At 43.3% G+C, this 52127-nt stretch overlaps 2 protein-coding genes across 5 annotated transcripts; both read right to left on the bottom strand.

Annotated features, from left to right (window-relative positions):
- Positions 1-8489: 8489 nt before the first annotated feature.
- Positions 8490-29186, bottom strand: RCAN3 (RCAN family member 3). Its single transcript, XM_019547615.1, has 5 exons — positions 29071-29186; positions 21741-21982; positions 11326-11499; positions 10345-10516; positions 8490-9365 (listed from the first exon to the last, which is right to left on the bottom strand). The coding sequence occupies exons 2-5, from the start codon at positions 21933-21935 to the stop codon at positions 9157-9159; spliced, it is 750 nt and encodes a 249-aa protein (XP_019403160.1). The 5' UTR covers positions 21936-21982; positions 29071-29186; the 3' UTR covers positions 8490-9156.
- Positions 29187-32025: 2839 nt separating this feature from the next.
- On the bottom strand, positions 32026-50653 carry NIPAL3 (NIPA like domain containing 3). 4 transcript variants are annotated; one of them, XM_019547614.1, is made up of 12 exons: positions 50519-50653; positions 48731-49159; positions 46393-46461; positions 46122-46293; positions 45958-46017; positions 45146-45267; positions 44264-44360; positions 42410-42545; positions 41195-41283; positions 39977-40040; positions 38466-38560; positions 32026-36501 (listed from the first exon to the last, which is right to left on the bottom strand). In XM_019547614.1, the coding sequence occupies exons 2-12, from the start codon at positions 48827-48829 to the stop codon at positions 36302-36304; spliced, it is 1203 nt and encodes a 400-aa protein (XP_019403159.1). In that variant the 5' UTR covers positions 48830-49159; positions 50519-50653; the 3' UTR covers positions 32026-36301. The 4 variants fall into 4 exon arrangements, with proteins under 4 accessions (XP_019403159.1, XP_019403156.1, XP_019403158.1 ...); XM_019547611.1 differs by having other exon boundaries at positions 45146-45291; positions 50519-50652; XM_019547613.1 differs by lacking the exon at positions 50519-50653 and adding an exon at positions 50426-50503 and having other exon boundaries at positions 45146-45291.
- Positions 50654-52127: the final 1474 nt, after the last annotated feature.

The raw sequence follows: 52127 nt of genomic DNA, 5'->3' as shown, positions 1-52127 counted from the left end.
AGTCTGGTGCCTTGCTGCTGCCTCCCTACACTCCCAGTGAGAGACTTGTCATGCCTCTCGCTTAGGAACACTGAGGCGAAGAACTCGTTGAGTTATTTCTTACTTCAAAATAAAATGGTCATTAAAAAATATCTTAAATTTATTTAAGAAAGGATCATTAAAGCTTTTCTGAGTTTGGCTTTGGAGAGATTTTTTTAAAGACCAAAATGGCAATTTATTATCATCTGTTACTGTAGCACCTAGAAGCCAAATGATGTGGTGGCCCTCTTGTGCCAAGCACCGTGTACCGTAAGAGACACAGTTGCTTCCCAAATCGTTTGCAATCTAAATTAGACACCGCGTTCCCCCTGTAAGTCAATGGGAATGTCATCTGTGCCTCTGAAACTTTCTTCTTTATTGGTCACCTAAGATGCATTTAAAGAAATCTTGGCCTCAGCTTCCTTCCTAGGAATTCCCTGCAGGATCTCCTTCGATGTAGTTGCTAGCTCCTGCCTCACCAGAGGAACACAAGCCAGCTGGATTTAACACCACTCACCTTGCAGTATGCGATAGAGTTGCTCTGCATCCTTTATCAGGGCTCTAGCGCCTGTGCTTTCAGTAGCTCAGAGGAGCTCTGCATCCCTATACAAAGGCCTTAAAACACCCAGACAATTCGACATCATGCCCTGTGTTCTCTTGTATTGTGATTCTCTCCATCCGGGACTTTGCCCCTTCCCCTGACAGAAAAGGGAAGCTTGGTTACATGAAAGTAGTGGAAAAAAGGAGTATTAAGGAGGTAGAAGAGTTGTAACTCCCACTTACGCATGAATGCGATGGATGAAACTACTTGGCAACAGTCCGTTTTTTCCTCCCTGCTTAGATCTGTGCCGTCTCTCTCTCAGGTGTAGGATCTAACTTTATTAGGAACGAGTCTCCTGTCATCACATGCAGTCTTTACTGTTCTGATCTTTCTGGATCCCTTTGCAGTGCGGTTTCATCCTTCTATAGGAAAGCTGCCTCTGCCAGTTTTGGTGCTGTCAGAAGAGTCAGTCAGACAGAGCAAAGTCAAATACCCCAATGCAAATCCAGGGTGCAGCAAGGTGCTTGCTTGTTTCTGTTCTGGAGTTTAGTTGTTCAGAAAAAGTTCTGGAGACAAAGAACCCTGGCCTAGCAGGATAATAATTTTGATATTAGCAAGAACTTAATATCCTTAAGTGTTAAAGTGAAGCTGAACCACACAATTTTAACTGCTGTATATGTCTACATTTAATTTGGCTTTGTTTGCTGTCAACATGACACTCGTTACACTTGTCCATTTGAACCAATTTGCTTCTTTGGGACAGTATCACAGTGTGTGCATAGGGGCCATAGTACCTGAATCACTGCCTTTACCTGGTGGGCTAAACCGTTCTTCTGTTCTCATCACAAGAAAGTTTTGTGGTATTTGCTTTCCACGTTTTCTCAGGCAGTAAATGGAAGCTGCCAATGGGTGAAGGAGAGAAAGTCCAAGTTATTTTCTTTTCTAAATTTTCTGAACTAGGTATTTAACAATTAACTCGCATTCAAAGCTGGCACACCTACAAAGGAAGCTCCACACACTTTACAGAGCGTATTCAAGGGAAAGCGTTGTTCACTTTTAATGCCCATTCATATAGCGTTGATCTGTTCCTAGACCAGGGGGTCTCAACGTTTTTAGATTCATGGCAACCCTTGGAAAATGCCAGCTCTTCATTTTCACTTGGGGTTTTTTTGACTGCTCTTAGAGCAAATATTCTGTTCTGGAGGTTTTTAAGACCCAGAAAGACCGCAACTACAGATTTCTATTTGATGTCTCTGGGTTAATCTCATGGACCCTGTTTGTAAACTTAACAGTGATACCATTATGTGGCATCCCATGATATCCTGATTGAGAACCAGTGCCCTAGCAACTCAGTTAACACCGAGTCTAACAGAGAATTTTCATCTCTCGATTCCACCGTTTCTAGTTATCAAATGACTGCACTACAAAAAAAGCCAACCGCAGCACTGGACATGCAATGGAAACTATCATAATTCTGTTTGCAAACCTCCTTTTCTATTATCACAAGCAATATCTGATTGGATATTACTGTAAGAGGGATGAGGAAATACCAGTTTTGTACCCATCATAGCTCTTTGTGAATAGTATCACTGCAGTCTGCTTCTCGTTGCCTGTGTGGGTTTTTCAAACAGCAACACTGGGAAAAAAAAAAGCTAATTGTGGCTGTGAAGTCATAAAAATTGGCAGGGGAACACACACGACCTGAAATAACTTCACTCTGTTGGAGGCGAGTAGATTTCTGTCTTGTTGTTATTTATTCAGACTTAGAGACATATGTAAGGCCATCTATTGTGCTCTCAGGACCCTGGCCATCTGTTAAGCACAGGCAACAAAAATCATTAAAACCATAACAGCGGCATGTTCTCGCCCAGCCACTTCCAGCACACAGCTGCTAAAGGCTGCAAAACAGGTGAAATCAAATCAAAAGGTCAAAACTAAATTTAAATTCGAACCCTGTAGCCAGTGAGCATCCTCCAGACCCCGGGGCTCTGGCTGTGTGCGCATGGTGGGATATTCTGCTCAGGTTGCCTAGGCCTTCAGTTCTTGCCATCCAGTCCCAGCTGTTCCCCACCTGAGGTTAAAGCTTGGGGTGGTTCTCACTCAACCTCATGGACTGTTGTACTTTGAGAACACTACTTTTGATACCCTTAAAGAAAAGGGAACCTGAATCTCTACCACTCTCAGGAGCATCTAATTTGCACAAAAAGAATGATGCTACCTGACCTGTCCCAGCTCTCTGGCCACAGGGCTCAACAAAAGGCCAAGGGCCAGTGAAATGAAGCAGGAAAACCCCATTTTGGTACCTCCAGGCCCACATGAAGAAAGAACCATTGATAGATCATGGTGTGTCCTCAACAAGATGCACTGAGGCACAACCCTTCAATCCTTCAGAAGTTTATCACCTCTCTCCTCCAGCCCCCCACCTCAGTCCAGCCAGACGCAATGATTCCTCAGCCTCCCGTTCCTTTTCAATGTCACCCTGCACCTGTGCAAGTAAATGAGTCCTCAACCCACCTAGTCTGAGAGCTGCTTCTTGCTCCTTTTAATATCTACAGTTGTGCATGTTTTATTTATTTATACAAACATTAAAATAAAGGTATCCAAACCTTTATGAGCCTTTCCCATATATTAACAGTTAGACAGGTTACCCCCAGCACTCCCATATCAGAAGGCTACACTGTCAATAGCATTTATATGTCCCTTAGTACAGTAATCTGAGCCCCACCCCATCTTGAATATGTTCATGCTCTCAGAAGCCTTTTGAGGTTAAGTGCTATTTTTCCCATTTCACCAACACCATACAGAAGCTAAGTGACTTACCAAAGGTCTCTCTCAGTCTGTGATAAAGGCAACGTGAACTGAATGCCCTAATTACTGCACTCTCCTTCCTCCTTTAGCAGCTAAAAAGAGGTTATCCATTCCAGCTGCTGCACATACACAAGAGGTACACTATTGGAGCAACACAATATGGAAACAACGCTGATACTTAATTCTGGAGCTGTCTGATGCAGGGAAACCAGCAATGTCATGCACCTGTGAGTACAAATGTTGATTTTTTTTTTTAAAGAAATTAACTTTATTCATTACAATTTTGAAAAACAAAACATTTGTCAGGAATCCCAAGTTTCCAAACAACACATTCTGCTTTGCTATCTTCACAGAATATTACATGCCATGTTATCAGAGCAATGCCAAGACAGCATGGCCAGGCTGAATGGTTACTTTGAGACCAACAGAAGATGGGGAGCACGTTACTGCATTCTGCCTTACAAATACTGAGAAATACCACATAGCAGGCAGAGCAGACAAATGGTAACGTACACGACAAGACGGTACATACATAAACATCTGCATCTAGGAAAAAGGATTATATTCTCAATTAATGAAGAACATCATTGAATAAATGGTTGCACACCAACATGGAAGCAAGGGAAGGTTCAGACAAACCAAATCATGCAGAAATCAAATGCAAGAGAAACAAGAACGTCAACAGGTCGGCACGGAGAATTGACTACAATCCTTCCTGAAGCTGCGAACTTTCCCATCAAGCAGCAGGAAGCAGGAACCAATTATAACAGAGAGCAGCTCTTCAACTATCGTATTTCCCTTGATTCTCAAGTGCAGTCCTTTTTACTGCAACACTTAGGTGTCAAAATAGATCAGATTCTCTTTATAGTCAATCCAAAGTCAGCATTTAAACAGACACTTGCATTGCCTCTTACAAAACATATGTAGTCTGTTGCATTAAATGCCAAACAAAAATTAAAAGGGAGTCCCAGGTGTTGAAGAGAAGAAAAGAAGAAAGGTGAATTTATTGCATGAATTATGCAGGTTACTATTAATTAGTTACTGGCAAAGCCAGATGAGAAGTGCATTTCCCATGCTGAGACACTAAAATTCATCTCATCACCGTATCACTCAGTAAGCCTCAACAAGTGTCCATATTTTCTAGCAGTTTCTTTTGCAGGGTGAAGACAGAAACTAAAATTACTTTCAAGTGTGCTCACCCTGTAGATGGCCCAGATTCTCAGCTAACAGTATAGCTCCACTACCAGTGGAGCTGTGCTGATTTACACCAGCTAAGGATGTGACTTAATAAGTCTACTCCAACTATGTCTCATTCTCTTAGACTAACTACAGGACGGCAAGAGCTCTCTTTGAAGTTAAGTGGTCAATCTGACTGCTACCAAGAGTAGTTGATATGCTTTAAATCAAGCACTTTATCATTAGCATAATGAAGTCAGCTGCTGCCTCCGCTGTCTAGGAATATGTACCAAGAGTAACCTGAAGTGTTAAAGAGCCCCCCCATGTTCTGAAAGAAGAGGCCATTTTTCAATTAACTTGGCTCGCTCTCAATTCAGGCATCACACAAGCCACAATGAGGGATAAAATGCTTCAAAGGCTCGAGGTGCTGTAAAATGGAAAATTTGATAGGAATACGTTCCCAGGGTAAAGGTTGAAAGGAGGAAGTGTGCAAGACATTTAGGTCTGTTGGGTTTAAGTTGCTCTTTAATTCTATTTTAGTAACTGGTACTGGGGTACTCAAGAACTTTTGGACAGGAACCTATTTTTTTTTTCTATAGATACAAACCCATTTTCAAGACTCCCAATCAAACTTAATAATCCTCTTAACTGATGATCAGAACAGCATTCAAAATACACAGGGTCCAGCTAAGTCTTGGTGAAACACCACCATTGGATAATGCTGTACTGGGGAATGAATTTGTCCTAATTTACAGGGCATTTTAGGCTTCCAATGTGAATCCTTCTTAAGCTAGATATACTATACCAAATACACAGAGCATATAGCTTACTAGTAGGCCCCCAGGCCAAATGATTGACCTTTACTGGATGTATACTCATGAGCTTAACAAGATAGATTTAGTCCAAGTACGGCAATGTCAACCAATGCCAATGGAAGTATACATTACATACCCAACAGGTGTTTTAGACTCGGTGTAAAAGCATCTTGGCTTGCCTGATAAGATGCACTTTTTCATATCTTCCACCATAATCTCTTTTCTTTCTACAATTATCTTAAGAATAACTTATTTTCCACAATTGCGATGGAAGACATTGAACTTTGACAGTAGACAGAAAGTTACCTTGAATTCTGCTGCAAACAAAAAGTATCGGCCTGCCTGACCAACCCAGCTGAAGAAACAGCGTTTAATTAAAACACCACCACAACAAGGATTTCGCATGTTTTCCAAGAGCGTTCTCATCAGCTACAAGGAAATGGGATATTGGCAGAGTTTTCAGTTCTGGGGTAAAAAGATACATCCTCACAGAAAAAGATTTGCCTTATGCTTTAGATAATTTTTTCTGGGTTAAAAATGGGTAAAGGTATGCACTAACAGGTTACTAATACCCCCCTGGTAGTTTTATTAAGGAGTTCAGTGCTTAAAAGCATGACAATTTTGTATTGAATTCAAGGCAATTTTTTGAAGTCAATAAATGTTTTTTCACTCCTCATTTGCTTTCAATCCGGCTAACAGAAAAACCTATCACAACCCAAAACCCTTAAATATGCATAATTGTTAGAATACTAGCAGCTAAAAAAAGACAAAGTTACATATTCCAAGTGGGCACACATCTATTACAGTTAGTGGAAAGTATCTGAATGGCACTGCTTTATTTTTATTTTATGAGTTTTTACACAATGAATCTTTTATGTTGAAACACAAACTGTCATACATTTTATACAAGATACATTCACAACAACATGACTGAATTAGTCTGTTTTATAAAACTGCGTTTCTGAAGTTTTTCCACTTTATCCTACTTATATCAATGTTTACAATGGGGAAGAAACTGAACAATGAACAAAAATGTAACACAACAAAGTCCACAATGAATTCCTGGCATTTTAAAGTGCACAAAAATTGAACTGATGATATTGAAACTGTATGGGTGGACAGGGCACTGTGGAAAAGAAAAGTCAGACTCTGAATGGCTCATCAGCTAGTCACATAATGTATGCCTATGCAGGTAAGACACAAGAAGAAAGATTTTTTCCTTTTTTTTTTTTTAAATCTGTGATTCCTGCCTCCAGAATGAGGACCTGCCTGCAGGATCCCATTTTGCAACCTGAAGCTGATGGCAAGAAAAGATCAAAAGCTGGTACAATACCAAGCTTTTATCTACTGCGCCAACACCAATTCACCACCATTAATTTTTTTTCACTGACAATCAAGTCAAAATACTTTGCAGAGTTCAATAAGCACATTATACAGAGTTAAAAAAAGAAACATATTAAATGATCAGGAAAAGGCCAATTTCAGAGTGATTTATGTACAGAAATCAAATAGGTACCTAAGTAGCTTAGTTTGTTCACAAATAATTTAGCTTTTTTAATACAAAAAAGAAGAATCTGTGTAGACTAAAAAAAGGTTGTTTATAAAAGAGCATAAACTATAGGAGCATGTGCCACTATACTGAGGCATATTTCCTCCTAATGAAATACTTAACGCAAATTCACTAAACCACACGTGTCCATTTTAAAAGACGCATCCTATCTCCAAAGTCACAGATGTGTTATCATACATACAGGACGCCATGAAAAATACCATGGTTTTAATAAAAAACGTAAATTTGGGTTAAACGGCATAAAAACAGGGTGGGGACTGGCTAAGCCACCCTGACAACTGACTGTCTTTAAAAGAAATATATAAAGGAAGCAAGCTTTAAAACCTCAAGTAAAAACTCATCTTGGACCTCATACTCCTGAACACCATTTAACCGTACACTATATGTAAATACAGAGATCATTAGATTAGACAGTCTCCAGAACAGGGGGGAATATTATAACATTTTTAGAGAAGGCTGGAGATTTAACATTCAATACTTGAAACCATGTTTCACTCTACCTACTCCAATTTTTTTCTGTTTTAACCGTCAGTGCAAACAATCCTAATCAGTGTAACATCATACTACAGCAGCAGCAGCAGCTTTGGAGGCAGATGCTGTCAGAAGTCTACCTCCTAAGTCGTCAGTGGTTCCCATCTGCCTTTTGTTTTTCTAGGAGTAACTAGCAGAACCATAAATGCATATAAATTCTGCACAGGTATGTGCCCCTTGTGTCAAATCATACAGGTACCTTTTAAAAAAGAAATATTTGGCATTTCTGAGAAAGATAAATGGAACAGGTTCACAGATGGATCAGTCTGCTCTCATTCATCCCAAAACAGACTACTACCTGTAAAGGAATTTCAGCATACACTGTATATTACACTTACATATACTCAATATATTAGTTGAAGCTGTTGTACTAGTACAAAAGTAGAGGTGCACCAATACATTGGTCCGATATCGAATCGGCACTGATATAAAGAAAATTGAATGCATCAGAAATCAGCCTGATGTGACTGATAATTTGGCGGATAAAAGCCCGTGCATGCAGGCAGCTGCAACACAGCATGTAGGGAGCGAGGAGCACAGTCCGGCAGCTTGAAGAGCTGCATGCAGCTGGTAAGTCTGTTGTAGTGGAAGGGGAGGGGAGAGAGAAGGGCCATGGGGGGCAGATCAAGGCCCTCGCAGTGAGGGAAGAAGTGGGGCTGGGGTAGGTGCTGCACAGCCAGGGCAGGGCAGGGTACAAGACAGAGCCGCAGTTCATCCAGGGGCCATGGGGGGGGAAGCTCCTGCTGCTGTGCACACCCTGAGAGTGCACGGGGAGCACATGTGCCCCCACACCTGCGCAGGATGGGGTAGGCTGGGCTGCAACTCCAGGCTGGGGCTGGGGCTGTGCTTGGGAGGGGGGCTACAGTGAATTTTAGGGTGGCTAGAGCCCCCACCCACATAGCCCCCCTCCCAGTGCTGCTGCCACACACCCCAAGCACGGCCCCACCCAGCTCCCGCTGGGAAGAGCCTGGTGCTGGTGCTGCCCCAGTCCCAGCCTGCAGCTGCAGCCCACCCCACCCCAATTCAGGGGCACATGCCTCCTGTGCCTTCCCCCAGGGTGCGTGCAGTAGAAGGAGACACCCCTCCCCCTCGGACAAGCCGTGGCTCCATCCTGCACCCTGCCCTGGCTGGGTAGCACATACCCCAGCCTGTCCCACTCCTTCCTCACCGCAGTGTCCTTGATCTACTCCCCACCCATGCTTCTTCCATCACAGCAGACTTACCAGCCGCATGCAGCTCTTCAAGCTGCTGGGCTGCATATTGGAAACTGGATCAGTAGTGGCCGATATGCCTCCTTAAAAATCGGCTATTGTATCAGCCCCCAAAATCTCTATCAGTGCACCCCATACAAAAGATAGCCACATTTGATTACTATACAACAAACTATTTTGAAAATAATATACAGATGGTTACTTTAAGATATTGTTTTAGCATTTAGTGCACCATGCTACACAATATCAAGAAAAACCTCCTATTTTGTCACTATTCTAAATTCAGTGGATTTTGCTACATTTGGGGGAGTTAGTCCTTAAAATTAAAGTGCTGTTTGAAATATTGGCATCCAAAATCTTTAACATGAGAGAGAACTACCTACAAGTAAAATCTGCCACTGCCATATATAATGCAGCAATGCAGACATCAATACACATCTTAATTTAGCATCTCATTACAGACACTGCTTATATCACCACAAGATCTTAACGGTGCATGATACCTCCTACCTCTGGTGTACAATCAAATGTTTTAGATTCATTTAGTATTGTCTGAGGTGGTTCTGGGCGCCTTGTCTGCATGATTTTCTGTTTGGGATTTTTCATGTCATCATCTTCTTCTGTTTCACTTTCACAAACATGGACAACTACACTAGGAGTAGACTCTGTTCCTGCATGAAGTTCATATTTCTCCCCTAGAGAATATAATAAAAAAGGATAACGTTATTGCAACAACATCCCCCGGAAAAAAAAGTTCCTAAATAACTTTTACTTAAAACATTATTACTGTGACTATTAACTGAATCATACTAACAACGAGCAATTTAATTCCTTCTCATCTTCAATTTGGTCCACTTCTACAAGTCATTTAACACTTAGCATGACATGGTTTGAAACATACTTCCAGTGTATATGGTACATGGTACTCTTTGAATACTAATAGTACCTATTTACAAATTAGTTGCCATCTGCTCCTCTGAAGCACGTGCAGCATTAAAGAATGCATAGCTGACCATGTTGTATTTAAATGGTGTAAAAAAACTTGAAATGATACAATTTAACCTGCAAACTTCTTCAGCATCTTCAATAATGTATGAAAGGTGCTTTACAAACTTGAAGCCTCAATTCACAGCTCACAAGGTAAGCAGTGTTATTGCTGTATCCAGTTAACAAGTTAAAAGGTAAATTAGTAGTAGGTCAGAGCATATCATGCCCTGTACTTAAAAAAAAAAAAAAAAAAAAGGGGAGTTTCCATTTTTAGGGGAGAACAAAGAGAAAAGCTCTTGGAAAGGTCAAATGGAAGATTTGATAGTTTAAATGCATGGTGGCCAGAACTAAATACTGCAGTGACTGGTACCTTACAAATTGGAAAGGGAATTACAACTGAATAAACCTTCCTCCCTTTTCCTGTCTTCTCCCCACACCTTTTTTTTTTTTTTTTTGTTATGTAAAGTATACATAGATATTTCCATAGCAAAATTGAAGAAACTCAAGAGCATCAAAATCCACTGCTAAACTCTCTCAAATGAACTGGCAATCCAGCAGAAGAGGTAATGAACTATTTTATTTGAACAAGTAACCTTATAGGGACATGGGAGGTACGCACCTGTATGCTACAGTTTTTCTAGTTACACTAGTGATGGTGAACAACAAAATACTAGGTAACAGTCTTACCTGGCCCCAATTTGGAAACAGCACAAAGCAAGTCATAGTTTATAAGAGGAGTGGCATCCTCACTCTGTTTCCATCCAACTGGTGGAGATGCAGGTGGTGATATCAGGAACTGTTTGACAGGTTGTGGTGGGAGGAGATAGGATTTGTCTCCCACTTCGCTGGACATCTGGACCTAAAGAATTAAATTCCACCATGATAACACCACTAACATCAAGTCTCTTCTCTGTTAGATACTCTAGTCCAGACGTGGCAGGAGACAGAAAGCACAGTGGCAGGGAGCAGAAAGCAGAGCAGCAGATGAGGCAAGGGAAAGGAATCAGAATGGCACTTGGGGAGGGTGCAGGGTTAATTTGTGGCATGCCTGCCAAAAAAGGTTGGGACTATAACAGTAGGGGCATTGCCCTGACCATGTAGGATGGTTCTTCATATTATATTTCCAGCATTTTATCCAGCCTAGCTTCAAAAGTTACAACTGACAAAAGTTTATCTCACTTTCTTTAAGACAATACAACAGGATAAGGTCTCTCGTAGTCGCAATGTGTGCTTTTTTCCTCAAATGTCAATATTTTCCCAAACCTCTTTCCATTATTATTTATTTATGGTGACAATGACCTTGGCACCATACATATCACATGCTGAGCCATAATCCAACAGAAGATTCATAAACAGATACAGGATATGCAGAGAAGAGGTTCTGGAATGCATTCAAAGAAAAGGAGTACATTTTGTCTGAGACTAGTGGGGAGCTTTTTGCCACTTAAGAGTGATCCTAGCAGCCAATTATGGATCTGTAGGATTTGCAGCTATGGGGAAAATAAAAGAAAAAAGACCCTGATGCGTGCATGTCCATTAAAGCAGAGAGGACAACACGTGTGATATCAGGGGTCACTTCCAAACTCTACCGGGGATGAGGCCACGGCTCAATACAAAAGAGAGCAGAAAAAAATAAAATGTGGTCTGTAGGTTTTCTTTTCATCATACCTGTGCAAAATAAAGCTTCAGCTTTTTTCCATTAAAGTCAGTCTCGTGTAGTTCTATCCGCGCTCTTGCCGCTGCCTCTGGATTGCTGAAGTTTATTCTTACTCTTCTGAAGCTTTTAAACAACTGGAATGTAACTTGGTTGTCATAGATTGTGAAAAGTGCTTCAAATCTTTCCTAGAGATGAAATAAAAAGATCCTCTAAATAAACAAAAATGAAGATTTTCATTCAGTGAAAAACAATTTCATTTCGCCGCCCCCCCCCCCGAGTAATTTTCTTTAAAAAATAAACCATTTCCTTGACTGTGTAGTTTTATTAAAGATTAGATTATAGATTTGTATAGGGTGGTTTGGATAGACATGGTTCTGCCTCAGGTAGATGACTGGATACACGACCCCTCCCAGCCATACTTCTCTAGGATTCCTCCAGAACTGGAAAATGCTATTGGTCCCTGACATCCTGCTTAAGTGAATGTAGTGTCATACAGCCTTATCTTACTGCCTCTTCTCTGCTTTTCAATTTAACACTTCAGTAAACAAAGGGATACAGAGCTCGATGTAGTGCCATCCAGTGACAATCATCCAAAACTGCAGAGCTGAAAAAATATTTGCACTTGGTAAGCATCTTTCTCTTGAGGATCTCTGAACTGCTACACAAAGGTAATAATCCCATTTTGCAGTTGGGATGCTAATACAGAGCAATTTAGTTGTTTTTCAAAACTCTCAACAAGACTCAGTGAGATTAGTCAGGAACAGAAACAATTTGTCCTTAACTCTTGGTCACAGTATTTTCCATTGACATGACCATATTGCCAAGCAGAACAAAATTAATTAAATTAACGTTTTGTAGAGTATCTGAATCCTGTCTTACATAATGTCTTATTTGATAAGGCTTTACAAAGAATGGCATTGTGAAAACAAATTTGTTACCACTCTAATCCTCCAATGTGCAAGAATCCAGTTCTGTACACATTTTAGATACAAATACAATAAATAAATGTTACAAAAAGCATTTTTTTCCAGGATTAAACATGGTCTTTTTGTTCTTTGTAGGCTGCAGCATTAGAATGATAAGACAAGCCTTTTATCAACTGTGCTGTAATGTTTGGCAATTTTATTAAAGTAGTTGGAGCTCTGGATGGGCCCTTCAGCTGCTGAGTAAGGAAAGTAAACTGAGAGAAATGACTTCTGCATTAATGATATATTGTCAGGACCCTTCCCAAGGATTTGTTGATGCATTGGCTACAAAACACCACATCCTCAACACACAAGTCCTAGGTCTTTGTGGAAATAATCCAAAAGACAGGAAACTACCTACACATTTTCATTTTTGCTAAATACCATCATTTATGCACAGTTCTTTCATGAGGCAAGATGTCCAAAAAGAATTGCCTAGTGTTCTACACCAATGTACACCCTCAAAATCTCAGTTAAATCAAAACTCTTTGTTGGTCTTTTCCACTTGTTTAATTTTACACAACTACGGTGAAGTTATGATCCCAGTGGATTTAATTTGGGACTTGGGGGTGGAATAAAATTCAGATCTGGGCTCTTTTCCTAATATTACCAATTAATCACCAAGGTTGTGTCTACAGAAGACTGACTGCACAGTTGTTACTGAACAGTCATTTGGTACTTGCATACCCAAGCATTAAATGACTGCGCTGTAACGGGCATTAATGCGCAGCAGCATCCCTGAACGGTTTCTTGGTGGTGCTGACTCTGCAGTAACTCGTTGCTACTGTGCAGTAGCATCACGTCATGCTTCATGCTGTGCGACACTGCTGTGCGGTCGTAACGAGCCACTGCGCAGTCAACATCTTATGTAAACGCAGCCTAAGTCACCTTGGGAAAGTTAATTCTAGGAACACCACAGTTAAGTCATGTCCTATTTTTTTTAAACTTCCTTCTGTTGAATTTAACACCCATGATTAAACTCTTTCAGTTACAGAGTAAAAATTCTGAAGAGACATACGTTCTTTTGCACATTAACCTTTTCTGTAAGTATATAATTTATGCCTTGCTTTTTAAAGCTGAAATAAAATAGTTCACTAAGTAATCAACTATGTAGTGACTGCAATACATTTGGGTGGAATTAACACAGCACAATTGGAAAGAAACACAGAAAGGAAAATGTCACCCACACCAAAAAATTGGTAAGAGGACTAGGGCAGGAGTAGTACCTGAAAGTAGAATTTTAAAACAAGAGTTTAATATCTATGAATAGCTTCTAACCTATGCTTCCATCAATAAGATGGAAATAATAATCATTATTCACCTATGTAAAGTGCGTTGAAAAGCAATAAAACACATTTAATATATTTATATTTTTATCCACCTGTGCAAAATGTGTGCGCGCACATATAATACCGTGCATAGTGTTTATTTACAGTTGTAACCACTAAAACGTAAGGAGGAAAGCTTGTTATATTTTAATCTGGATATAGTCTGCTAGTGGAGTTTAGACTCCAGGTGTGTCAATATAGAACCTTGCACAAGTACCAAACAAACTAGAAAAGTTGTAATGAAAAAAAAATAAAAAAGATGGATGGGATAAACCCTAAAAGTCTCACCAAAACAGTCAATTTTTAGATGCACTTTCAATACGTGCACACAGCATGTTTTCCATTTTATTCATAAGAGTCTGCTGTGCATCCACCCTTTAAAAAAAAAATGCAGGCAGAAGTAAAGCAAGCCATTGAAATGTATGTCCAGAGGCTGACAAAGCAGAATTTCATAAAACAGATAAAAGCCAAATAGTACATCAAAGCAGCTCTGTTCTTCCAGGCATTAAGAATAAGCCTGCATAATAAGTTTTCCATTTATAGACATAACACACAATTCTGACCTGTTCTAAACTGATGTCTTAGGTACCATAATTAATCAGCTTAAATGAGCTTGCTGACAGGCCAATTGATATGGCTCACAAACTATACTTGGAGAGAGAGAGAAATGCAATCCTATAATATACTAGCTGAAAAGAAAGCCTTGTGATTTTATATAAGAATTCCAGTTGCATTCTGAAAGCACACTTGACCAATACATCACAAGACAATCTCACATGGTAGCAAGTATCCAAGTGTCATTAGCTCCAGAGCTAGCATGTCTTCATACACTAACCTCATGTACCAGATAAGGCAATGAAATACTTGCATGGAAAGAGTGAAATGTGTATGGTGACAAATCACGCAGATGTGCGTGAAACGAGTCAGAAAGTCCCTATCTTCTGGGGCATTACACACACACACACACACATACACACACACACTTTTTAGCATTATCCTTAATTGGTCTTTTACTCCATTATGAAAAGGTAGAAGTAGTACTGAAACTAGTGGTGTATCTACAATCTTGTGTGAACTTGAATGCATGAGTTAGAAACAGAGAAGGAAGGTAATATTTTAAAAGGCACTCCTGCAGAAACAGAAATATTTTGATATTGGTCCAATTCAAAAGACACAAGATTACAATCTCTCTCTCAATCAGCTTGCAAATCACTAATATACTAATAACAATGCATTTCTGCCCACTGATGACTTGTATATAATTATATTTGTAAATCACTGAATTTATTGTTAGCAGAAATTAATGGCAACAGATAGCTAGAAATTAGCTTTTCCAGGGACCTGCACAGTCTGATCCAGGATTCTGAAAAAGGGGGGGGGGGGTTCAAATGGTGTGGCACATTGTCATATATAACAACACATTTTCCTCCAATTAAACAGAAACTAGGAGTTTTATTAGTATGCTAGGGGTCTAATATTACATTATTCAGTTTAAGATCAAAACAAAAACAAATATAAATGTATTGAAATGTGCACTAACTAGCTGAATTATATACAACTTACACAACAAATTAGGCAAAAATAGTCAGAAGATATTGTTTCATTAGTCCTGCAGTCTTTATAGTTAAACGTACATTTCTTATTCAGATTTGTAAAACAAAATCTGGTCTTCTTGGGTGCCTTCAGCACTTCACTGTCAGTCATTTCTACATCTGGAGTTAATACTATCACACCCGAGTTAAGGATTTTAGCTAGAAACAACTGGCAGGACTAGGAAATAGAACAGAGACATCACCAGGAATGGGTAACAAATAGCAAAATTGCAGAAGAACAGATGGTTTGAATAGTAGAACATCAAGACCATTAAAAAGGAGAGAGGCTCATCGAGTGAAGAGAGATTAGCAGTTATAGGGTAGATTATAATGAGCCATGAAGTCAATCGACTCTCTTAGTACTGCCTGAATAGAAGTGCCACTGCTAGTGCCAGTCAGTAGGCAGTCTGGGTAAAGCAAGAATCAAAAGGGGTATGCAAGTGTACACTACACCCCCACCTCCTCCTGATCTGCCCCTGGACCTTGCTCAACTGGGCAACTGTATGCAACAATATGAAGGCAGTGACACCTAATGAACTGGGTGGTGGTCGCTCCAAGAGAAGGGAAAAGAAAAATGTAAGCACTGCCTCCGAAATACTCAGACTTTTTTGTTACATTTTCTCTTACAGCCACAGGAATGTGATTATAGCAGGCTGCTAGAGGAATAGCTCTTGTTATATAACATCCCCTCCCTTATCCAGTACAGATCCATAAGCTGCTTTAAAAATTATGTATACACATCTGATTTATGATTCATTGCCAGTCTACCTGTTTTTGGTTCTTGGCTTCTGGTTGCTTCGATAGTACAAATTTTTATAAATGTTTATAGTTCATGCTGTAATGTTGATTTTAAATGCATTAAGCAGTGATAAAGTAGATGGAAACAACAGAAAAGAATAAAAGTGGCTTTCAGAGGGGCTGCATCATCCCTTCACTTACTTTCTGCAGTAGGGTCTTAAGAACTCTCCCCACTATATTTGCCCTTGTTAGGGTCAATGAGGCAAGGAAATACTATTGTGTGGATGCCTGAGGCTACCCAATGCCCAAAATAGAAACATTTGTAATGTTGTTAACCCCCTACAGAGCTCCTGGCATTAGCACCAAGGATCTCCAAGGTCGGTAGCTGTAATATATTGTAATTGAGAAAGGGCAATTAAAATTGGATTGCAAAAGGGGCTTAGAGATAAGAAACAGCAGCTAGCGATAAAAGAAAAATGTAAAGCATGCAGAGAGGCAAAAAACTAATTCAATATCAAGCTCACTCTGGCTGACCTCGTATGTAAATGATTTTTGAAATGCCAGTTTCATAAGTTACAACATTTTCACACGGTGTAAAATGAAACGCACAGAGGCAGCAAATGCTGTAAAAATAAAGTAAACAAATCTGGAATAATACGAGTTGATAAGGCTTATAGGATAAAGGCTCAGGCAGCTACTGGAGATATGATAATGAGGATTAAAGGGAACAAAACAAATCATCACATTGTAGATATCCTATAGTGATGGCCACTGGGTAGGTCCTTGTAGCTACTGCAGTATCCGCAGGGAACACAGCGCACTGCACCAGGAGGAATAATTGTAAGATGCTTCACTAGAATGCAAAATGACTTCCATGCAAGGCACATGCCAGCCTATAGCATTTAATGGCATCTGCACAAGCAGCAGTTAAGAACAAATATCGTCCATCAGCAAGGAGTAAAAAACAACTCTTCTTTGCCTTCTAACAACAATTACCCTGGACCACCACTGTATCCAAAGAATGATTCACAGAAAAACAGGCAGCAGGGCGCAGCCAATGTCCAGATTTTCTAGAAACCCAGGGTGTCAGCCATTACAGAGCAGGCACAACGTAGCTCAACTTTTCCTACAGGTTGGCAGAATGATGAGGTATGTTTGCCACTATAACTAATATTGGTGAGGCCAAGGAGCAAAGGACTTTTGGGGTGTACAGGGTGAAATTCCCACCCCCTGAAGTTGCTCTTTAATGTTGGGGGGGGGGGCGGGACAAGCAGTGGGGGGGAACGGATAGTCCCTCCGTTCAAGGAACTCTTTGATGGCTTCATATTTTGCCAGTGAATAAGCTCTGCTGAGTACAGAAAGAAGGGGCTAGCTTCCTATTTTTCTATCTGAATTCGCTCTTCTTGGTTTAAGGACACACCAAATCCATTTCCAAAAAAGGAAATTTAAGTTATCCTCCTGTCTTTTGGCACAATCACATTCCCAGAAAGAGTTTTAAAAATGCTTTTACAAACTATTTCCCTTAACACAGGGAGAAATGCAGAGCAAGAAAACCCAAGATGTATTCCTTTAGAAGTACTGGTCTTGAAGGAAAAAAAAAATACTTGGAAGGCACTGGGATCAAAAGCAAGCAGACACTTGCCACTGAAAGGATGCTATGGTTTGCTTGGTCATTATAGACAGGAATAAGATTGCACCTAACTTGCACAGAGTGAATATGAAGAATGAGTTGGTGTCCGTTCATCTGTCTGTTCTAGTCCGGTTAAGGAAATCATTCCTGAAAGCTGTCAGCATGAGCCACATGCACACAATCGTCTCACCTCAGCACGGATGAGCCCTTAACAATTACAGTGCTAATGGACAGATAATAATAATAATAATAATGTGGTTTAGTTCTTACAAAAATATATTAAGGGAACTAACTTAATTATTGTTTTTATTCAGGACATAGCTTTGAAGATTGGTTCCTCTGAAAAGTTACTTTAAACACAGACCACCTGTAGCTTATCTGAAGTGCAAAAGAAGTCACATTATTTCATAAATTGATAGTGAACATTAACTAACAGAACTTCTACCCATGGGCCCACAGTCTTTCAGGATTCTTCTTCTTTTTCAGTGTCCTTTAAAGAATAAAAGAATAAGGGATAAAATCATCCTCATCTCACGGGCTAAATATAGTTTACTATGAGTTATAAAAAAGATGCCAAAAACGCCAGTGTAATATTTTAATAGGCAACAATACTGTTGCTAAAAGTGATCTCTCTAAGCAACTCAGCCTAAAATTAGAGCTAGAATATTTGCTGTGTTTCTATTTGGGGACAGAAGCCCGTGCTGAGTACACATGCCTACACTGCACTGTCCTTCTCCTTTCTTAGGAACAGGAGAATCTAGTCTAATGGGCAGTGAAAGTTTGTTATTTAAGCTATGCTGTAAAAAAAAATGGATGACTTGCCAAGGCTCCCTGGAATGAGATGTTCACACCTGGGAGAGGATGGCTCAGCCCTTCATTTTATCAGGGCAGATAAATTGAATTCCACACTGTTTACTGCCTATAGATCTTTTGACCTGAGGGTTTGTCTGCTGTACATAGGCATCAGAGTTCCCAGAAGTCTTAACAGTACTCTGGCATCCCTGCAGCCATCTACTTTTCGTGTCATAGCTCTGTTAATTACACATATGCCATGTGACTGTTGCCCGCCACCCAAAGATGGGAGCATTACAGTGGTAGCACATGCACCTTTGTTGAGTGTTTCAGAATGAACAGCAAACATTTCATATAAAAAGTCTGGGCTAGCAGAAAAACCTTTCCAGCAAACTGTTTTGATGGTAAAAAGATGATATGCAGGAAAATCCTTCAGAAGCACTGTAAGACCTTCCTATTGGAGCAAACATTTAACAAAGAAAGCTGGGATATTGTCTGCGGGGGGGGGGGCTGGATTCTGTTTTATGTTGCTACTCTAGTCGCCTTAAGTTTTTTATCGTTTTTGTTTGTCCTATTTGATCTCCTGTTTTATAAATGGCTTGGTTCTCTTAGTATAAGCTGCTTTAAACCTTCATTGGGAAGAGTGCCGTATAAATCAAATAAATAAAACTGCTCTAAAAAATGTTTTCTTTCTGTAGAATTTTTTCACTTTTTATGAAAAACAAATGTGTGAAAACTGAAGCTGAGTTTTGGCCTCAGAACAAATATTTCAATCACATATCAAAAAAATTTTGATTCAGAGATGACAGGCTACTGGGACTTGTGGTTTGACTGCCTCAAACCCATTCCTGTCTCTGGCCCAGCATGTGCCCCTCCCAGACTGCATCTTCTGTGATGCACTGCCCCTCTCCAGGGGTAGAGACCTGGGCGCATCAAGGTAGATATACACCAACAAGGGAGCACAGCCTATGGAGGAAAAGGGGAACACAAGGCTCCCAAACTACATTTCCCATGATGGATCACAACAGCATTTCCAAAGCAAGTTATTTTGGTTTTGATTTTCTGGCAAAAAGTCAATTTTCTGCAGGGGAAAAAAGCCATCTTCCAAGTATCTTTAAATAAACATTTATCATTACTGAGATGGTTAGAATCCTTCACTGCAGCTCCAACCCTGATCAGCCACAGAAATAAATAGATACAGGGACAGAAGTAGCAGTCTCACTACTAGGACCTTTAAAAACTTATCCCTATTCCAAACGTGACTTGTTGTACGGCTTTGATCAACTTCCACATCAATATCTATGCCTCAGTCTTCCTAACTAAGAAATGGGGATAATGCTGACTACCTACTTTGGGGGTGTTGTATTTCTAACACTATGTGACACCCTGCCACACTTCTCTCGTTCCTTGGAGTCTCAGAGCAGCAGACTCCTACGCCTGAAGAAGGGTGATTGCACCCAAAAGCTTGCAAAGAACTCCCCCCCCCCGCAATTACTAAGTTGGTCTAATAAAAGATATCATACCTACTCAAAGAACCTTGCCTGCATATATATTAAAGTAATTGAGTTTTACCTGTAATATCTTATGGACACAGATGTTTTTGAAGAATGAACCTCTGGGATGTATATCTTTTTTATCCGAATTTTAGATTTGTGGACAGACCTGGCATCACCTACCTCATAACATGGACATACTACATAGTTTCCAGTGACCCAATATGGCCAAGAGCCAGGAAAAGAGAGGATATGTACTTGAGTCATTATATTACTTTACTTTTAATAAATAAAAATAATTTGTATACAGAAGAAGCTATTAAAAATTCTTCACTTTGTGTTTTTTTTTCAAATAAAAATGCAGATGTAATTGATTTTCCACTCTCAGGTCTTATGAAATCTGCCAGTATCTCAGTGTTTGATATAAATAAATAGGATGTTTTGGCAGAAGTGTAACAGGTTAAAATCAGAATTTTAATTCTTTTAGAAATGTATCTAAGCTGCCCTTGTACGAAACTATCATTAAAGTACATCCACTCACACGCAAAGCCTATTTGTTCGTTGTTTGCCACAATGAAAAAGCTACTAATGAATTTTATTTTATTTTTTAAAGAAAAACCCCTATTTATTACGGGAAAGTAAACAACCAAGCAGATTTTTTCAAGACATCCCTAATCACCTTAATTTATAGTGCCAATGAAGTATCATGAGCCAGATACAACAGCCCTTAACTCTGGAAAGGAAAGTAATACTGTTATATGCTGCATTCAGATCATATACTGTTAAGCTGTTGCTCCACAGATCCTCACCTCAGGAATTGGAAATTGTAGGTGTCTAAGGAGAGCTACTGGCAGAGCACTCTCAATGCTGATGTCCTACACTGAGAAACACTCTCTGTATGAGATCTGCCCAGCTTCAGACCCCACTGCAACAAGTGCATTTTGGCAGAAGTTTCCTTATAACGACAGAGAGAAGAGAAGACAAAAGGTATGAGAAAGAAGAAGGAGGGAAAGAAGGAAGAGTGAGTTTAAACAGCCAAAACCTAGGGTGACAAGACTAATATCTGATTTGATGACTTTGATAGTTATCTGTTGTACCTAGTAGCTGTGGCAGTGGGACTCCTGTGTCTTCAGCAGACTTTCATTGGCTTTCTTTGTTATGAATGCTACTTTAGGAATGCAGTTTGCTGTCCCTCAGCTTAATTTTAAGGGGCACCACTTAGCACCCCTGCTTTCCAGAACAACATTTCCCAGCTGACACCGTCACCTTTCCTCAGGCAACATACAGAATTTGGAAGAGAATTAGAGGCTTTGTAAATGTTGTTGTAAAACAAAATTGGAAGGAAGTTATAAGATCAAACTCTCCTCCCTTATATGAATCACCCACAAATAATCCATAATTTTTTGGGGGGGCATTTGTTTTGTTTTTTTAACTCATACTTCCTGACAGCCAATGAAAACAAAAAAGAACTACAAATCTGATTAATGAAAATGTTAGTGGTTCAGAAAAAGACTTGCTCTGAAGCAAAAACTGCAAACCACTTCCAAAAATACCATTGATTATTGAGATCAGCCAATGACTATTGAGAACAAATACCACAGTATTTAACAATGGTTTTCATCCCAGAGTTAAATATTAAATCCTGCTCAGAAGAGTAGCACACAGACATACTGTGAAAAGTGTCACAGCCACACTACCACTCTGCATGCCAGCGATTTACTCTTACCTGCTACCTGGTAGCAGCAGCAATTCCAATTTGGTTGTACTGGCAAATGTTTTCATTTTTTCCCCATTAAATCAAGTAGTATCACTCGGCAAATCTACACAAGGCACACTCCCAGCTAGAACAATATTCACATAACTCATTATACTTCACAAGTACCCTTACCTTCTCCCCTTGTGCCTCAAACACAGCTTCATGCACGCTGCAGGCAAACAATGAGGTAGGCAAGTCACTTAAATCCATCATCTCTTCCAAATCATCTTCGTTTTCACCAAAGATCATCTCTTCTTCCTCTTCCTGATCACTGCTGTAAAGGTCTGACTGGCCGTCGCTCCAGGACTTCATAGCGTCTCTTAGCATTGTCTGCCAAAAGCAACTCTTTATGTTCCAGGGTTTCCAGCAGGAATCTGTTCAGAGAGGAAACAGTCAAATTATTTGCCAATAACTCATATTTTCCTGCTACACTTTTCTTTGAGATGAATACTTTTATATAGGAAAAGAAATCAATTTGAAAATTGCCTCTTGTCCACAGTACAGCATATCATCTCATTTTTGTAGACCTTAGATTCACCTGTCTGAACTCTGAAAAGGAAGGAGAGAAACTATCTGGTTAGATAAACAGAAACTAATGTACTTCATTCTGACAAAAATTATGCACTAGGAAACTGTTCAGGCTGTAAGAAATTGCTATCCAAGAGCAAAGTTTTATGAACATTCAAAGCAATTTACATAAACTTAAGCTTCAAAAACTTCTCAGGCATGTATCATTTCAATTTTGTAAAAGTGAGCACAGATACACAGTATGATTAGGCAATTTCCCCAAGGTCCCTGCAAATCAATGGCAGAAATATGAACAGACTCAGAATTTAAATTCTTGACTCCACGGCCCCTTGTTCTAGACAACAGCATCTTCTACAAAAAGCACTGCATGAATAGAAGAAATGCTCCGAGTTTTAAAAGCTGCCGGCACAGAATAATACATACTGCCTTAAGTGTGGGGATGACAATAAAATGCGACACAAACAGGATATCATGTAGAATAAGAGTGATGCTGCAAAGGACTGCACTTGATATAACATTTTGCCAAGTGTTGCTCATAAAGGGCAACACTTGCAGTTAGAAAGAGAGAAGTGGAGGAAGTTATCATATCATCATATAGATCACATATTAATATACAAGAGGCATGCAACTTTGCAAACCATTTGACGATTTGTTTTGGGGTTTTAAATTTGTGTAAAAAATTGGAAAGGTTGGTAGACAACGTTTGCCATCAGCAATTATTTGGTTTGAAATTTTAATTGCTCAACTTATTCCTTTGAAGCAGTCAGTTAAAAGTGCCATTAACTGTAACCAATATGGGGAAAAATAGTCTACACTTTCTCATGTGGATATATTTAAAATCAGTAATATAATTAATAAGAACTAACCACCTGAAGTTCCTTGTATTTTTGGGAAAAATGATTTCTGGAAATAAGGAAAAATGTATCTGATATCCACAGTTATTTTTCCACGTATTTCTAACATCCTCCATCACAGCAGCACTTAAGTTCTATGCTCATCCCCTCCCTACACTTGTAAATAAACACCGACTTTTTCAAATACACAAATGCACAATCACAATTTACATTAAAGACCTTATATAAATAACCCTGTCTACACATACAAGTTAATACTTGGAATGAAAACAGAAAAGGTAAATTGATGGTGAGCATCAGGGGATAGACAGTAAGCTTGTGTGAAGCCTCGGTCGCCAATTCAATTTGGAGGAGATTCTGTCCGATTTGGCAGCCGAATCTCAAGACATATTAATTTCTCTTGGAGAGATTTGATGATTCGGTCAGACACAGCTTTATATGTTTTTTCTACGTACCTCAAAGTACCAGGCAGCTCGAGAACACCAAGATGGTGGGGTGGACCGAGCACACATTTGTGTGCTCCCCAGCGGACCCAGAAGTGGACCAGAAGTACTTCCAGTCCACTTTTGGGTCTGCCGCAGAGTGCGTGGGGGACCCCCTGCCCCCCTGGCTCGACAAAACTGGTGCCTCCTACATCTGGGGGGATAACTGGAGTCTCCCCACAGCCAATCATTGAGTTGGGGGGTGCGGGGGGGGGGTCCCCCAGATACTCAGCAGTGGACCTGCCCCTGCGCTCTGTGGGAAGCTCCATCTACCCCACCATCTCAGCATTCAAGAGCCACGCCTGGTACCTCGAGGTATGTAGAAAAAAAACATATAAAGCTGTGTCTATGGCTGAATCACTGATTCTCCAAATCAGACTTGAATCTTCAGATTCAGCTGGATCGAATCGGGACAGTGATCCAAATCAGCAAATCGAATCGCTGTCCCCTGAATCAGGCTGAATCTGAATCAAATACAGCCCACTTCACACACCCCTAACAGACAGTGCCACATGCACTGGTATACAGTTAGAAACGCTGAGTTATGCAGAGCTTTAAAAAAGGTCAAGGAATTTTAACTTGATACAGAAGAAAAGGAAGGCAGGAAAGATGGTTGGGGGAAGGCAAAGAGGATGAAAAAGAAAGATGAAGTCATTACTAGAACTTACGCCCTGCCTTCAAAGCCCTTCTCTTCTCCATTTTTCGTGCCATTAAAGAGCAGTACGGAAACCACCAACACAAGGGTAATATGGAACAGTCCTTCATAACATGGGTCCTCACCCCCACGATCATCAGGCCAGATCTGACTTGCAAAGGTGGGCTTGCAAGGCTTCCCACGAGTCCAAAACTTTGATTGCCAGGGAGCAGTGACAGCATTAATTGCTGCTTCACTGCTGCCAAATTTCCAGATCTGTGGGGAGCTCAGCAGGCACGACCCTGAACATTAGACCTGGCACGTGGGGTTGGGGCAGTGTGGAGTCAGACTGACAGCTGCAGGGCCCAATCCTGGTGCATGGGGGTCAGACCATGGTGCCAAACCATGTCAAAAGGTTGAGAGCACCACTGCTTTACTCCATGGATTGTCAAGACCAGTCTATTACAGCTCCTTCAAAGTTGTTTTCCTCTGGTGTGGCATTTAAGGAGCTCTAATCTGCAGTCACTGCTGTTTTTGGTGCTGGGAAAGGAGATGGAGTATTCCAAGTTTTGCTATGTAATAAGGACATTGTGCACAGGCATGTCTGCCCAGCATACGGATGTGTCACACTGGGAGGAGACGTGCACACAGGCATGGGACTAAGCAATAGGGAGCAGGTACGCTCGCTCAGCATATGGGTATATCACACTGGGAAGACACATGTACAGAGAAGCATGAGACTGGGCAATAAAAGATGTGGAGCCTACTCCTGTTTATGTTAAATCTCACTGTGCTTCTTTAAGCAAGTAACTTTAAGGATGTGCCTCAGGTTGTTATTCTGAAAATTAGGCTTTGGAAAGAATTTCTGTAAGTCTCTTCAAATTAAAATACATTGCCTACATTTCCAATCCTTGCAGGATTTTTTTTACTTTTACAAATCTTTATTTTAATAAGTTTTTTAAGGAAGTCAACATTCAAGAAAAATAAACTGTTTTGACAAATAAACTGCATCTACCTAAGAACAAAGATACCAGTAAAGCAAGCCAAAAAACACACAAAAAACCCCCCACATGGTAAAATACAGCCTACAGAAAATGACAAGGTGTATTTAAGAAGAAAAAAAAAATCATACTCCCCACACACAAAAAACAAACTATTCAGAATTAAGCCAAATGCCAAATTTCCAACACAAAAAGTTGGGGTTTGGTAACCAAAATAATGGCTAACCCTCCACAACACTGAAGTTATCAAGTGCTTTAATAAATTGTATAGCCAACACAGAGTAACTCAAGTTAGGCACACTGTCACTAGGATACATAACATCATTTAAAAACAATCAACACTATCTAAACAATGTAAGTAGAGACTGCAAGCAACAGACTACCATGCCATCCAATTTAAAAACAGTATAGTATGTGACAATGTACAGTAATATGGCTCAAAATAGTATGAAGTAGTTCGGCTAATATACAATGCAGACAGAGATAAAAAGTAGTGTATCAGACACAGATGCAAGTAGCAAAGAGAGGCTGAAAGTCATAGTGACCTTGCATGGTGCCTAAACTGGTTTGACAGAGTTTGGTAATACTGTATAATAAGCAACCTTGAAATGGGTCCATGGTTTTATGCAAGACCATTTAGCATTGCACATCTTCAAACACTTCATTTTCACTACTGCTGCAAGGCAGGTGATCATCATCCACCCTTTGCAGATGGGAACACATGCACATGCATACTAAAACAAAGCGTCCAAGGGCTCAGCCAGCATCGGAGCCGAGAGGGGAGCCCTGGTGCTCCTGGTTTGCAGATCTGTGCTCAGTCCACTGTAATGACAATCCCAATATTTTCAATATTCTAGCTACACGTATAGCATAAGGGCCCTTACAGAGGGGCAAAGGCTATTTTTGGCTGAACAATATGAGGCGTTATGAACTGCATTCATGCTAGACAGGTATACATTTCTGCCTAAAAAAGAGGCTGTTATCTAGAACCAAACTTCCTAGGCAGTTTCCAATTCTGCTACTTGCTGAACTGAAATGCCACCTTGTTACTTAACTTTGATTGTCCTCATTCCCAGAACTACAATGTGAAGTTATTCCTTACTTACCTTTGTAAAACATTTTAAGATCCTCAATGGCAGATACTATAATGCAAAGCCCTGATTCCTGGAGAAGCAAACAAACCGCCCCCTATATGCTCAGCCTTGGCACACTGCAAGCAATCCCACAGGCTTCAAATACAGAAGAACTTCAACATGTTGCAAACAGACTGGAGCAATAACAGCCACCAATTATTATAAAACTTTACCTGATTTGTGACATGACAGCTTGGCTCTGCAAAATGCTATGGAAGAAGTACAATGGGGGAGGGAAGGGATGAAGGATGGTAGCAATTACTCATCTTATTGCCATGACGCCTAACTTTTTCTCTTAACCAGTGATGAAAAATGGTTACCCGAGATATGTTTTTGTTCCTTTATGGTATAAAAAAGGCAGCATGAGTAAGCAATGGAGGCATGTGTGACTTTCCCTTCAGCTTCTGCAAGCTGAACCAAGATTTAGCGCAATCCTAGCCAAAGATGAGCTTTAATAGATCTTTTCTTTGTGGTTAGATGAACCAAGAAGCAAGCTCCTAACAGCAACATTTACAGCACTGCATAACTTACACTGAAACAAACACTCCTTGCAAATGTAAAATAAACCTGAAAGGCTGTGGTGAAGTAGCTCACAGATGCATCTGTCGCTACTATTTTGTGGAAAAGCACAATGTACTCTCAATTCTAACGTCAAAACAGAGCTACAATTCCAGCATTTAGTTTTTAGAGGGTGCCTGTTTCTGAAAAATTTCCCAAAAAAGTATAAAATAAATAAAATTTTTAAAAAAAAATCAGTACTTGATCACCATTCTGGCTTTGCAGTAACCATTACATTTTACTACCAGAAAATTTCAAACCTGTGGAGTGCTCCACTAAATTTAGAATGGGACTGACAAATAAAAATGATGCATACATTTTACTTAAGAAATATCACTACACATGATATCCAGGAAAAGTTACATGTTAAGTTTGTAACAGAGGTATTATGTAAGGTCTTTTAAAGATATTAGTAAAAACAGGAAAGAGGAGCACAGTCTAGTGGTCTGAGCCCTAGACCGGGCTCAGCAGAGCTCTCTCCTGCACTCCGCCTCACATCACGATTTGAAGCAGATCACAATCTTTATCTACACGAGGGTTTTGCAATCGTCATCTAGATCAACATCAAATAGCAATTATTATGCTTCAATGGGCTTTAACATCCAAATGAAACAATTAGTCTAGAAATGCAGAAACAAAGAAATCCATTTTGTGCATGACACATAACCAGGCAATTACTTTCTTTGCTAACATGTTGCTTGAGCATGTGCTCACTGTCTCTATCCTCCTCAGTCACGTTTAGATCCCTAAGTGGCCTGATGTGCTCTGAGACAGCATAACGACGTGGATCCTGCAAAGCATCCGCCTTAGTCACTTCAACGCTCCAACCTCTTACTAATTTCTTTACTCTGTTGAAATATAGTATTCTGTTTAACACTTAAACACCTTGGAAATACCAAAAAAAAGGTTGCTTTTTTCCCCAAGCTTCAGACCATTATGAGATGCTGCATCACACTGTCAGCAATGAGGATTTGGAGAGATCCTCATACTTTTGCTCTTGCACCAGGGCTAGAATCGACAGGAGGCCACCGGTGTTTTTATTGTTGCATTGTCTAGGCCAGCAGTTCCCAACCTTTGGCACTTTATATCCTACCAACCCACTTTGTCAAAAAACCCTGGTCCCACCATGTTAAAAACAAAACCCTGCTTTTGCACTGTTCGAGATATCTGTTGAGTCATCTACCTGAAGTGCAAACAACTTTGATTTTTCTCAATCAGGCAATGAGCTGAAGTCCCACCTACACGATCTTCGTGTCCCAGCAGCTGAGAAACCCTGGTCTAGACTGACTTTAAGTACTGGGAACCAACTGTGAGGAACACCACTACCAACTCGCTGGCATACAGCTAAATAGGTCTATTTATATCTCCTTTCAGGGATAGTGGAATAATCCAAAATTTCCCCAAAATCTTTAGCGTTTAACTCACCACATCTGTTTACAAACAACCCTGGATTTCAATGAGCGGACTCACCCGAGTAAACCGAAAGGTGTTTACGTGCCTTGCAATATGCTAACACCCACATCACCCACATTTAGCTAACAAGATATGGGGCATCAAGAAGGGGTGGGCGCGCAACAGGGCAGGCGGACGGCTGCCCCTGTGAAACGACTAATTACTAATCAAAGGGATGTGCTAGTGTAATCAATGGGGTGTGTGCAGGGATAAACGCTCAAGAAATGACTACTTTGTAATCGATGGGAAGGGGTAAATCCTTGGGAAACGACTAATTTGTTATCGATGGGATGCACGCAGGGGATAGTCCTCACGAAGGGACTAGTGTAATCCATGGAGCGTGCGCAGGGGTAAATGCTCAAGAAACGGCTAATTTGCAATTCATGGGATGGTGTGCAGGAGTAAAGGGGTAAATGTTCAAGTAACAACTGATCTGTAAGCAACAGGATGCGCGCAGGGGAAACGGGAGCAAGTCCTCAGGAAATGACTACTTTGCACTGTATGGGATGCGCGCAGGGGAAGGGGTACATCCCCAGGAAACGCAATTCGCACTCCAAGCGATGCGCGCAGGGGCGAGCCCTCAGGGGCGGGCTGGTGTAAGCGATGGGATGCGCGCAGGGCGAAGGGGTAAATCCTCAGGGAAGCACACGTGCAGCCGCCGGGGGTCGCGGAGGCCGGAGGACGCGCACAAGCCCCTGCCCGAGGCCGCGTCGCGGGAAGGGGCGAGGCGGCGGGTTAGGGACATGGGCCCGGGCAGGGGGACACGCCGGTGGGGGCCCCCGGCAGACACACGCCGCACCCCATCCCCGGCAGCACTCACCGTGCCCGGCCGCGGCGCAGGCCCGTCCCGTCCCGGAGCCGGCAGCGATGACAGCTGCTGAGGGAGCCGCCGCCGCCCCTCCCCCGCCGGCTCTCCCGGGGGAGGAGGGGAGGGGATGCGCGCGGCTCCGCGCACCGCGTCGCCAGGGGAGGGGAGGGACCCGGATGAGGGGCTGTGCGCATGCGCCCCGCCTGGGCGAGCTCCGCCCAGCGGAGGGCGGAGGGGGCGGTGCCACGAGGGCGTGCGCACGTGTGATGCCCTGGCTCAGCTTCCAGGGGTCATGTGTGGCCTGCCCGCGCCCCGCACACGCACACGCACACGCATGCGGTGCAGCAGTCACAGGAAAACAGAACAAAGCGTCAGGAGCACATTTCCTCCCCTCCCCCCCATTTAATAAATACCCACCCAAAGACTCCATCGGGGGGGGTTCAACCCGGAAGCTTGCTAAGAAAACGTTTTTCCAATTACTGAAGTGGCTCTAATAAAAGATAGCGGACCCACCCCCAAACCCCCGTTGCCCCGACGAGCCTTTCAAAGAGCGGGAGGCTTGGCCCCACGGAAGTGGGGGGCACGTTGCTCTGGCACGTCTCAAGCCGCGGAGCCCCTCCGCTGCGGGCACGGTGTTGTCCGGCTCCCTCGCTCATAGTGTCTGTGTCAGGACGGGGATCAAATGGCAGGATCCGGGAGCTGCGGGAGCCTCTTAACCAAACACAAGACTGGCCCCGCCATGGGATCCAACCGGTGGGTCTCAGCCTTTTTAGACCTGAGGACCCCCTGGGAAAATGCCAGCTCTTAAGGTTCACCCTTTTGTACTTGACCACAGAAAAATCAGAGGCAGTTTTTTTTTCTGTTGCAAGGACCCCCAACGAAGGATTTGTATTTGAAATCTCTGGGTTTATCTAGTGAATCAGATTCATAGATGCTAGGGTCAGAAGGGACCTTAGCAAATCATCGAGTCCAACCCCCTGCCCCAGGCAGGGAAGAGCACTGGGTTAAAGGACCCCAACCAGATGCATGTCCAGCCTCCTCTCAAAGACCCCCAAAATAGGGGAGAGCACCATCTCCCTTGGGAGCCCAGTCCAGATTTTGGCAACCCTTACTGTAAAAATTTTCTGCAAGTTTTCGGGCGCTTGCGGAATTTTTTTTTTTTTTTGCAGTTTCTTGGTTAGTCTAATAAAAGGTTTCATTTTGGAACCAAGAGTTCTAGATTTTTGCATTTCTAACAATGCATGGCACTCCACAGCACCCTTGAAAGGATCTCAAGGCATGTCAGGGTGTGTCAACTCCCTGGTTGAGAATCACTGGCCTAAACCAGGTGCCCAACCCCTGTGATATACTGTGGATACACAGTAGATAGGTGGATAGCTAAGCTAACCGGAGGCAGTATTTAGCTGTGAAAGGAAAATAATACGTAGCCATGATAGGCACATAAAACTGTTGCTTGCTTCATTTCAGCAACCCTAAAACCTATTTTTTTATCAGCTTTGTTCTCAGCCAGGAGCCACAGGGGGGAGAGAGCAGCTGGGATTTTGATCCATAGGCTAAAACTTGGTTTAAATACTTTCTTCTATATAGCCAAAGGCAAAAAGGAATGTAAGTATGATCTTCCCTACTAGTTTCCCCATTTATGTGTGTTCAAAGAATGGCCTTTCTTCTGTGACAGAAGGCACAAATGATAAGAAAGTGTTTTTCAGAAAGGCAGTCCTAATCTCACTCCTCTACACATGGGATTTTGCAGTTTAGATGCTGCATGAACCAGGACAGTTAATTGGTTATTCTTAATTATCCTAGCCTTTTTGGCTATGATCACATGCAGATTTTAATTTAATATGCACTTCCTCTTCCAGGGACACCAATACATTCTGCACTGATATGTAGACTAATAAATCTAACTTTTTTCCTCCATCTCTCAACTGATTTTATGAGGGCATGTCTATATATATATCTACAGTATTCCTGAAATAGAACTGAATTACTATATCTTTATAATATAGATAACAGAGTTATATTACTAGAAGAATTGACTGCATATAGCAACACTCTGTTGAACAACAATATTGTATCCAACTGGTGCCCAAGGAATTGGTCCTATATATTTTAATATGACATGCAATGGTCCCTGTCAAATGCCTTTTCACCACCAAAGCATGTGGTTCCCATTGTTTTTTCTGCTTGCTTTTGGGTCCCCAAAGGCTATATTTAATTAAGAATATTCTCACCGTTCTCTTCTGTTCATCCTCCTGGAATAAAACCCATATGGTCAGTGTTAATTAGGTTGGCAAGCACTCGATTAAGCCACATTGCCAGGATTCTAAATTTATGTCATCCACATTTCATAATGGCACTAGTGGAAAATTCCCAGAAGCCATCAAGTCCTTCTAGATTTGAAATCAGAGACATGATATTCTAGATCTGAAAGGTGGCTTCCGGCCACAGTATGGTGTTCCTAATCATTACAGTGAGGTAACGGGTTGGTACTGACTCATAGGGACGTGTACTACTGTCTCAGTGCTGGTATTGCCAAATCATGAGTCAGGTTGCCAAAATAATAAAATAAAATAAAAGGAGATAGGCAAATAAATCCTGGGGTTTTTTTTAAATCTTTGTAGCACACTTAGATCACATTTTCAAACATTTCTCTGCAAACTGAGGCTAGGAACTTTCTTCGTTTAACCTGTAAATCAAGGTTCTTCTGTAATGACACAGTTCCCAGGGCTGGGCTTTTCAGTCCATGCTAAATATTGTGAGACTCGCAATAAAACAGGGAGAGTTGATACCACTGCAGTTCCCCAAACAAGCTTCAGCACTTTGGATTTCTGTGATAGCAAACTGTCCAGCAGTAGATTTTCCTCATTGAGCATGTGATACAATCTATTGTTATACACCTGAACCCTGTCTTCACTATTCCTAATTCAGTCATACTTAATGATCAAGCAATTTGTAGATTTTTACCAGAAGGGTTTATTAAGTTTTATTTTTAAAGACCTCACCTAAAAGACAAGTATTTAAATAAACATGCAACATGGCTTATGAAAAATCAAGCAGTTATCCTCATATGCCATAATGTAAAGCTCAGTTTATTTACATGTTTTAACGTGAACAAACGAACATGGTAGGCAAATCATGTTGTACATTCAGCCAACATCAGACCTGTACTCCACAGCATAAAGTTACATGTGAATTATGCATTTAGCATATATGTAAGTGCCCCAGTGCATTGAAAAGCCACACAGTGCAAAGACAATGGATGTCAGTCTCACCTTCTATAATGCAGCTAGGAAAAGAGTTGAGGGTGATGGGAACAGCAGTATTCCCTCACCCCGTCATTTCAGTCAAAGAGGCAATGGTCAATTGGTTTCTATGCATGCTTGGGAGACAAGTTCTGAAGCTCCAACTGTGACCAGTGAGTTTTGACACTGCTGTGTAGTTTTCAAGATTAAGCCCCGAATAAATTGAAGTTTAGATACTTAAGAATGCCATTAAAACTCTGCTTTGGACAAGAGATTATGTGAGCAATTGCAAGGAGGATTAGGACATGTGCAAGAAGAAAGTGGGTCGGGGCTGCACCCTCCTCAAACCCTCACGTTTAGCTTAGCTGCAGCCTGAATCTTGGCCTTTGTCACTTCAGCCCCAAGAACATTTTTAAAGAGTAGTAATTGAGACTAAAAACACTGCAGGTCTGCAGGTCCTGGCCTTGTCTAGATGCTCTGGGCTGCTGAGGGGCAGGGAACGAGTTTGGTTCAATACCTATCTCTGGCCTGTGACTACAGGGGATAGGGAGCTTAAGCCAAGTGCACGATTTCTTCAAACAGGTGTCGGTGGCATGTGAGGGAATCCCATCTGTTTCTCTTCAACAGCAGGGATAGTGTGCGGCGGCTGTAAAAGAGCCTTGTGGAACGGCGCAGGGAAAAACCCGTTGGGAACACACAGTGGGGCGGCCAAGTGTGAAATACAACACTTATTACATTTCAGGTGTTGAGCAGACATAGCAGGTAGCAATGAAGCACAGTCTGGTGACCGTGTCACAAGTGGCAGTAGGACGGACTTCAAAGGCAGACAGGACTAAGCGGTGCTTCCATATTAGCGCATTTAGGCCGTGAGTCTGCATGCAAATCAGAACACCCTAGGCCGCGTGGACCTGGCAGACTGGACCAGTCCCAAACTACCGTGTCCATATATCCAAATACAACTAGCAGCACTCTGCTGGGCCCATCTGTTAGAAAGTTTTCAAAAGCGAGTCGCACTGAAAGCAAATGCTGTGAACGCTGTTAGTTCTGAACATCTAAAGCTAAAACAAAAAACCCTTTAGCATGCTGTTAACCCTTAGCAGAGGCAGGACTGCCTAAGTCTTTGGAGTGAGATCCTCACCTCTAGATCTTTTACAGCCTTTACCAAGATGGGGTTAAGATCTACGCCCAGGATCTGGCTGTTGGAAGATTCCCAATGAGCAGAAGACAACTTATGTGCTGCCTGCTCAGGGCCTTTAGCAAGCCCTAGCATAGGGGCTGGGCAGAGGCAGGAGGGACACATCAGGGTGGGGACTGCAGGATTGTGGAGATTCGTGGGAGTAAGATGCCATAACTCTTATGGAGGGAGCCACAGAGCTGCTCAAATAAGAGAGCCTGGGAGCCCTGGTGGTCTGCCTCTCTGTTGGCCATGCTGCATCTCTCAAAGGCACAGTGCGGGATACCAACCTTGATGTTGGGATTAAATAAAATAAGCATGTACGAAAGAGCCTAAATATTTGCTAGCCAGGCAGCTTGCGTATCCTTCCACAGCAAATTTTAAACACCAATAAGAGAGCCTAGAAGTTGAAAAATCAACATTCAAGTAACACAGAGGGCTGTACTATGCAGTGGATCGGGAACCGAAACACTGAAGCCAGCGGGCAGCCAACGTTCGTGGTTCCATGGTGGGATCAGGACCTTTAGGTCAGACAGTCACTTATATGCTGGTGACCTCTGAAGGAACTAGACAGAGAATCTTAAAAATAGGATTTCTATGTGTTTGGGTTTAAAGTAGATCTGCTTTGAAGTAACATGTTTTTGTGGTTTAATCACAGTGTCAAAACACCTACTCCCTCTCTGATTAAAAGGGAAGAGATAAGAAAAACCAGCATCCTCACATCTCCCCCCCACCCCACTCATTCTCCTCTTTACCATTCTGCCGTGTATCTTTAATGAACAAAAGCTGGGCATAAATTCACAAACAATTGACTACTGGGGATCCAAAGCCAATGGTAGTAAATCAGTGTCACGGAGACTGCGACAAGATTAATGTTCTGGCAATACTACTCCATTAACATTGTTATCTTACTTAAACACAGACAGTATTGTGGGCAAAGGAAAAGCAGCCATTTCTCCAGGTTTCATAAGCTTGAATGTACAGGATGCCGCTGATAAGATCTAAACTGTCAGACATGCCAAGCTAGTGAGGAAACTAAGCAGAGGGAAGTATGTAGAAACCGGGCATCCATTCTTTGCTAGGTTCTCATACACATTTTATTCCCCCAAGCTGCACAAAAATACCAAAGCAGTCTCAAGTATTTCCAGGTAAAATCAGTAAGCCTAGCAAAAAAAGCAAAACGTTATATGTAGACGGACCAACTCTGTTTTCAGTTACCACGTTATGAATCTAGAATAACTACATTCAAATCAATATAATTCCTGTGCATTTTTGCTAGTAAGAGGAAAATTTGGCCATAAATATATGAATACACAAACCTACTTTTGCAAATCCTAGGTCCTCGCAAACTGCTTTGCATTGGAGTAACCACCTACAGTGCACAGAAAGCAATTGCTATCGATGTCAACGAAAACTCCAGAAGTTTAGTCAGCCAGTTTCCTATGAATATGGGCCAAAATGCATCAAGCAGACTTAACATTTCTTTCCTGGGTGAAAAAATGTGTTTAGAAAGGGAGGAGGGACAACAGGATACCACAGCGCAATTGCCTCGAAAGCAGATGTACCTTGCATGCAGCCGTAAACATTGTTGACATGCGTCGATCGTTTGTCCCTTTAATCTGACAAATCCCACATCATCCATTTCTATCTACATTTTCAAAGAAAATATATTTTCCTTTTTATCATAGGTGCACATGGCTACGTTTCCACTATTCTGCTCAGAATTTCTGGACTGCTCACATTCATTTATTCTTGACAGGTTGCTCACAAGTGATGGACTGATTCCCTTTTGCTGTTGAAAACAGAAGAAGAAATCCAACCTACAATACTGAGGCTGAGATTTGCAAAGCTGCCTGAGAGATCTGGATGCCACTGAGTCTTCAAATCTGTTATGCAGCTTTGGAAAATCTGAGCCATAATTCAAATTGGAAAATAACTAAATTCAGGCCTCACAAAGAAACGACATGAATTGAATACCAACATATTGGTCACATTTCAGGTCTACTAAATACAATGTTTTCATTCCTTCCTGTCCTTGCCCTTTACTGTTAATGTTTGTACCATCTCATCCAATCTGTGGATCCTTCTGTGAAATCAAAAAACTGGCAGCCACAATCTCTGTCCTAAGCTGGCATGTGATCTAACACAACAGTGCTACAAAAAAAACATTAACCCGCACATCTTGCTCGTAACACTAATCAGATAATAGCTCTGTTACTGAACAAGCGCAGCAGATTTACTATGTAAGAAAGTGAATCACACCCCTATTCCTGTCTCCTATGCTGTTTCCAAGGCACGACATGTGCCAACATTCATTTTAGTTCAGTAGTATCTTCACAGAACATTAAATCCACGTGGTGGTTTCCTCAAACGTAAAAGCGTTTCTTTTTGAATCTGTCACACTTTATCTGTGATTGATCTGTTTTTACCCTTCCTTCAATACGTGCAATTCCTGAAGGCTTCAGTTTGGTTTGCACATATTGTGGCAGGACTGGAAAATGGCACAGTCATCTTATTTCACACAGATATGCATCTTCACAGTTTTGTATCGCCACAATACTGCACTCATCATTTTATATTTGCAGTGAGCATCCTTGAAAGGAGGACTGATTTACTGCTAGCTTAGGACAAATGCTTTCAAGTTCACAGCTGTGCTAAAGTCCTTTATTAAAATAATCAGTCTCGGGAATTAAATTTGAATCTAGCTTTAAATCAGATCAAGCTTGGCTTTAAACTTATTTATATTTTAAATAGATCTAAAAAAACAGACCGATAAATAAATAAAGCCCATACTCTCGGTGCCTTAGGCCAGTCCTTTGAAGAGCACTCACTCCTTTTTACTGTGCTCCAGGATGCGGTAGGGTGGTGCAGAAAGCCCTTTGGAGCCATGCTGCTCCTGCACTATGGGCAGTGTGGCCGGAGTATAAATTTCTGGCATGCTGTCATTGTTCTCGAGGGCACCATAGGAAAAGGAAGCTTTGAGGTCAGGCTGAACTGCAATCCCTTTGTCATGCATATTCTGCATGCCTGCAACAGAGGTGGGAAAAGACCACAAATAACAGATTATACACTCCTGGGCTTAGCAAGATGCCCAGTCAATTGCTTGAGTGTTAAATGAAATAAATAAATATTATGTTCCTATTTAACACTGAAGCAAGTGATAGGGAAAAATCACAGCTGGAAAAATACCTTGGAAAACTGCAGTTGCTTTACTCCTTGCATTAATTTGCATATCTTGTAAGCAGCCCATCAGAAAGGTCATTTAATACACTTCCTGCTTCCCCCATGAGTCTATTTTTAATGATTCTTTGAATTGCTGGGGCACCTTTTACCAGAAGTGTTTGACACATCGTTTATATTCAGGACCTGAAAACTGTATGTATTATCCTGTGAGGTCCAGATGACATCCCCTGTATGTGCAATTGGTGGGAGAGGCAGTACATGGCACTTGGTAGAACTGAGCCTCTGCTCTCGGTCTCCTCTCCTGGAGGACAGAGCTTCTCATTAATCAAGTGCTTGTGGAGTGTCTGAAGATGAACAATACTGATTTTTATTAAGACTGGTTCAGACTTTAGGCCTGATTCTTCTTTATACCAAAGCTCTGTTACACCCTTCTGGTACCATAGACGGGGCCTTAAAATGGGAGTAAATATCACCCTTTTACACAACTAGATCAGTCTGAAGAGTCCTTGCTGGAGGTGAGGATCTGGCTCTTTGCATTCATTTTTAAATGATTTCCAAAACGGCTGCAACATTCATCCTACCAGCTGCACAGGAGAACAGCCACTCATCTGAAAATCCCGACCGTTTACGCTGTTGAACATCAAAGGCAGAGGCACAGCCCGCCGTGGGGTAAAAGAGCCATGGAGACCTGTGGCTACTCTCTCTCCACATACACTGCTGGCATAGCAGGGTACAACAATGCCTTGGCAATACCTTTCCTTCCTGGTTTTGCAGAGGGTGCCCCAGCCTTATATAAGTCATATAGAAGTACCACCTCTTTCAAAATAACCAGACTTTTTCACCACACAGGCAAAGGTCAGGCTTAGTCTGTCACCAGCACTGGCCTGCAAAGAAGTTGGATGGTGGAGCTTTGCAGCACACTCCAGCTGCCCATGGGCACACAGTAAATCAATGCTAGTCCATGCTAGAGTATCCCACAGGCCACCCTTCATTTGCCTTGAAGAAAGAGCATGCACTGGCAGCTGCTGCAGAGAAGCTGCCATCTCCAGCCAGGCCAAACCTATGAGGCTCTTTCTGGGAGTAGCCTTTTGTGGTTACTGGCTTCATCTACTAGCCTGCTGTCCCATGAGAGGTCCACTTGAGCCTCCTAGCTAGAAGTCAGATGCACTGGACTTTTTTTCTTCCTATCTTCCTTGAAGCCTGACACCTGCCTCAGGTCTTGCAGCACCAGACCGATTAGGTCCCTGGCAGCACAGTGACTCTCTTGACTTGTGTCGAGTCTGCACACACTGTGAGAAAGCACATCCTGCTGTAGCTCCAGGAGGCAGGAGTTTGAAGCCTTAATCCAGACTCATACAAAAAAGGCTGCCCCTAGTCAACCCAGTTGTGAGTGAGTACCTGCTCATCCAGCCTGGGGAGTCAAAGGCACCCAGACATAATGCTAGCCACACCACACATCACTGACTAGTTTGTGTAAGCCAGAGGCGTAATAAGTAGTTTCTCCACCCTGGGCCACCACTATTATTCTTGTGTCCCCTCAAAATTGGTGCCCAGGGCTGACATCCCAGTCTCCCATCCCTAGTTACACTGCTGGTTCTAGCCCAATGAGCTGCTATAATTAGGCAGACCTTTGGTCATAAGACACAGACAGCGTGATAAAAAAAAGAACAAAAGGAAGAAAAATACTGTATCCCCCCAAGAGGTTGGAGTGTTCAGTTATGTTAGCATCTGTTGAGAGATCAAACCATGACTTTTCATTCTGAAAATTGACATTTAAGAGGTTCAAAATGTTGGATTTTTATAGCTACCTGGCATGGCGTCCATTGAGATATAGGGTTCAAATGGTATGGATTTCTTCCTGTTTCTTGTGATCAAGAAGACACCTAAAAATGCGATGAGGCACCTGGGACAGAGACAGCAAGAAAGAGAGAGAGAGAGAGACAGAGACATTCTGGTGAAGTTCATGAGCCAAGGTTGTTGCTTTTCTGAATGTCTGTCACGCAAGAGAAGACTCAGAGCTGGAAGACAGAGAACCTGTGGGGCTGAGTTACAACACTACTCACTGGGGAGCAATGTGTCTTAAATGAATAATCACTGTGTTCACAAAATTGGGATCCATGCCATGCACTACAAGCAGTAAGAGCAAGTCCACCTTTTCCTTAGTAATACACATAGTTTCATAGTTGGTCAGGTCGGAAAGGACCCGAGCAGATCATCAAGGCCGACCCCCTGCCATGGGCAGGAAAGAGTACTGGGGTCAAATGACCCCGGGTAGGTGTCTATCTTGCCTTCTTTTGAAGACCCCCAGGGTAGGAGCGAGGACCACAAAGAATTATTAATTTACTTATGTGAAGATATTAAGTCTTGGCTGATCACAGGGGATTGGTAACAGCCCACAATTTAATTCACTCTTACAAAATGTCAGGATTGCAGTCTGTTCAGGAATTTCTCTACATAAATTCACTAACAGTTGTCAGTTGTCAGTTGTCAGCCTTGATTTTTGCAGTATGCTAATTAGAAAAGGCAAGGTTAATTACACTAAGCCCTGACTGTTCCTTCTGTATTAATTTCTAAATTAGCCTTGTGGGTCCCTTGCTTATAGGGAGTGAGTTACATGCAGACACTGTACCACGACTCAATACTGATACATTACTAAGAGCTTTACTGAGTATCTGTGCAGTGACTGACTGGACTCCCATAGTCCTGTCCCAGCCCAGTGTAATGTAAGATCAGCATAAAACCTGAGGTGGATGACCTAGAAACAGCCCTTCCTTTTTTTGATCAGTCTAAAGCCCAGCTCAAAAGTGAAAAGGGACATCTTTAGGACTTTGCAATATATTTTAAAGGGGATAAAAATATTTTTAGACAATCCTGTAGAAAGATACATGCTTCAGGGTACATGCTTCAGGATATAAAGTGATTTCCATGAGAGTCAGGAAGGCATTTGCCCACATGGTATACCTTGCACAATTATGTGCACTGTGGAGTAACACAATCCCACACAAAGTGAAGGCAGGGCAAGATCCTGCACTCCACAGGCTATTGCACAGTCGAAAGTCATTCACATGACTTTAAAAGTGAATGCATGTTCACCTTACAAAACAATGGACTAAAATATGCAACCCCAGATGAGTTTCAATACAAGGCTGCCCCCACTCCTCCCCTCCTTTTTAGGTTTAGGAGGAATACCTTTAATTTTCTGACTCTGTAAGGGTGAAGGATGAGTTTCTCATTTCATGTAAATCAGTAAAGTTCTGATTTCACCAGCTCTGTGCTGACTTCCCCAAACAGATAATCTAGCTTGGTGTAAAACACTTACCCTAGTGCAAACATGCATATGTGGAGAACATCTTCACCAGTGAAGTCCAAGTAGAAGGTTGCTCCTGAGAAAGGAAGAAATAGCGTGGACAGGTTTCACTGTTTAACTTCTTTTCCCCTCACTGCTTGTTCAAGCAAGGGGAGCTAAATCTTAAGTAAACTGCCTCCATGAATCAAACCAATATAAAAATCATGATAGATCTCACATTTTACATGCTTTTTTTTAACAGAGAAGCTCTTAAAGACTATTAAAGGAAGGTTATCAGTAGAACAATGCTGATCGGGGATTTGATAGTCAACCAAGATCGTTCTAGTGATATAAAGCCCAATGTAGATGCAGGTATACAGTGTTACCGCTACACCCATTCAGGAACGTGAAGAAGATTAAGAACCTTCATGACAATATGCAATTTGAGAGCCCTTGTCTACCTGTCAAAATGTTACTGGTTATAAAGGTATAACCATTATAGCCATGCAGGTATAAACCCCCTTGCATGGAAACTCTTTTTTCTAGCATAAGATACACCAAAAAAGCCATTCTTGAAATCCTTCCCAAGTGACAAAAGCTACACCTCACAAAGCCACTCTCCAGTTGCACTAAGATTGTCCATAAGGGCTGGAGGAGTGGGGTGATCTCCCTAGAGTAGTTTGGGGTTAAACTCCCACCTTTGGTTACACTGAAAAAGAGTCCTCTGGTAGAGCAGAGCTGACCAGGAAGGATTTGCTCAGAGAGACAAGTGCCTGCAAGGATGTGAGCAGCTGCTTTTTCCACACCACAGAAACAGAAGTTTCTGGCACAGAATTGCAAAAGGCTGTTCTGGAGAATACAAAAGCATTTATCTATAGCATCAGACCTGCTTTGTCAAACATCTGCGTCAGCTGGATGGTGCTTCACAGGGAGAGAACTTTTAGCTGTTGACCTGTGTTATATGTCTAGCAAGGATGGACACGTTAAGCAGGCGTGAGCAACACTGTCTCAATCAGAAACAGCAGGGGCATCAAAGCAGCTGCCGAAGCTTAACAGAAAACTTTAGCAAATCTAGTGGGATAATTAACAATTGAAAAATGAATCTGACCTTAGAGGAGGGCAAGAAAATACAAGACGTCTTCAGCAAGGCTGTTATTCTTCCTTAGCTACAAGTCAGGAATATGCTTCACCGCATTTTGCTCTTATGTTTTTAAATTACAATGAACTTGATACATGTCTGGGCAACGTTACCTGCTGTAATTGCTATTGTCGTGGACAAGATGTACCCGATGCTGGCGATCTGGGACGAGTCATATAGCTGTGAGGCTTGAGCTAAAAATCTGCAATACAGGGACAGACAATGCAATCTGGTTTTCTTTGAGACAGGCTCTCAAAATTGATTTAGAAGTTATTGCAGAATGAGATGGTTCCCTCTCTTCTTTAGGACATGTCTCCAAAGAATAGCACCCACATAAATATCAGCAAAGAGATTCCTTTCTTCTCTACACCTTCAATGTGGTTAATGGGGATATGTAATAGTTTGAATGAGAGGAGGGTCAGGTTCCAGGGTGCAACCCAGGCCTCACTTAGAGCCAACGGAAGTTTTACCAGTTGACATCAAATAGGGCCAGAAATGCTCCCAGATTAAGACATTTGTATCCATGCTGCTGCCAACATTTGAGATGATAAAAGCAACAAATTCAAGAAACACTTTTTTCAGCAATTTTCTATAATCTCTGCATTTCTATTAGCTTGTTCAATGAACTACAAGCTGCCAGTTTCACTTTCTGTATCTATTCATTCATTCCCACTTGCCTTTCAGGCTCTTGAGTACCAACAAAGGACTGTTATGTTTGGATTGCCAATACTAAGGAAGAAAAAAGAGCAGGCACATTTACATCTCTCCCAGGCTTTGTAAATCCCCTTTTTAACTGAATGTATATTTTAAATACAAAGGACGTGTCAGCATCCCTGTAAGGGAGAGACACAAGAATACCAGTCTGAGCTCCTGCACTAAGGATTTCAGGTGCCAATCACTCCTTTGTGGTGTATAGCAAATAGGGCCAACATACTTAACAATGTTAACACAGGGTCCAATAGTCTGCCCATCAAAAGGTTCCCATAGGAGCAGGAACTGGGCCTTCTAGGTGAAACCTGGCTTAAGGGGACTGGCATACAGTTGCAGCATCAAATTTTCATTATCCTACATCATCAAGTTAAGGGGATGCAATTCCACTACTCTTTACAACCCGGTCCCTTTTTTTTGTTTGGTTAATACAATCATAATGTATTGTTTAAACAGCAACAAGGTGAAGATTTTTAACAAGAACTCCCTCTGTCTGGGCCAGCCTGAAAGCAAGATATTTAATGATCTAATCTTGCCAAGGCAAGTGAGTTAGTAAAAGGCAGTTCCTTTTTACCCCACGACACTGTGTGCACTTGAAGACCAGAAGACAGTCGACTTACGTTGCCTGAAAGACCGCTGTTGCTACCATGCAGACGAACATGATATAAAAGATTGGGTAGTCAAGTTGAAGGCTTCCTTGTATCGAGACAAAAATCATGCCTGCAACTGCCTTCACAGTCACAACAGTCATGGAACCTGTGAATAATGGACAAGGCTCAGCTGTAGCATTGCAGCCTGCAACGGTGGAGGGCCAGCTGTGCAAAACACATCAGGAGGCAGCAAACAAAGAAAAAAGGTGGTAAGAGCCCAAGTCTTCCTTTGGCCGAAGAGAGAACCAGGCCCAGCAAGTCCTGGGCTCCCCTTGCTAGAACCCAGGAACTGAAGGGCTGTCTTGGCTCACTGAATCCCGGCCCCTGCTAATACAGGCAATGACATCATACAATCCCATTCACAAACTAATAATACTCCAGCTTCTCGTGCTGAGACCGTGGGTAAATTGCTGCAGTGCTCTGGAACTCAGTTTTCCCCATCTGCAAAATGGGGGTGTTTACTAATTATCTGTAATTAGTATATTTGAACAGCACTTTAAGATCAAGCCAATAGGCATTACTTCCAGGTAACAAAACTGTGAACATCTCTTACCCATCCCAAAGATTAGAACTGAGAAAATCCTGCTCCCCTCTCTGCTCTTGGAGCCCAAGTCAAGGACATTTAGAGGTCAGGGAGTCTCACTCCCACCCTGGGAGACCCCTGCTTACAGCAACAGTCTCCTGCAGCTCAGTGAAACACCAGGCTGAAGGCTGCTACATAAAAAGCAACACTGGAGTACGGTGGCGTGTAGTTTCCAAAGCTCAGCACAACAGATCCCATTAGGCACCAGAAGGGCATGTCTGCAGTGCACTACGCAGCACTATGGAGAGACAAGCTATTGCAGGGACTGGAAGAAGTGCAGCAGGGCACTGAAGAAGCAAGGCACTTGGCTGTGGCAGGGCACTATGCTAATGGGGTATGTGAACTAATGCACTTGGAGCTGGCTTGGTATCTCTACACCACACTACTCTGCGCCTGCTAAACACACACCCTGGTGTCAGCTTTCACTTTGAACTCTTCAGCACATCAGTGCGCGTCTCCGCCTTCTCATTATTTGACTTGGGTTGTTTAAGTAAACAGATTAACCAAAAAGATGACATTGGGTGAAACCATAGCCCCACGGAAGACAGAAACAAGGCTGCACTGAAGTCAATGGGAGTAGCTAAACAGAGACCTGTTGAACCTGTATTGTGCTTTTGGCTTCTCTGGGCTGGAGACAGGTGCTGTGAGTGTTTACCTACTTCCTTTATGGCTCCAGGGGCTAACTGCAGTCACTGTAAAAATCCTCCACCTTTCTCTAGCACCATTCAGCTCTCAATTTTTAATATTTAGAATATTAATATTCGCTTTCCAGTATGCCTTTGATGAGCCTTATTTTACAGATGGAGAAGATGGAAGCAAAGGGTGGTCAGCGCCTGTGCCCGCAGTCACCCACTGTCAGAGCCAAGCAGATTCCTGGCACCAAATCACATTTTCACCAAACAACGATCCTTCCAGTTCACCTGAAGTTATGAGATGCTTCACAGTGTTTATGTGCGTGGGGAGTTTAGAGTCTCATACGTCCTCTGTCTGGACAACTGTATCCTACCCCTGGGCAAAAAGGACCCAGTAGTTGGATAGCTCTTTCCCATCTTTAGCTGCTATGACCCTATCTTGTCCTAGCAAGATACAGACTTCCCCTACTTTTCAGAAACACTTATGGCGTTATATTATTGACATGGTTAAAGAGATAAAATGCATTAAATGTACTCCCCCTATCACTCATGATGTAGTTTGCCATTGCAGATGTGGTTAGACACATTTATATGCACAAATGAACTTACCCAGCAATGCTACCAGCAGAAGAATAACTACAATGTAATTGGCATTTCTCTCCTTGTAAAAATACAGCAGCAGACAGAACAGTATGATCTCCACAAGCTACAGAAATGCAGAAAGAAGAACATTAAAAACAGGATGAAGAGGAATCCCTTTTCTTGCAGTGTATGGGGCTTTGGGGTACTTGGAGGTTGGGTTCACAGTAGATTATGCTTTTATTTGATGATACAAAACTGCCCAGTGCTCTGAAACTTGACAGACACCGCTAAGGTCTTTTCAAATTGTGGCGCTGTGAATATCCATCAGGGTGTAGGCAGGATCTGGCAAGATTACAAATCAAACTCAGCTGCGATCTGAACAAACAAGACTTAATTGCTTCTCCAGGAACAGCCAAATGACCCTTTCTGGGAGATTTCATTGGTGACCTGAAGTGACAGGCCAGCCAACCCCAACCATACACCCTGGCCCCAGATCTTAATCCGTTTTCTCCTAAAGTGCTTTCCAGAAAGCACGTTCCACCATCCATTGAAGGCAATGGTAATCTTTCAGCTGGTTTTACTTGGAGCTGGATGAAGTTCTGATCTGAGCAGCTATGGGTACATTATTTGAACATCTAGGGAACATTTACTGCCCAACCTCCTTGTGACTACTGCCACGGGGTAATACTGGAAAGTTTGGAATACTTTGGACAAGGAATGGAGGACGAATGATCAATCTTAAGTATATACTCTATGCTTTAAAATCATACTCCCATAGACACACACAGAGCAGAGGAACAGTAACATGCTCAAAAATGTAGCCAATGACCCACGAAAAACCATTTTCAAATGAAAGCCCCAGCTAGGCATATGTCAGAAAACCCAGCCACATTTTATGGGCCATCTTACCATATACAAAAGAAATGGCCAGCTGACTAAATGTTTAGTGATATTGTCTCCTGTCATTGCCTCATGGCTATTAGGTCCGAACGTTATCAGCAGGTAAGTTCCAACGACTGCCAAACCACAGCCTACAAAGGATAAAACATAGCGCCCTTCGGCAAACAAAGGACAAGAGAGAGAAGGCTTTAGTGGGTTAGTACAGATATGTGTGGTATCTATTGCGCATGCCGTGACTGTTATCAATGAGACTGTGCTTCCCACTGGAGATGATTCACTCCTCCACCCTCCCTGCCCCATTTTCAACATATTAAAGAAGATAAGCAGTGTGTGGTTAGCTGAGAAACTGAGAGTTAACTCGAGCTCGAGTTTCCTACATCATGAGAAGGCTGCAAGGTCTGACGTCTGGGTTCAGATGACCTGACAACGGCTCTCTAACACTACACAGAATTCACTTTCTACGCCCCAATCCTGCACACACTTGCACATACATGTAGTCCTGCCAAACTCAGTTGCCTGCAGAACTGAGGGCTTGAGCTGTGGCATCAGCCTGGAAAACTACTGTCGGCAGGGAGGCCACCTTAGTTGATTTCTATAATTAGCCAACAAGGAGAGGACCTTACTGGGTCAACTTCAATGGTCACCCTACCAAACAGTTGAGAAACAGAAAATCCATTTGCAACAACAGTAGACGAAACTTTGCAGAGAGAAGTGTCGTTTTAACCGCAGGTCTCAACAGTCCAGCCACATGCAGCCTGAGGGAACAAAGCAGCATTCAAAGCAGAAATGAAGACATATAGAAAAACAGAATTCAGACTTACTCAAAAATTCCTTGGGCTTCCATTTCTCTTTAATGAATATAATTCCGATGATTGCACTAGCTAATGAAAAAAGAAAACAGGAGGAGTTCTGTATGGTGTGCTTTGATAAGCAATCTCAACCCAGTGTGTACACAAGCCTGTGAGAGACAGACGTTTTCTCTTACCTATAACCGACACAGCACTGAGTGGCACAATCAGAGAAAGAGGGGCAAAAGCATAGGAGGAAAACACTCCCAGTTCCCCCAGCAGCAGGAGCAGCAGACCACACCACCAGATCTTGGTCCTGAAGTAGGCCCGGGGATCCTTTGAACCTGCCAGCCGGATGTGGCTATATTTCTGGAAGGGAAAACAAAGCAACAGAAACCTCAGCGTGCTGCCTGGTTTTCAAGCACAGGATGCTCAGGGCAGGGTCAGTATTCCTTTCGTGATACTCACCTGGAGGTTGAGTGCAATACTGATGACAAGGTGTCCAAAAATAGCCAGTAATGCGCCAATCAAGTTTTCCTGTAAAGCAGAGCAAGTATGTAGCTATTTGGTTTGACCACAGGAAACGGCTGGCGGTGGGGCAGGGTGGCACTGGTACCCCTGGCAGAAAGCCGATCTTTAATATCCATTGCCGGTTAGGTTGCCTCTCTCCATGTCTCTGAGTTCTGTTCCCAGATCTGCTGTCCTTCTTATGGGATCTTGGGAAACTCAGGGACAAGGGGGTTAACTGGAAAAAGGCTTACGGTAACACTTGTAGAGTTCTTTGTTCTCCTTAGAAAGGAAGTGGCAGAGCCACGTGCAAGGCTCTTGTCCCCTACATGTGACACTTGGAAAAGCCATTTCCTCTGGGGACCCTGGCAAGGCGTAAAGTCAGAGCTCGCTGGGGTGCGCGTAGCTTCAGTTCCACGGTTCAGGATCTAACAGACTGGCTGACCACGATCAGGACATCAGCTAAGGAAGGGGCTAATCTCGACCATCCTACAGGGCAGCCAGCATGCAGAAGACTTTCCGTGTGCCTTTTATGCCAACCATTTATCCAACCCACAGCAGAGGCTAAGGGATAGGGACCCCAGGAAAACATCTCCTCCATCCCTGCCCCCCCACAGACAAGCCTTCAGTAAGCAGCAGCTTTAACAATGTCAAGGCAGGATTCAGAGTAAATGGAAAAGAGTAAATGGATCACAAAATATATGTACATTAGGCACTCTCAGAAGAGCCTGAAGGACCAGATGGCCATTTGGCCTTTGTGTTCTTTTGGTATGTCTAAATCTCATTAGGTGCATCTGCACGTTGCCCTACAGCAACGTAGCCATGTGCTATGCTACGGCACGCTACGGCGATGTAGCGATCACGTGGGTCTACACGTGATCGCCAGCTCCGTCGCTGTAGCAGCACACTCCCTGCATACAGCATGCCGCTATGGCGATATAGCGGCGAAAACTAACCGTGCATCACGTGCACAGCACAGTAACTGCCCGTACTGCACCGTGCTTTAGTACTCCCAAAAGGAAGTACCAAAGCACGATGCTGTAGCAACGCTGCCATATGGTGACGCATGCACATGCTCATTAGGTATCATTAACACTTCAGATTTCAATGCAGATATTCCAGGTACAGTGCGGTGTTCAGGTTGTTTTATTTGGGATAGTTCCCTCTCTCTCCTGTCATTAAAGAAACTGCTTTTCCCGTGCACGATCCATACATGATTAAAGCAACCCATTAATATATGCATGACAGAAAGCTCTCTGACAGGCTGATTAGGACGCAAGCAAAGTTTATGGAGCAATGAATCTCATCATGGCAGCTTTACCTGAAGGACCCAAGAGAAATTCCTGCAGCAGACAGCAGGAGAGGGAGGGAAGAACTTTACAACCAGCCACGCAACCCCGGTTTTTGGAGTTCAGCAGGTTCTGCTGGATTATTAACCAAACCTCGAGGTAGCAGGGCAGGCCTGGCCTCTCCTGAACAGCACCAGAGTTGGGGCTGCCAGTATGGAAACATGTCTGTGTTGGCTTTCTCCATAGCACAGCCTTATAGTTTCATAGTTGGTTGGGTCGGAAGGGACCTGAGCAGATCATCTAGTCCGACCGCCTGCCATGGCAGGAAAGTACTGGGGTCCAACAACCCCGGCCAGGTGCTATACTGCACCCAGGCCCTTTTTCTCAGGGAACTGCCTTTTCAGGGGCACAGTCATTTAGACTGATGTTCAAAGGACCCCTGGGTTGAGGAGCATGAGAAGAGTCAGTGGGAATTATGCATCGCACCCTATCGGGCCCCTTGCGAAATTCCAGCTCCCCCCTGCAGCGAGGCAGGAAGGGTGCTTGTCGGGTGAAAGCCCAGGGTTCAGTTCCCATCTCTGCTGCCCGCTCTCCATCTGACTTGGACAAGGAGTTGTTACGGTCGTTAAGTACCTGAAGAGAGGCTCAGAGCGCCAAGGCGCCTGTTGCCCAACGCGAACGGCAAGGGGAGTCAGACGGGCGATGCATCTTAGGGCCCCTCAACACCTGGGAACGCCTGTCCCTCCCTCAGACAGGGAGTAACGACCCTCCCTTCCTTTGTCTGTCTTGTCTAAGTCTCCGAGACGGGGACTCTCCCTCCCTAGGCACGTACGCAGCAAGTGGCACACCCGGGCTTACAGGAATACAGCCGCGCATTACCCATACAGCTCAGATCACTCGAGGAAACAGTTCATTTCCCAGCTTCGGTGTAAACCTCAACTTAAAACCTCACACAAGAATGGGCAGGTGTGTTAGGGCCAACTTTGCCGTGTCTCAGGTGCGAATCTGACCTTGTAGGAAAAGGGCTCGGCGTGGGGCTGCACAGACACAGCTGGTGTTGCCAGCGGAAGCTGCTGGAGCTGCAGGTCTGGGCCGTTTCCTCCCTCCATTTTGGTTCATTTGTGCATCTCCTCTTCCGCTGCCTTCGCAACCACAACTGCTTCTTAGAGAAGAGACTCGGACACGGCTGCCCCTTGGCCCATCACTTTGCACCACCTCTTCCTTTCCATCTAGCCATGCCTGGGCAAAGGAACGGCCGGTCAGCAGGGGCAGGGCTTCCCTATCCACGCCTGGTCTTCCTCTGGGCAGCTGAGCAGAAGTGGGCTCCTCACTCCTCGCAGGAAAGGGGTGCCTCACTCCAGACGAGGCATGGATTCACCCTCATTTCCAGCGAGTCAATCTCGTGGCAGTTTATATCTCCTGAGATGACATTTTAGACACTAGAAGAGATTTCAAAGGAAAACGCAGGTAACTCAATGAATAACAACCACATTTGCTCTGAAATTCTGGCCAAGGATACCAGGAAATCTCTGGGCTCATACATGATTCTCTGTGATCAAATTAATTTCCACATAGAGGAAAGCTCAGTGGTTCAGTATTTTATCAGAAGACACCCCTCCCCCCCCCCGAAATGCAGCAGGCACAGTTTATCCAGCCACACAAACCAGACTGGGTATGAATGGTGAACTTGCTCTAGGCTGACTTCCAGAATATTTTCCTGCTCGAGAGGCCTAACTGAAAAGCCTGCTGCTGTTCTCCAAGCCCAGTTTTATCCTTCCCTAACATCTAGTGACCTTGTGTGATCGACCCAGAACAAACACCTAATCTCTACCGTCCTAGGGCAGCCAGCCTGCAGGAGAAGACTTTCAACATGCCTTTTATGCAAACCATTTATTCAACCCCAAGCGGAGGCTAAGGGGTAGGGACCCCCGGAAAACATTTCCCCCGGCACAGGCAAGCCTTCAATAAGCAACAGCTTTAACAACGTCAAGGCAGGATTCAGAGGAAATGGAAAAGAGTAACTGGCTCACAAAATTAGGGAGAGTACATTAGGGACTCTCAGAAGAGCCTGAAGGACCAGAAGACCTTCATCCTGCACACGCTTGCACACGCATGCGCATCTGCTTGCTAGAGATGGGAAGATACTCTTTTCACAGGAGTGACACCTGCTCTGATCCTGCGCCTGTTTTCATCCCTGGCAACACTCTCACTGACTTTGGTGTCAGCAGGATCAAGCCCGTACACCTGTGAGCTCCTTTGAGCAAGACGAAGCGATCCTTCTGGGAAAAGGAGGCGCAGAGTTAGGGACCAGGTTCCCCGAGGGGCTCAGCACCCCTCGAACTCAGGATCTAAGCGACTGCGAGCCAGCCGCCCGCCTCAGCCTGCTCAAGCAAGCGCAGGGTTTCGGTTTCTTTTAAAAATTAAATCGCAACCCGGTTGCGAGACGCATCCGGAGCTGGTCTCGCCGGCCAAGAAAGTTCTTCCATGTCACTTCCTGCTCGGGGCGGCAGCCCGCTCTGCGCGCACGGACGAGGCGCGGGGGTCTGAGCAATAATATCCCGTGGCAAAATAACCCAAGCAAGACACGCAATACAAGCGCAGAGGAGCGGGAAGGGAAAAAAAGGCAATTCACGAACTTCCTCCAGCCCTTGCAAAGTCACGTCAGTCGTTCGCCCGATCCCAGCTGCAAACTCACCCCCGTTCACCGCCAGCTCGCCACGGCCCCCGGCCCCCTCCTTGCCCCCAGACACGCAGATTTACCCCAGCCGCTTGTAATGTTTTTTTCCAGCCCAACTTACGTTTCCGGGCCGGCTGCAGTGTTTTGTGTTTTGCTCTTTCCGAGGCCCTGCAATTTGAGCCTGCACCTGCCAGTCACCTGCCTGGGCACAGGGCGGGTGACAGTGACTGGCTGTTTGGTGGCTGCCGCAGCGCATTGGCTGGGCCGGCAAGCTTGTTTGAAGTGCAAAGACCCGAGGATGCCGAGAAGAGAAGCAGCTTTTTGTGGGGTGGCCTCTAGCGGCTGCAGTTTTGCACTGAGCAGAACCGCGTCTGCCGTCCTGAGAAGGAACCGGCCTCTCTGCAAGCGCCCGAGCCCCCCGGTCACTGCAAGCCAGCAGCGCTGGGCCCATCCCCAAAAAACGGGCAGTGTCCTCTGAGGGGCCTGGGCCTGCGTGATGCTGAGCCCCCGCGCAACTGGCAAAACCAGCAAGAGATCTCGGCCTCAGCACCGCTCCCACTGCAAACTCCTTTCGCGGGGCTGCTTTGGATTGAGCCTCCAGTGCTGCTGAGCAGAAAAGGCTTCTGCTGGCAGTGGCAATAATCGCTTTTCTAATTAAAAGTCCCCAAAGTGTTGTTATCTGACGGCTCTTCGTGTCAGACACTGCGTTGCGGGTTTTCACTGCCCGGGCCACATTTTCAACCAAGGTGAGGTCCCAGATAAGGAGGCAATTATTCATGAGGGGCATGTGACTATGGTCAAGGCACCCCAGAGAAAGGAGGAGGTGCAGATTCGCCTATAAAAGCCCGGACAGAGATGAGGCCTGGGGGATCTTCACCCCAAAGCCTAAGAAGACCTGCCGGCTCCCCAGAAGGACTTTCTGAATGCCTGGCTGGAAGGAGACACTCTGCCCTAGGGATGACATAAGACTCATGCATGGCTTTCTGTTGTCTTTTGGGCTTATTATAGGAAAGAACAGCAAATAAATAGTAAAGAAGCCCGAGGCACGCCAGCCTTGGGCTTCTTTACTATTCCTTCCATCCCGGAAGTGCACACACACCAACTGCAGATGCCTCCTCAGCCTGACGAAGGGCGTCTGTACCCAAACGCTTGCAAAGAAGAATTTTCCCAACTATTTGAGTTGGTCTAATAAAAAATATCAGATTTACCCAAAGAGCCTTGTCCGGTTTATTATATTGCATTTTCGATTAGACTAAATCGCGCGCATTGTCACTGTGCCATACTGGGCTGTGTCTTAGCGTGGGTGAGGTTTTCTGTTGCTCTGTGTCGCACGCTTGAAGTCGCACTCTGTTGCGCTCCATCAGCGCTCCCTTCAGAAAACGGAGGCACCTCAGCCGTTAATGCCGTGCGCTACCTAAAGCCTGCTATCGGGAAATCCGGCCCCCCGCTTGGATCCCGAACACTGGCTTATGCGTATGGCAGTAGCACCAAGAGGTCCCGAGCAAAATCAGGGCTGCATTGCCCCCGGCCTGCATAGATATTTAATGGACACTAATGAGACTGCAAGTCTAAATAGCCCAGGAGCTGGAGAGCGATGGAGGTGGGGTCTGCAAGGCTGGGAGTGCACCACCCGCTGCGCGCGGGAGCAGGCCGGCTCCCCCCGGCCCAGCACGGAGCGCTGCCCGCAGGCCCTGCGGCCCCAGCTACCTTAAGACGCATGCGCAGACGAG

The sequence above is a fragment of the Crocodylus porosus genome, unplaced genomic scaffold, assembly GCF_001723895.1.
Source record: "Crocodylus porosus isolate Cpor-Errol unplaced genomic scaffold, CroPor_comp1, whole genome shotgun sequence".
NCBI classification, from domain to species: Eukaryota; Metazoa; Chordata; order Crocodylia; family Crocodylidae; genus Crocodylus; species Crocodylus porosus.
This window is presented reverse-complemented; position numbering and strand designations above follow the sequence as displayed.

Coding starts and splice junctions, on each gene's coding strand:
- NIPAL3 (XM_019547611.1), bottom strand. CDS start 48,829: ATGGAGGGAGGAAACGGCCCAGACCTGCAGCTCCAGCAGCTTCCGCTG. Junction 46,018..46,121: donor CAGTGCTGTGTCGGTTATAG/GTAAGAGAAAAC, acceptor TTTTTTCATTAG/CTAGTGCAATCATCGGAATT. Junction 38,561..39,976: donor ATATGCATGTTTGCACTAGG/GTAAGTGTTTTA, acceptor TCTCTGTCCCAG/GTGCCTCATCGCATTTTTAG.
- RCAN3 (XM_019547615.1), bottom strand. CDS start 21,935: ATGCTAAGAGACGCTATGAAGTCCTGGAGCGACGGCCAGTCAGACCTT. Junction 11,500..21,740: donor TTGAGGCACAAGGGGAGAAG/GTAAGGGTACTT, acceptor TTTCATCTCTAG/GAAAGATTTGAAGCACTTTT. Junction 10,517..11,325: donor TGAAGCTTTATTTTGCACAG/GTATGATGAAAA, acceptor TTAATTCTTTAG/GTCCAGATGTCCAGCGAAGT.